General features: G+C 39.5%; 2 protein-coding genes across 14 annotated transcripts; one reads left to right on the top strand and one right to left on the bottom strand.

The window, feature by feature from the left end:
- Window positions 1-938: 938 nt before the first annotated feature.
- On the top strand, window positions 939-15281 carry mmp23b (matrix metallopeptidase 23B). 2 transcript variants are annotated; one of them, XM_031906131.1, is made up of 8 exons: window positions 939-1652; window positions 5347-5474; window positions 6896-7017; window positions 9929-10096; window positions 11667-11831; window positions 12581-12691; window positions 12778-12904; window positions 14742-15281. In XM_031906131.1, exons 1-8 carry the CDS (start codon window positions 1524-1526, stop codon window positions 14914-14916), a joined length of 1125 nt encoding a protein of 374 aa, XP_031761991.1. In that variant the 5' UTR covers window positions 939-1523; the 3' UTR covers window positions 14917-15281. The 2 variants fall into 2 exon arrangements, with proteins under 2 accessions (XP_031761991.1, XP_004916207.1); XM_004916150.4 differs by having other exon boundaries at window positions 941-1652; window positions 6878-7017.
- A 1903-nt stretch (window positions 15282-17184) lies between these two features.
- On the bottom strand, window positions 17185-46520 carry cdk11b (cyclin-dependent kinase 11B). Of its 12 annotated transcripts, none has more exons than XM_012966644.1 (21): window positions 46344-46520; window positions 44790-44920; window positions 41634-41749; window positions 40591-40724; window positions 39909-40047; window positions 38256-38413; window positions 36978-37097; window positions 34877-34999; window positions 32281-32376; window positions 30372-30542; window positions 29615-29677; window positions 26805-26989; window positions 26326-26416; window positions 26025-26146; window positions 24579-24684; window positions 21744-21865; window positions 21267-21374; window positions 21051-21167; window positions 19461-19609; window positions 19171-19360; window positions 17185-17527 (listed from the first exon to the last, which is right to left on the bottom strand). In XM_012966644.1, the coding sequence occupies exons 2-21, from the start codon at window positions 44898-44900 to the stop codon at window positions 17435-17437; spliced, it is 2514 nt and encodes an 837-aa protein (XP_012822098.1). In that variant the 5' UTR covers window positions 44901-44920; window positions 46344-46520; the 3' UTR covers window positions 17185-17434.
- Between the last annotated feature and the right edge of the window lie 11468 nt (window positions 46521-57988).

The following is a 57988-nucleotide window of genomic DNA, read 5'->3' as shown; positions in this document are numbered from 1 at the left end:
CTACACTTCAGTCTCATGAATGACTAGGGGAGGAGCATGAGGCCACAGATCAGGCAGTGAAGTAAAAAGCCAACAGGGCTGGAGGCCTGGATTTAGGCTCAACAGGAGTTCTAATAGGTAGCAAGACCAACCCTGTAAGTATATTATATATAATGGGACAAGACCTGTAAGTAATAATATGTCATGGGACAAGACCAAACCTGTAGCAAAATCATTTGCCATTGGTGGGACCTATGCTGGAACCACACACAAATCTGCAACTGGAACTTCTTAGCCCTTGGCTGCCACAGACAACTCAACCAGTGAAAGTTCACATGGTATTTATTCAGGTTTATTCAGTAGGCCCCAGTGTACTGCGCTTAAATGTGCTGTATGAAGAGCTGAAATGCCATTTATCATAGGTTCAAACTGTATTAAACTGTATTTAAAACTGTTCAAACTGTACTTAAAACTGTAATATGTTTTATTTCTTTTAAGGTACCCTGTGATGACTGAATTTTCATCAGATGGATAAAAAATGCTGAGAAAAAGTTTACTAATTCAGTATATAATGTGCAATTTCAAGCACAATGATGCTGCTGCTGGAACCATTCTGTTCCATTCCCTCACAAAGGCACCAAATCACACTACTGTGCAGGGGAAGCCTTGATTAGGTCAGGTACAGGAGCCCCAGTCCAACCCTGGTAAGATAAATGGCACTAAAAAATCCAGACCTATGTGTTAATTAAAGTTTTGTATCTTTGCATTCATTTAGTTCTATACAATACATATGTAGTGGCAGCAGGGATGATATTTGTCCCTATGCCTTCTAATAACCAGGATAGATATATCTGTGCATTCTTTGTGTCATACATAAGCAATAGTAATGTGCAGCAAATTCTACCAGGATTCCCCAGCCTCCATGAAATCATTTGAGGTATTCAGCAGTCAGACTTTAGTTTAGTTCTCCTTACTGGAACTGTCAAGAGCAGATTTATCCCTCCTACTCCTCAGTCAGTCAGCTGGAAGGAGACTGCACAGTTAAGCTTCATCCCCCAACACTAGCCCCCATCATAGTCCCAGCCCTAAGCCTTTGCCTGTGAAAGATGAGAACATTTGGCTCCAATTAGGGAGTATAGTTGGCAGCCTTCAGACTAGCAGCCTGCATTTTTAAAGTAAGAAAAGAATCAGAGGGGAAGTAAGAGAAATTCATGGGAAGGCTACAGAAGGGATTTAGGAAAAGCACTGTTTAAAGACTTCACAAAGATGGATGGAGAGGCCACTACTGTATAAACACAGCACCTTAGCAAAGGGGGGATGTAAGTGGCTTTATGATAGGAGCAAGGTGCAAGAAAAGAAATCATCTTTTGGACTGGTCAGTATGCATATCATTGTAAGGCAGGCAAACTCAGACCAAGGGGCAGCACACAGAGAGAAGTGACTATAGGGAGCATGCAGTGCATTCCCCCAACAAGCTGACTGAGAGAAGGTGTCCGCTCAGCCTCTGCCAAGTGCATCGCCTATCACAGACTTCTGATAAAACCATGGGTGACATCCAGGAAATTGAGCATTGGCAGAAAAGGTACATCTGGACATTTCTTGCCATTTTTGCTGGAACAGTGCTGGTAGCTGGAATTTTCACAGCATCTAATTCAGTGTCCTTGGACTCACAGGTAAGTGCCAACAACCTGGTCACTATGCAGTACAGAGTCATGTCAGCAGAAGGAAGCTTGGACATTCCTATTTAGACTTTTCGGTATCTGGAGTGTTTGGGAAAATATATAGTGGTATAGTGTTTAATACATAACTGATTATTATAAGTGAATGCACAATTTCCAATATAGGGTAAAGGGTGTTGCCCTAGAACCTAGAATCACAAGGGGCACCTTGAAAGGACGGGGTTACATAATATCAGTATATATAAGAAATGTCCAGCCATCATTGCTCCAGCTTTTGTTTGACTGGTACTCCTCAGCATCCAAACAACAACCGGGGGATTCACATTCCAGGTGTAAATTTTATCCAGAGTTGCAACACATAGCAACCAATCAGAATGATGCTTTCATTTGCAGTGGAATGATCAGAAAGCTTACTGCTGATTGAGGGCTATGGGCTATTAGTCCAGTTTATTAATCACTTCCAGTAAGATGCTTAATTTAAAGATGTTCCGTTTGACACCTCAGTTCTTTTGTGCATAAAGCTGTACTATTTGTTTTTAACCTATAAAAATTATTTTGCATCCTGGCAAAATGGGTAGAATGTGGTAAATGTATAAAATCCCTTATCTGAAAGAAGTGGCATAACTATAGGGGGAAACAGACCCTATGGGGGCAGTGCAGAGTAAGAGGGGGGGCCCAGTCAGGGCCACTGTGACCTGCCAAAACAACCTTAGTCTCTACGGGGCAGGGGCCTCCTTCCTACTGTGTCTCTTACCACATGGCACTTATTCCTTGTGTATTTAAACTTATTTATTGTATTTATTATAACACTTGTCCTCCCTGTGTGTAATTTTGTATATTGTAAGATTGTACAGCGCTGCATACCCTTGTGGCGCTTTATAAATAAAGTTATACATACTTACATACCTGCACTCCTCCCAGGGTGCCAAGGTTCTATAACTATGTGCCTGTCCGGATCCATCCACATTGGTACACTATGTGGAAGTTGCATTCCCACTTTACTGGTATTGAAGCTCATGGTGCTGGGTGGCACATGTATAGACAAAAAACAGAAATATTTGATTTGTATACCCTTCTATTGTACATTGCTGATGAATATGCTGGTGCATCATAAATAGGTCCTAATAATAATAATTAATATTTCTATAGACTCGCCTGCATTGATCTATTTATTGTGGCCATGAAATAGTTAATTCCTTTAGTGGACTCTGGTCTAGTTAAGACTAATATGGTATCTGCTTCCTTCCATTCCAATTATGTAATATCCTTTGAGGGAAGTCAGAACTGGACAAAGCTCTGGTTATTTATCAAATGTTTGTTCCTAAAGTGAAAGGCTTGCTCCTTAACTTTATCTCCTTAGGAATGGGCTGGGAGAGTTTGGCTGATAAAGCAAATAGTTTTGTGTCCCAAGATGAAATGCAGCACCGGGAAGCCAGGCACATATAATATACAATGCAGCATTGTAAGGCTGAACAAGGGCTTTCACATGTATCTTTCCACAGGAGGGATCAGCTGAGCATTAACAATAGGAAAGAGAGGTCTGCAGAATCACTTAAATGACTCCCATGAGTGGCCTGTAAGGAGGGCTGTCACTGTTCTACATTAGAAAGCTACATGCATTTAGCTGCATTAGGCAATTTCAATTATAGGGGTTTCATTCATTTCAGGAACAATGACAGATGCTTGTCTGTATTAAAGAGTATTATATAACCTGGGTCCTCTGGGATTTTAACACTAACTGGACTGTTTGACTTACTCCTAGCCAAAGTGGTTTAATTAATCCCACAAGCTATGTAAGATCATGCCTCATTTCTATATATAAGATTATGTTTAGTAGGACCATAATACCATCTGGTAAGTATTTTGTAATTCAGCTCTTGGATATATGAGCAAATAGAACTTTGGAGAAGTTTGCACAGACTATTGCTGGCTAAATAGGTATTTTCAGCACCCTAGCCTGTGTCCTGCCATGGAGTCCAATGTGCAATGCTTGCAAGCCTGCAAATAAACACAGTGCACCAGTGATGATCAAACTGGGTCAGTCACAGGTCCATTACCTAGACGACTGAGAATAAAGTACCCATAATAAAATAAGGTAGAGGTGTTCAATAGAGGCCAACCTGTTGTTCCAGTTAAAGAAGAACTTGACGGTCTGAAAATTCACCTGGGAGTGACTTAAGACTCAAGACTTCAGCTAGCAACATGCAGGTCTATATCATATGCTTACTTGGCCCATGCAGTCCTAGTAGGTAACATATTGGCCAATGTATTAAGCCAAACAGATGGCCTAACCAACCAAAATCTGGCAGATATTTATTGTATGGATTTAAAAGTCATGTTGGGAGAGGATCCCACCTGCCTGAAAGGACTGAATAGGTCCTTATTATGATCCAATTAATGATCTGGGGGGCTAAACAATTTAATTAGACTGGTTTGGCACACCTTGTAAGTGGCCAGATGAGGTAAAGAGTAGCCACATGAGTAAATCTTTTAATGTATGGCCAGTTTTTCTGTGTATTAGGCTACAGGCCAACGGGTCAAACTACAACCACTGGATGCTATTATCAATAACTATGAAGCATGTACCTCCTATAAAGATTACAAAGGATATCAAAAATAACACTCAAGTTCAGAAGAACATTTCTCTTCTGTAAAGTTCACTTAACTTCTCTGTAACATCTACTAATACCTTTATCATTCACAGAAGGTGATGGTTTATGGCTGGTGTCTGCAACAAACCATCAATTTTCTGTAGCTCTTTTTATTAGACATTACAGGTTTTTCTTTTACACCTCAACACTGCTGGAGGGGTTTCTAAAGAGGTACCCTTACTCTCTCACTGTTTGTACTGTCTAAGCCTGAGTGGCATATACTATGTCAGGGACTGGCTTGAATATCATATAACAACACTGGGTGATTTTGTTTTGGCTTCAGTTGACCAGTGAACACTGCCTTAACCCTGGTGCCAAGGTCTTCCTATATCACTTGCATAGGCTAGTCTATGATTAGAGCCAATGTTAGGCAATAAATAAATGAATACCCACTCCCTAAGATGATAAGTTAAACTCCTTGCAGATAGCACTGTTGCCCCGATTCTGCTAGGCAAGGAGTGCTAACCTTTGCCCCGCTGTGCTGCCCATTACAATCAAATGTCCTGTCCAATCCAGGCTTAAATATTGCCCTTGAGTCAGAGAACATGTTTGTTTCCTTGTGAGATATATAGCTTTTACAAATTGCACTGAGCCACTTATCAATCCATGCAATATGTGAGTTCTGGCAAATACCAGAGGGGCTGCTGTAAGATGCCATAGCATAGACAGTCACTATTTATTGGGCTGGTGGGGGGCTGTTTGGGCCTCTGTGTACTTGAAATGCCAGGGCCTTTTTTGAATACCAGTCTGTGTCTGAGCCATGATTTTCCCCAAACCAGAATTACAATGGAGGTAAGAGTGGGTTAAGCTCCAAAAATGAAAAGCTAAATCTGCCAGGCTAAATTACAGACAGCCTTTCTTAACAGAAAATAAAGTAAACAAAATGTCACAAATGAAACTCACATTCCATGTGTAAATCAAAGTGCAAAAATCTCAGCATTTTTCCTTTTCCAATCTGCAGACTGTAGGCCTGATTGTGTTACATGTCATAATTTAAATTTATTTGTGGTGTCTATGATGTTCTTCCTTTATCCAAGGTAGACTTTGTTGTGGCTCCAACCCCGGCTCTTCAACTGCCCCTTCAGCTCCCTCGCCACCTGCGGAACAAGCGTTACACATTGACTCCAGGTCTTCTGAAATGGGATCATTATAACCTGACATACAGGTATTCATATGGCAACTAGTTGATGGCACATTGACATAAAGATGGACAGTGCATAGAGACTAGGCTCTCTGAACAAGTCTGAAATAATATTTTCTGCAGTAAATCTATATTGCATTATGTTACAGTGCCTTGCAAAGCTATTCAGACCATGCAACAGATGTTCTGCATCATATTTTTTTTTTCATTTTATTTTTAAAGGTAGTTTTTTACAGAGTTGGGCTGGAGTACCTGGGGCCCACCAGATACCAACCCAAGGGCCCACCACCCAGCCACCGCCACTAATGCTCCCAGTGGGCCAGTCCAGTCCTGTGAATACTGTCCCTACACTTTATTTTTTTGTAGGATGAGCCCAAATCACTCCCCAATAGTGTGCAAAGTTTTTTCATACAAATGAGGTAAATAAGGCAGATAGAATACTAAAGCAAACAGCATATTTCAGCTTTTAAAATATTTTTACATTTTTTTAAGAAAAAAATATTTAACATTTTAGCAGTTTGAAAATGATCCCAGCTCTGCAAGACACTGGATGCAGAGTTTTTCATGCTTCCTGTTGATAAATTTGACACTGGTCCACCCCAAGTCTGATAGATGATACATAAGAAAGACATTATGTGCATAGACTATAAAGACCATAAATTCAGGAAATGAAGCAAAAGCTCATATCTAGTGTTCTGGCGCACTGCCTGTTATAGAGCATACTATAAGGTTTGGATACAGGAGAGATAACAGCTCCTAATTAGGAGAAACATTCATGAGTTTCTTAAGAACAGCGACATCTCTGTTTCTTTTTTTATCAGTTTAGTCCAGTCTAATAAAACATTTCCAACAATAAAGGTCCCCATACACGAGTAGATCCGCTCGCTTGGCGATGTCGCCAAGCGAGCGGATCTTCACCCAATATCCCCACCTACGGGTGGGCGATATCGGGGAGCGTTTAGGTAAAAAAAAAAATAATTTGATCGTTTTGGCCCTGTGGCCAAACGATTGAATTATGTGGGCGGCAATGGGGCAGTCGGTTCGGGGACTGCATCAACGAGCCGATGCGGTCCCCGATCCGACTGAATTTTCTAACCTGCCCGATCAATATCTGGCCAATTTTAGGCCAGATATCGGTCGGCCAGGCCCCTCGGTTCTGCCCCTACATGGGCCGATAAGCTGCCAATATCGGCAGCTACTATCGGCCTGTGTATGGGGACCTTAAGACGTTTCCAACACATAAAGGAGAACCTCTCTGTTTACCCAATGTATAACTTCCATATCCTTTTTATAAAAAGCAAATTGCCCTGTATTACTGCCATATCCTCTAATGACTTCATGAGGTAAATGCCATTTCCTATTGCATGGAAGACACAAATTCTTTTTCTACACATATTTCCTGAAATTCTCTATTTTCTCCCCCAAAGTATTGTTTCATTTCCAAGGAATTTGATCAATGAAAGTGACACAAAGAAGGGGATGGCCCAGGCTTTCCAGATGTGGAGTGAAGTGTCTCCTTTTCACTTCAAGGAAGTCCCTGCAGACCAACCAAGTGACCTAGTAATAGGTAGGTGGCACTCATGTATTTCCATTGCTCTCAGATCCTTTAGCAATGATCAGAGACTAAATGGGGCCATAGGCCATACCTCCCAACTGTCCCACTTTACGCGGGACAGTCCCGATTTTGCTACCCCGTCCCGCTGTCCCGGATAGCCGCCGATCTGTCCCGCTTTTAAAGGTCTCCGCTCCCGTGACGTCACACGCATGTCTCCCCTGAGCTCTGCTCAGTTCAGTTCTAACATAAAGGCCTTCACAGTGCAGAAGCTGCGGCGCTAACAAGTGCGTGTGACGTCACAAGGAGGAGAAGGAGAGTCCTGGGGCGCAGCCGGATGGTGGTAGGAGCAGGGGGAGCTGCAGAAAGCAGGGGGATGCTGGGGAAGACACTGGAGGAAGGTAAGGGGCAGCTGGAGGATGTTGGGGAGGACGCTGGGGGAGCTGGAGGATGTTGGGGAGTACGCTGGGGGAGCTGGAGGATGTTGGGGAGTACGCTGGGGGGAGCTGAACGATGTTGGGGAGGACGCTGGGAGGAGCTGGAGGAAGGTAAGGGGCAGCTGAAGGATGTTGGGGAGGACGCTGGGGGGAGATGGAGGATGTTGGGTGGATGCTGGGGGAAGCTGAAGGATGTTGGGGAGGACACTGGGGGGAGCTGAAGGATGTTGGGGAGGACGCTGGGGGGAGCTGGAGGATGTTGGGGAGGATGCTGGGGGAGCTGGAAGATGTTGGGGAGGATGCTGGGGGGAGCTGGAGGATGTTGGGGAGGACGCTGGGGGGAGCTGGAGGATGTTGGGGAGGACGCTGGGGGGAGCTGGAGGATGTTGGGGAGGACGCTGTGGGGAGCTGGAGGATGTTGGGGAGGACACTGGGGGGAGCTGGAGGATGTTGGGGAGGACGCTGGGGGGAGCTGGAGGATGTTGGGGAGGACGCTGGGGAGAGCTGGAGGATGTTGGGGAGGACACTGGGGGGAGCTGGAGAATGTTGGGGAGGACGCTGGGGGGAGCTGGAGAATGTTGGGGAGGACGCTGGGGGGAGCAGGAGGATGTTGGGGAGTACGCTGGGGGAGCTGGAGGATGTTGGGGAGTACGCTGGGGGGAGCTGGAGGATGTTGGGGAGGATGCTGGGGGGAGCTGGAGGATGTTGGGGAGGACGCTGGGGGAAGCTGAAGGATGTTGGGGAGAATGCTGGGAGGAGCTGGAGGAAGGTAAGGGGCAGCTGGAGGATGTTGGGTGGATGCTGGGGGGAGCTGGAGGATGTTGGGTGGATGCTGGGGGGAGCTGAAGGATGTTGGGGAGGATGCTGCAGTTGGGAGCGGCCCATAGTATGGGGACACTGGGGGAGGACCAGCAATATTTTAGGGGGTCCCTGCTCTAGCACCAATGCAAAATATAACACCTGGCTACCAGTATTTTAGGGGGCCCTGGCTACCAATGTCTGTCATGAGTCTGTCATTAAATACAGGTGCCACAGTGCATAATGAAATCCTTAGGGCCACAATATGTCATAAAATGATTGGGGCCACCGTGTCTGTCTTCTGGTGCACTTTGTGTATGTTATGCTTTTCAGACGTGGTTTTGTAAAATGGGCCTGTTTGGATGGGGGGGCGTGGCCAAAAAGTGGGTGTGGCATAGCGCGGCAGACATTTTTGTCCCTCCTTCTGCTTTTCAAATGTTGGGAGGTATGCCCTAGGCAAGGTAGTGTTTTGCTCCCCCCTTCAACTGGGCACCCACCTCAAAAGAAAAAGTAAGAAATTACTATGTTATGAGAGGCAAAATTTGGTTTTGACCACATCCACTTTGTGGCCACACCCCCAAATACCAAACAACCCAATTCCATGTTTGAAATGACAGCATTAGATGCACAACGTGCACTAGAAGACACAGTGGACCCCCACCATTTTATGACATAGTGTGGCCCAAAGCATTCCACAACACACACTGTGGCACCTGCATTTCATAACAGAAAGATCACTGCTGAAATGGCCATTGAGCACTCCATTAATGCCAGACTTGCTAGTAAGCCTCCCTTTGGTCCTGAGGCTGGCTCTCACTCCCTCCAAGCTCAGCTGTAGCACTACACGAGCAACATGGTGCATAGGCACACAGGCATGCACAGCCTCATATACTCCTGCTAGCGCCCATGTTTTTTATTTACTCGGCTGCACCTCCCCTTCATGATGTCACTTCTATGTCGACGTGTGCAATGCATCATCATGTTGCATCAGTGTCCCTTATTACAGCCAGGAAGGGGGTGGGAAGCCGGCAGAGCAGCCAGTGAGTGACTGTGTGGGCTGGGAGGGCACAGCAGAGCCGCAGAAAATAACATTGCAATGCCCAGGGCCAGGCCCCTAAAACTAGGTGGGCCCTAGGCCCGGAGTGCTGCTGTTTTCTTCATTTTTTTATTTATCTGCCCGGGCAGTGGGTACAGCATGCACCTGGGGCTGCAAGATTCTAGGCAACTACCTAGGGCACCTTGTGGGTAATCTGGCCTGGCAATGATACTTTGTGCCAACACATTTCAGATATATAAATGTGGAATTCAGGGTTCCTAGCTGCTAATCATCAAAAGGCCCCAAATACGGAGTAATAACTTTGAGGTTTGGACATTTATACATCATATACTGTACATATACATACATCAAGTGTGTCTTGACTGTTGAAATAAAATATATTATGAGAATCAAAGACATACTTCCCTTTATCTTACACTTTGTTTGGCCTTCATTTATCATATCTGTAGTAATAAGTCAAATAAACTGGACTTGCTGTGTTTTTCTTGATGACGTTTCACCAGTCATCCAACTGACAATTCAGAATGACTTCCTGGAATAAATACCCTAGAATGTTGCTCCAACATTATGTACTTGACCCATTAAACACCAAGATGCTGTGTATATATTTTTATATGTTATTTTTCTGTACCAGGTTTCTATGGTATCAATCACACAGACTGCTTGGAGTCCTATATCCATTATTGCTTTGATGGAACAACGGGCGAGTTGGCACATGCGTACTTCCCTAAAACAGGAGAAATACATTTTGATGACAGTGAATTTTGGATTTTGGGTAACACGAGGTTCAGTTGGAAGAAAGGTAAATTTCTCAGTTAGTAAAGGCTTTGGAACAGGGCATGGAATCCTAGCAAGAGCTGAAGGTGATCGTGCAAATAGTTACGGCTACATGTAACAAGGGAAGCATGGGTCTCAACCTGCTGCAATGTTGTCAATCATCTTTATAAACGTCAGTAATACCAGAAATGAAATGGATTAATCTAACCTATGCTGTACAAGTAAACTGCAGCGATCCTGGGGCTGCTGCCACCCCCTCTCTCCTGCTTTGTGCTCACAATTGTAGTATCAGTGTGTGCCCACAGGGGGCAGCATTGACAATGCCAAGAGGGCTCTATGCACTAGCAGAGCCAAATTTTCATTTTAAAAAACAAAAATTTAGCTCTTAAAGTTACCAGAGGCTTTTTGCTCCTGATAAATGGTCACTACCTGCCGCCTGAGGTGAGGTTTTGGCAGGAGCAGCCCTGCAGGTGAAAAGCCTTTCTTTTATTGGAGCTTGCTTGCCTTCAGTTCTGCTGTGTTCAGACATCTTTCTGTGGTAGGTATAGATACCTTAGGCTGCTGTGCTTTGCTGATAATATTACATTGATAAAAAATGGGTAGGCAGAATACAGTCGAGAAGCTAAAACATTTCTGGGGGAATTTTTTTTTTCTTTCTTTAAATTCTCTCTTATGCATCCTATGTCTATACGTTTCCTGCATCTTTTCTTATTTTCAAAAAGTGTCATTTCTGTCACACTTCTGGCTGAGATTCTAGCTATGTTTCTGAAAGAGCATTCAGAATGGGGCAACTTAACAGTTTACTAATCAGTAAATATTGCCCTTTTACATCTTTTACCTTGAGCCACCATTTAGTGATGGGCTGTGTGCTCCCTCAGAGATCACATGACCAGAAATAATGCAGCTCTGACCGTAACAGGAAGTAGTGTGGGAGTAAAAGACAGAACTCTGTCCATTCATTGGCTGTTGGGACCCAGCAGTATGTGTGCCTTGGCTTGTTTGTGTGCACTGTGAATCCTATGATCCCAGGAGGTGGCCCTTAGTATTTAATATGGCAATTTTCTATTAAGGATTACCCAATGGCAGATACTACTAAAAAAGTTGTAAAGGTGTTAAAGGAAAACTATACCCCCCAAACAATGTAGGTCTCAAAAAAAAGATATTGCATAAACCAATTTATATGTAAAACCCTGCTTCATCTAAATAAACCATTTTCATATAAATATACTTTTTTAGTAGTATGTGCTATTGGGTAATTCTAAATAGAAGATTGCCATTTTTAGAATTAAGGGCCGCCCCTGGGATCATAAGATTTACAGTGCACACAGCCCATCACTAAATGGTGGATCATGGGAAAGGATGCAAAGGGCAATATTTACTGATATATATATATATTCCAGTTTGGAGAGATTCTTTAATAAGTCACTTAACATAATATAAACTATCATACAGGACAGTTGAGAGGTATGTTATAAGCTTAAGGCTTGAATATAATAACTCATTTGGTAATTGAATGGCAACAGAGCACCTCCTGTTTCCCTTATCATCATCATATTTATCTTTAGTCTTTATCATCTAAGACTTGTTTTTCGTAGGGGTGTGGCTCACAGACTTGGTTCACGTGGCAGCCCATGAGATTGGCCATGCGTTGGGACTGATGCATTCCCTCAATTCTAATGCTTTGATGCACATCAATGCAACTCTGACCGGAAAAAAACTGATTTCGCAGGATGATATATGGGGAATCTACAGTCTTTATGGTTAGTATTCAGAGCAGCAGCACTTTTTCCAGCCAATTGCATTAAAAAATTTGGATTGGGATGGCGTCACTTCAGGTGATCGGCAGCAAAATGGCAGGTCCAGTCAGCAACACGTATTGATGCAAGACACAGTGTAAACCATAGAAATACTGCCAGCTTGAAGGTGGCAGTAGCTTTGCGGTTTCCCTATGTCAATAGGCACAAATTACAGTAAGAATGATGGACCCAAGCATTCTAGATAATATATCCCACGGTACCAGAAATTATATTCAGTTTGAGGATGAGGTAACTTTGAACGGTGGTATGTCTTTAGGGTTGCCACTTTTTGTAATAAATAATACCATTGTGTGGATTCTGGCAAATGCCAGAGGGGCTGCTGTAAGATACCATAGACAGTCACTATGTATTGGGCTGATGGGGGGGGGGGGGGGGGGGTGTTTGGGCCTCTTTGTACCTGAAATACCAGGGCTTATTCTGAATCCCAGTCCAGGTCACCAGGTTACACCACTGAGGCTTTCTTCTAGTTGCTTGTGTTGGAGCAACAGGGTGTAGCCTGAAGGCTTTGAAAATATTTGAAGGAATAAGTGATCCCTGATCACATTGGGTTCTTGCTAAAAGGTATAGGTTTTTTAAAAGTGTCAATATCCCCTTTGAATTGGCTTAAAACTAATATACTCACAAGTGCTAAAATCAAATATATTAATGCTTCCATAAGGCCATATTTGTCATTATACATTTGTCTGTTGTAGGTTGCAAGGATAAATATTTAGTGTGTGCCTCCTGGGCCCACAAGGGTTACTGTGACTCTAGAAAGAGAATTATGAAGAAGTATTGCCCTTACAGCTGTGACTTCTGCTATGGTACAGTATTCTCTTTATCCTTCTCTGCTTCTCTGAGATTTACAATCTGGGACAATAAATGATCTATTAATGTGCTTTCTTTATAGACTTCCCATTTCCAACCAAACTGCCTACACCTCCACCTCCTAGAACGAAAGTCCGATTGGTTCCTGAAGGCAGAAATGTTACTTTACGGTGTGGGAAAAAAATTATGCATAAAAAAGGAAAAGTTTTGTAAGTACATATTATGCCATGGATTTAGAAAAATTCTTTTTCCCTTTGACAGTGTTTTTTGACAGACAGTTAATCAGTTTAACACTGGCTCTGGCCTTCAAAGAGGCTGCTCATGCAGTGCTTCCAGATATGGCTGCTAGCGTTTCTTTTATTGAAATTACACTCTTCGAGTTAGTCAAGGGCTGACTCTTTAAAAGGAAACCTTAAAGTAAATTTGGGAGCATTGGTGCTTTAATTATTAAGGGCAGAGAGAACAATGCTGCATAATACCAATCTAATCATTGGGAACGTATAACTTTGGGCAAGTCATTCCTGCACTCCCAACAATGCGTTTAGTATGACATTGCTGTTGCAGTATATGGATAATAAAACAGCATCATAACATACAGGGGCAGATTTATCAAAATGTGAGTTTAGAGCTTAATAAATAAAAACTCACCCATGTTCTATTCATTTCTATGGGATTTTTAGAAGCGTATTTATCAAATAGTAAATAATTGAATAAATAGAACATGGGTGAGCTTTTATGTATTAAGCTCTAAACTCACATTTTGCTAAATCTGCCTTTTAAAGGGCCACTATACCCTTGGCTTATGATCATGTTTAATCAACACACTGACCAATATCAATGGGCAATGGAGAATATTGGTCAGGATAGTAGCCAGCCAGCCCAACATATATGTACCATAATCACATGAAACTTTTGTACAGCATTTTGTACTTGCTTGATTTATGCACCACTAGTAGGTTAGTGTGGTGGTGGTACTGGGGAACATTCTTAAAGGGAATGACAAGCAGCAGGCAGGATCTGAGCAGTACAATGGCATTTCTGTACCTAGAAAATAAATCTGTAGTGGATTTATGGTGGAGGAACAAAAAATGGTGTGGGTTGGAGATGTTAGCCAGTCAGTTTGACCTGTATTTGTATAGTTAATTTCTGCACTGCCAACCTGTGAGCTATGTGCATGCTGGATGCCCCAACATAATCTTTGGCAGGTAAATTTGTTCAAATAAAAACTCCACACAAACCCTTACCTTCATTGGTTTAATCATTGTTTCCCCTCTCAGCTTAAAAGGATTGTTCACCTTAAGACCAAACGATCGAATTAAAACAGTGGGTGTATGGGCCGTCAGACAGAGGACCACATCAACAAACCAATGGGGTCCCCGGGAAAATCAAACCTGCCCTATCGAGATCTGGACAATTTTAGGCCCGTCAGGGGTGCCCATTCATAGGCAGATAAACTGCCGAATCGGTCTGAATGGCCACCTTTAGGGCAAAGAAACACACGGGGTGATTAGTCGCTGCAACTTTTAAATAAGCCACTCTTTTCAAAAAGACATGGCGACTAATCGCCCCATGTGTCTTTGCCCTTAGTAGAAGATGGAAAATAATTCAAAAACTAGATAGTGAAGACTAATTGAGAAGTTGCTTAGAATTGTCCAGTCTATAACATACTAACACCCCTTTAATTTGCACGCTCTGAAGTGCTCAACATTATGCCACTGGCTCATTCTGAATGAATGCATTTACAGAGTCACACCAGCAGAACTCTTTGAGACATTTGGCAGAGCAGGCAGAATGGTGCCCTATTTAAAGATAAATTGTTATTATAAAGCTGAGAGGCACAGGCATGGGATTCAGGGTTAGTGAATATGGTCACTGGCGGGTGCCTTCCAAACTGGCAGCCTCAAGTTTGTTTGCCTTTCTCTACAGTCCATGCTGGATAGAAGGGTGAGGGTTTTAGGGTGTGACCTCAATTCTACTGAATATAACCACTTTGCAAGTCTTAATATCAGTTGTAAATACAATAACACAATGTTTCTATTCCAACAGCTGGTACAAAGACAAAGAGTTGCTGGAGTACTCTTACTATGGTTACCTTAGTCTCGATGATGATCACATGAGTATAATTGCCAATGCCATAAATGAGGGACTGTACACCTGCATTGTGAAGAAGAGGGACCGCATTCTCACAACTTACTCATGGAACATACGACTGCAAATGTGAGAACTCTGAATGCAGAGCACCGATAACCTCATAGACTGCCATCAGACACGGGAATATATGGAAATCTAGAGTAGGCCTGAATTGTTTAGCCAGTCAACCAGTCCATATTGATTGTATATTTTCATTATTGCATTCCAGCTGGCAACACTGTTTACTGCTCACAGAATAACTGAACAGAACTGTGGGTATGATAGTCTTACTTCTTCATAAAGGGGCTCATAAGGTGGTACAAAACCCATTATTGCGTTGACATTTCATAAGATATTACACAACTGTATTGTGACTTAGTGGTAACATCACAGATATCGGGCTTAATATTTAAAATAATGGTAACAGCTAATAAAAGTACATTCTTTCCTCTGACACTCAAATGTTTGCATTAGACTTTTGCACTGGTATTCCCAGCCTACAGCTGTATTTTAAAGGGTGAAGACACACAGAGCTACTTAGTAGCAGCTACTAAATGCCAGAAAATATCCTGCCATAGACAATACTAAGAATTGCTTCTGCTAAAACACATGTAGAGACCCATATCACTAAATGATCAGCATTGTTTATTTTTGTAGTATGTAAGTAGCTGCTACTAGTAGTTCTGTGTGTTTTCACCCTAAGGGCAGTAGCACATGGGGAGAAGTTGCCTCAAAGCGACGCGTTTGCCATCCCACCAGCGATTTAATTCTTGGCGGTAAGATGGTATGTTGGGGAGATTAGTCTCCCGCAATAGTGAAGATTTATCGCAGGTAACTAATCTCCCAGTGTGCCAGTGCCCTAAAGCATGATAGTAATGACTACCTACAGGATACAAATTATACATACACCCTGTCTATATGTACAGGTATAATCCTAGGTATCTGCATATAACCTAAATACCATTGCTGATATAATTCATATATGTAAGTGGTTCAGAGCAACCACAAGACAATGACGATAGTGATGAGGGTTAGACAGGTCACAATAGACTAATAATGATAATGTGTATCCCAGTACGTGAGAATGAGGAGGAAAGGACAGCTAAAAAAAGAAGGTAGACAATAAGTAAAAAATATTGGTAAATAATGCTGATGTCGTAACCGAAAGAATCTCAGTGGCAATAAAAACTTTAGCTCATAATGACAGATCTCATTTTGGAGACATTATTATCACAGCTGCTAACATTCGTAATCTCAGTAATGACACTATTACTATCATATTCATGTTAACAATGTATCATTATAATTTAAATCAAAATTGGAGCTATTTTATGCCATTACTAATACTCAAACATGCTTTATGACCAGAAAAAAGGGCAGTTGCAAGAAACAAATATAGAAAAAACCCCCTAAGTGACAGTACAGTGATGTTGCTACTTTTTTATGAATAATTTCTGGTTGAATAACTTGTATCAGTATCCCTGCCATATTACATGAGTGAGTCCATAACATAGGCATGAGCCTAACTGTGTCCCCTATAGGTATCCCATCCGTGGTCCCTCTGGCTGTTAGATAGCCAAAGTCTAACCATTCCATGTTCAGTGCTTCTTACTGTATGTATTGTTAATAGAGATAGCTGGTTCTATCAAAACTGACAGCAATTTGCCATTGCATAGCTGCTATATTGTACAAGGAGAGGGTCCCTTTAAGTGGCAGAACTAACCATATATTTGTATAAAGCAAAGTACAGCCAAATAGACACCAAAATTATACAGTTGATTAATTGTATGTAAGATTAAAAACTGCACAAAATGTATGTGGTTCCCTGTGGTTATTCTCAAGTTACTAGCCTGTGTATATGGCATATTCCTGTGATTGCTGCGTGCAGAAATGATGCATTATATGTCATTGCCACAAGCCCAAGCCAAGGTGCTAATCTTTAATTGGTCTCACTGAATGTTCATATACCAGATTCCTAAGACTGGGTTGTTTCATGCATAGCCCTATACACCTTTGGGAACCCAATAAGTTGTGGCCACAGGACTGGCTTTGTGGAATGGGCACAATTGTTTGAGGCCAGCAAGGAAGATCTATGGGAAGAGCAAAACTGGCTGCAGGGCTCACGTACTGTAAATTTTGTAATAGTGATGAGTGTGCTGGATCTTTATTTTTTCACAGTGTGCCAAACTGAACTGATGCACTATAAAGGGGCTGAGGATTTCTACGGCTATTGCTTTGGCCACAGGGATGCATCAGGCTGCAGCTGGGCGGATAAACAGCAGGTCCCTTACAGCCCAACCACACCATACTCGAGAATTATGTGCATGTCTGTGGCAAGAAATACTTTACAGAAAACATGTTAATTAAAAATTGTTTTTAATTCTACAAATATACAATATTGAAAAATAAATAAGTCAAAGACTGTTGAATATGGAGTTCCAGTCCTTGCTTATGACTCTCAGCCTTCCAAAAGGAATTAAGTTTTTTTTCTCTTCTTTACAGCAAGAAATAGTTATATATATTTATGGGTGGTATGTTGGAATTTTCAGTTTTTGCGGCTTCAGAAGATCCATAATTTTTCCATGGAAAAATTTTTTTTTAAAGCAAGTTTAAAATTTGAGACTAAATCCTGGTCCTGCTGCAGAAGCTCCTTGGTTGGTTGTGGTCAGGTGAAAGCCAGTATCCTTAAGATCGTCATCTCCCTGAAAAGATATAAAGCATAATGCATTAATAAAATGAGTGTGGTAATTAAGAGACATCATGGAGGCGAGTATGAACAACAACAAAAATACCATGGTACTGGTTGCCTCGGGATACAAAGGGGACAAGTCTATGAGAGACATGGTGGGTTTCTGGTTACTGTTGCAGCTATGCACCATTCATGGGGCCTGAAGAAGCTGAATATGTGGTAACTGGCTTGGTCAAAAGATAAGGTGCTAGAGGGGTCACTATTTTACAGTATGCATAGGGGAGTAATCCCTCACTCCATCAGGCTAACAGTCCAGCACCAAACTTTATCAATGAATCTACCATTACTTACTAACAGTATCTATAAACCATATGTGCTATAATGACTAACATTTCTAGCAAATGGAACAGTATTTGGACTTCTGGTCCACTGAAAATACAATGTATATTTTGTGTCATAATGCTGCCCGGTTCTGATTTAAAAACATAGTAATATAATATGTGTTAAGTGAACAACTAGTGTGTTTAATCCCAATGTATGCATGGTATGCGAGTACCGTGTATGAGGAGTTTCCACTGGCTTCTTCTATAAGCTATGTGCAATCAATACATATGTCCCTTTTGCTAACAAAAGCTCCCCCCTAACTGCAATGATAAAGCAAAAATCTGTAAACTTACGGCTAAAATTGGACACCATTTCATTCTTACCAGATAAAGCAAACCAGTAAGCTAAGGGTGTGGTGGGTTAAAGAGGTAGTTCACCTTTAAATTACCTTTAGGAATGCTGTGGACAGCAATATTCTAAGACCTCCAGAGGGCTTGCCTAGCAGAAATCTGTGTGATATTCAGCCAGATATTTATAGGGCAGATTTTAAAACCCAACTGAGCAAAAACTGTATCAGAACACTGATGTAGTCCATGTCCATAGTGTCCTTGTATGCACGTAGTATAACTGGCAACTTCACCAAACAAACAAACAGCTCTTTAAACGTATGGGCACCTTAATTCTGACAAATGCTTGATAGAGAAAAACTTGGGCGTAACTGTGGACAATAAATGCCGTTGTAGCAAGCAATGCCTGTCAGCAGCAGGAAGGGCCAGTAAGGCACGGTCCTACATTAAAGGGGTTTTAGTTAGACAAAGGTTGAACCTGATGGCTGTATCTTTTTATAAACAACTAAGCATCTCCTTATTACTAACACTCACAACCTACAGCATGTTCAGACACATTAGTATCTTTATCTACATATGTTAACAAGTTCATTTTTTTCATAAGACATTTTTGCCACATACCAATCTGTAAACCCTGACCCTGTTCCATGCAGAAGTAAAGACTACCCTAGTGAATACTTTTCTAAACTCAATGTATAACCAGTACAGAGTTTGAGAAAAGTTCACATCTGTATTAAAACATCTGCTTTTGATTAGCAATGTAGCAGAACTCTAGACCATATTCATGCCTTCAATGCCAGAAAGAGAAAACACAGCATTTTGATAGGTACAGAATATTGTTACCCCCAAAACCAGCAAAGCAAACATAACACAGCTTATTTCTATTCGTGTTTTTCCATTTAAAATATATATGTATCCAATGGGCTGCAATTAAAATACTCCAGGGTATTTTGATGGCTATAAATAACAGTACATGCAAACTCACCAGCTGACTGTACCCTAAGCCTCCCTCGGGGGGACGAGGACTTGTGCCACGTTTAACCCTCTGTTGTTCACTTTTAGCTGGCCAAGTTGGAAACATGGCTGGCTCAATTGGAAGTGGGGTTTCACGGAAATATTCATGCTTTAAGCCGTCTTCTGAATTGATTCGCTTTGCTGGACAGTAAGTTAGAAACCTGAAAGACAGTTAGTTTCAGAGATAAATTAATCTGGCCCGGAAAATTTTGAAAGGATATTTTAAAAATGCTATTTCAGCTAAAAGTGTATGCGGCATACTTGTTCATGAGTTCAAACCCTTGGTCAGAAAGAAGAGCGCCAAATCTCTTGCGGAGATTATTATACGGATAGTCAGTAAAGGTCATTTTCTTAACAGCAGGAAGTTCGTTGTACCCGGGCCAGATCTTTTCACTTGGTGTACCTAGATCCTGAAACACAGGGCATGTGTAACTTTAACATGGTCTTTGAGATGGAAATGAAGTATGGCGCCCACCCTCCCCCAAACTTATGCTCATCCAAACCCCTAAAATCTCCACAGCTGTTTCCCAAATAATTTTCTATAACATAACTAGTCTTTCCTAATAGGCTCATAACAGTCATTATAAAGATATGTAACCAAATGCTAATAGGAATAGTTTATTCATAACTGAAACAATGACATTAATTGATGAAAACTTATCTGCCACTGGTGTACAAGTTCTACCAACTGTGGGGAAGGAAAACCAAAAAGCCCTCAAAGATGACTGGATAAAGGGGGTGTCAGTGATGGCCCAACATGTGATTTATCTCACACACTTCATGCATCTGGTACTCAGACTATATATACAAGATGTTTCTAAGTGAATCAGAACAGGAAACATGCAAAGTTTTTCCAGAACTCCAGTCATTGTACTACTTGTGCTGCTGTAGAATGGTAGGAATATAAATAAGGAAAGTAGATATCAGGGGGGATCAGCCATCGAGAATAATACTATGGTCAGGGAGTCACAGTTCTCTTGAATATGAAACAGTTGGAAGGGTATCTGACCAAGAGGTAGATAGGAACCGATATAAGTTTTCTAAAGATGCTTTTTTTAAAGGAGTGAAATACAGTCTTTTTAATAGATTGCAAGCTCAATGGGATAACAGTGTATTTAAACGAGCACTTCTAGACTATGTATTGAAACATCTAGCACATCCAGTATAGATTTATTTTCACTGTCTTAAGTTATTCTAACTACACCTTTATTTGTGTTTATGTCTTGTAAAGTACTTTGAACGTTTGTGGTGCTTTATAAATACAAACAAACTTTATTTATACAGTAGACCATGCAGTACATTAAAAAAAAAAGCAGTATAATGCACTTGAGCCCCAGCTTCACTGTTTTTCTAGAGTAAAGAGTGCCATTCCCAGTTAGGGGATGGCCACCCAAAAACGTTTAATCAGATAGAGCAATTCTAAGCAACTTTTGCATATACATTGGAAAAGCAATCATGCAACCCTGAGAGTATGCCTTTAAATATACGCTTTGTTATGAATGTGCGCTGTAGGCTTTTTAGTGTGTTTTGTTTGCTTACCCTTGGAATACATGTGAATTAAAACCTTGCTAACAATGAAACAAACATGCGTAAAATAACCTAGCAATCCATTGGAACTTATATGCCCAGGTTTTTAGGAGGCTACATGGTCTACTCATTGCATCCAATGAAAAAAAGTCATTCAGAAATGATTCACTTCTCTTGTGCTATTGACAGTGTCTATAGAAATCACTGAAGACAATTTCATGGCTAAACCTTTTTTAAATGTCTCTCTCTATAACATGATGCACAGCAAAAGCTCCTCCTACAAATGACAATATATTTTAAAACAGTTTCCAGTGTTAATTTTACCTTAAATATTTTATTTATCTGATCAATCTCAGACTTTCCAGGAAAGAGGGGTTTCTGGGTCAGTAGTTCTCCAAATATACAACCTACAGACCACATATCAATAGCTGTAGAGTATTCCTGAAGAGGAGAAACAAAAACAATGTTTATTAAAAAAAGCAACTATCAAGCCAAAGAACACTTACAAACCTAAATTTAGTCACTGAGTAATGCTCTTACCTTTGCACCCAGTAAAAGCTCAGGGGCTCGATACCAAAGGGTGACTACAATAGGTGTATAAGGCTTCAGTGGTGATCCATACTCACGTGCCAAACCAAAATCTCCAACCTGAAAAACAAAGTCTTTATTATTACAAGTGCCAAATGTTAACGTTTTAAGTGCAATAAAATGGATGCCAACGCAGTAGCTTGTATAAGGTGACTTCCGGCAGCTTCCTCAACAGGACCAGAATTGCAATCTCTGGATTCTGGCAAATGCCAGAGGGGCTGCTGTAAGATGCCATAGACAGTCACTATTTATTGGGCTGGTGGGGGGCCTGTTTGGGCCTCTGTGTACTTGAAATGCCAGGGCCTATGTGGAATCCCATTTCAGGCCTGTTCCTTATGACAAATGACACTGTTTGGCCATGCATTTTATTCCAGCAAGCTTAAAAGACACAGACACTACATACATTAAAGAATTATATTGCGGCCTTGCCTTTAAGATACCAGCATGACTGAGCAGCAAATTAGAGGTTTTGAGGTCTCGATGAAGAATCCAGTTATCATGTAGATGCCGAACACCCCTTAACAGTTGAATCATGAGAGTCTTCACCTCACCTACAGGATTACAAAACAAAATAAAAACTTAAAACTATACTGTAATCACCAATGCCACATAAAAAGCCAATCACAAAAGGATGTCCTGCAGAAGGTATAGGGTGGCAAAAGTTGTTAAAATGCTTATAAATACAGAAGTAAGCACTTTTGTAGCTATGGAAATAATTTGTGCTAGTCAGACGCTATTAACTCTTAGATGGGGTAAGCTAATAGACTGCCAAGAAAAGTTCTGATAAAACGGATATATCTGCTGCGAATCCTTCTGAATTTCCCTAGTTTGATCTTGTACCTAGAATATTCCCCTCCTGTAATAATGTTTGAGGTTAGTGTGCCTTTAAATGGATACAATTCCACTTATTTTAAATTGATTGTAGTGGTAGAGTTTCAAGGCCAAAGGCTGACAAAGCAAACCCACGGTTTTAACCAAAAATGAGCAGTTTACACTATTAGTTGAACACACAAAAGAGCCAGCACTCAAATTTTAGTCTGTATGAATTCATTTACATATATTTAAAAAAAACTGAGGTGTTAGTTCAGCATTTTGACCAAAATACTCAAGCCATGTTAAGGCCATTCATTTAACATGAGTCCTACACTTCTGCTGTGTACTAAATATTGAAGTGCTTTATATATGAATATGTGGTAAAATGTAGAGCTGTGGTCACTTACTCTTTGTACTCAGGAGCTATGGGAGCATTTTCAATCATTCAGCTCCCAGCAACAATAAGAATTATGTGCAACTGACACACACGACAGTACCACATTTTGGCAAAATATGTATGAACACCTCAATTTTTGTAAAATGTAACTGGTCCAACTCCACAGTGCAGGTTAGTCCAAACGCTGGAAAAAATAGCAGCTGGCCAGCGTTACAGTGTGGGTTCAACAAGGCACTTATGATTTCTCTTTTTTCCTATTACAGCCATACATCTAAATGCAACGTAAAAAGCAGTCAAATAATCATAATCCTCTTTGCAGCTTTTTAGGATACAGTGTATTCAACTTGCACAGAATCCTATGCAGATAGTAAGTTGGGTAAGATATACAAGTTTTTATTAAACATTCTCTCAAGTTTCCTACATTTACATGGTGTTGTTGCCATTAAATTCAATGAGGTATAAAATTATGAATACATTTCTGTCTTAACTCATATATGGCATAAGCATGTCTATAATGTGCATGTCTGTTTCCCCAGTCTCTTGTATGCTTCAATAGTGCCCCCCCCCCCCATTTGCAATCTGTTTTCCATAACGACACAGCACTCCATGGTATGCCGGTGCTTTACACATTTTAATAATATATGGGGACTTGACATCATTAAATAATCAAGGTAGTTTTTGCCCAGTGTAAGAGGCTTTGTAATTTCATGAAGATCTTTCTGTTCGTGCTTCACATTTTGTTCAGAAAGTTAATCTGTCTGGAGAAAGGTAATATATTTTTTTCTGCTTTAATAATCAACAGATGTGGCAATGAAAAAAAAATGTAACAGTATTTCAACATGACTTGCTTTGGAAGGGTGGAAGAGTCATGGTAATTTAGTTCTGAGAATTTTAGAATAGTGAATAAAGCTCAAGTATTCTCCAGTGAAAATTACTAGAATCTAAACTGAAACAAGTATTTCTGTGTGCCTGAATAATGAAACCAATGGCTTTTAACCTTCAAAATCATCAATAGATTGCTGGACCAGCACTCCCCTTTAACGCTTCAACGTTAAAAAAAAAAAAAAAAAAAAAAATCCTTACATCGTTTTATGTCACAGAAAGGTCCATGTAGGTACATAGACTGATACTCAGAACAAAATCTGTATTCAATCACTTAATTTGCATGGGAGTGCTGGTGTAGTGATGTTTATTTTAAATTTGATCTCGCACCTCATCTCCAAGGTAGAAAGAGTGTGGAATGTTTATATATGTAATCTGGAAACACATCTCAGTATCTAACAGATTACCTACCTGTAATCACATCAAGGGACTCCACATAAGGATATACATTAAAAAAATGCAGTAGAGAGTTGAAAAAAAAAATGAATGTATATTTTACAGGCTGTCTGCATTATAGTGGTTGTATATTTTTACAGTGCAATATGCCATCCCCTATATTATTGTATAGTACAGCCAGTATTAGAAAAGCATGTGTGTACCAGTGGTGAACAACATGCAATATGACGCATGTGCTGGAATTGGGCAGAAGGGTGTCTCCTGCATTTACTGGCTGTTTAGTATGTAGGCCCATGCTTAATCTGCTCTTTTTCAAGCACATGCCAGCTTCATGTTTAATCATGTGGCAATAACTAAACAGGGATTTGAAAATATATGTATTAAGGGGAAGTGGAACATGCATATTTACATGTTGTATGTAATATTTCTGAAGCATACTGGTGTCTAATCAAGAATGCTATGTCTTGGAAAAATGTATGCCAGTGCTAAGGTGCAGCAACAGGTCATGTAATTTCTGTAAAGAATCTCTGGTGCTGATCGCAAAGTACGAAAGAACATCATTGTGTCTCGCACAAACTCACAACTGTGCTGCATTTACAAACACTAAAGACTGAAGTATGGCACTGATAATAATAACAAGAGTAATAAGGATTCTCCAAACAAGAGAAATGTTCTTTAGTAGAGCGCATCACAGTTTGTTAGAATTTTCAGGCAATATTAACCTAAATAATGCCTAGGAATAACACCAAAATAACCTTTAACAAAAGAAATCATACCTGGGAGAAAAGGCTGCTTCATGGTTTCCATTAGACTTTTTAGATCATGTTCCACATAGTTCATGACAATGTAGATTTTGTCCATATTACTTCCTACGACAATTTCCTAAAAGAAGCATACTTTTTAACATTAATACATAAATATTAAGCCTCAAAATATTTAAGTTTAAAAGTCTGCAGATCTTTTGTAACCTGAAGCAATAAGGGCATATACTCTTGACCAATCTATTAGGCAAAATATTAGGCAGGAATGCAGGTAAAGCAGAAGAATTATATGACAAGAATTCACAAGGAAATATATGAGTGTCTGCAATGCTACAAATATTGAACAGATGTACCCACAGATGTATACAAAAGCTTTGTTGGCAACAAAGAGACAGAACAGAAGACAAACTTAATATTCACTACACATCAAAAGCGTTTTATCCAGGCTTTGGTCTGAAAACACATTACAGAAAACTGCATAGAACTACATTAACATTGATAGGCTTACATTCTCAAACAAAGGGGCAACTGGAACTGTAGCCTATGTTCAATTAAGGGATAGAGAACAAAATACATTCCTTAAACCATTACAGCAAACTCTGCCATTGTTAAAGGCTTTTGCTAGATCTTTAGAATTTGGCCAGTGCTCAGCTTGGCTTCCTTTATTGAGGACTGGTTGAAGGACTTTTTAGTAGATAGTAGAGAACTATAGAAACATTGGCATTTCTATTTCTTTCCCTTGTGGTAGAAGCGGATTTAATGAGCTTGCCTTGTTTGTTTTTGCATATAATGTTGTAGTTTTCTAGTTTGCACGGGGCAAAGACAATGTACTGCCCACTTGATAAGAGACCGCAATGTAATGCTTGCCGTCAAACAAAAAAGTGCATTAAACAAAATATAGTATAGTGATTTCTAGGGGTACATACTAACCCCTTTTTTGAAGTTTTTATAATTCAAATGTGAAACTCGATACTTTGTAAAGTCCTAAAGGAAAATCTTAATAGCTGGGCTGCAAGTCGCATCATTTTGAAAAACAAGGATACAGTGGATAGTTGAACCAAAGACCTCAGTCTAGTCCATTAAACAGAAACCACAAAAGTCATGGAATCAAATAATTTCTGTTACCACTAGTCCATATAAGTCTTTAAAATTATGTATTAGATTGTTCAGGATATTTTCTTTTGGTCAAAAGAATTCTCTGAATATCTTGGCCTTGATTTCCATGCTCATCTAATAAGCCCTCTGAAATTTGTACCCATAACTAATCTTTTATCATTTCGACTGGCTATTCCTTAAAGGCCAACCACCATAAAATCATTGGAGTTGCTGCAAAATGTGCACAATTGCCACCCAGGGAAAGCAAGGTCATGTCCATGATACTAAACTGTGCTGGCCAGTTACTGAGGTAACGGTATTCATTTATCTGCTAGGTGCTAAGATTCACACAATTGTGACACTTACCCTCACTGTAACAATATTTGGGTGCTGTGCTTTTAGGATTGTATTGATCTCACGAAGAGAAGTGATAGGGAATCCCTCTTTCTCTTTTTCCATTTTCAGCCGCTTCAGAGCCACAATTTCATCTATGTAAAAATAACGACCATTGTGCGAGGCTATAAATACTGCATCAATTTTAAAAAGATTATACAGGAAAAAAACTCTCAAAATGTCTTGCTACTAAATACTGAATGTACAGTGGGATTAGTATTTTGAAAACTAGTTTATAAAAATCATGTGTTTTGTAAGACACAAGGACTCCTACCAGTTTTACGATCTTTCGCTCTGTACACTACACCATACGTCCCTTCTTCAATTCGATTCAAGCACTGGAATTCTTCCACACTACGACAGCCCTGCCAAAAAAATTACAGAGGTGGAATAAAATAAATGAATATTTTTGTTAAAACAGCTAATCTTTATTGTGCACCAGGTTTAAATGCTGCTATAATCAGCATTAAAAGTGCTTCTCAGAGTAAAGCCAATGGCACACAAGGTTGTTCTTTGCTTGCACAGAAGTGCAGGTGGGGAAAAAAAGCCTATCAGTTCCTTGCTATCTGCCTGTTCACTGACAGGCATCGCATCGGTCTGTGTGCAGAAACATGGGTGGATTCCAGCTTGGAAATGCAAAAGCCTTAATGACACCAAGCACAACCTGAACAATAATATTTTTCCATGGAAGGATCATATAGGAATTTCTTTAAAATAAAGAATTCTCAAAGTAGTATTCTGAGCTCATTTTACCTGAAGGGCTGGAAGGTATTTTGGCAGTTCTTGCTTTAGCTCAACCGGTGACATGACTGGAGAGTCTGGAACGTATTCCCCATCTGTTTGTGGATTTGAATGTGGACTAACTTCTCTTATGTCTTCTTCATCCTCTTCTTCTTCCTCGCTCTCTGCTGAGTCATGGTCAAATCTGGATTCTGTAACTTCCAAAAGTTAAAAATCAATATATACGAGCATCCCTTGGCATAATTAGCAAAAAAAATGCTTTACTACTTAATTCTGAAAAAGTGATGGGCATGGACCTGTATTTGAGGACCCTTTGTACTCTATAGACTAAAGTGTACCCAGCTGCCATAGTGAATAATCCTTTTTCTAACAAGGGAGCCCAAAATCACTACTTGGCTTAGAACCACCACTTTCTCCATACACTGAAAGGATCTCAGCCAAGCACTGCAGGCAGCTGCCGTTACGATACGTTCCCAGACATCAGTGGAAACAGCACACAATGCAACCAGTGCTTCTGCTTTGGTATATAATATAACAGCAGTAACATTAACACAGATAAACTTTGACAGGAAAGTTTTAATCTAATTAGGCTCAAATTATTTGAGCAGTTAAACTGTGCAGTAGGTTGGAAAATGCCCCTAGTTTTACAATATCATTAGTAAGTACATAGCACTTACTAATACCTGATATGTTCCTTTTTACATCAGGCTCCTGCATCATCTCTGCTGCTGTCTTTCCTCTTGTACCTCTTGCCTGTAGTACATCTGCAAAAGCACCATGGCTTTTGTGGTAGAACTGAGAAGTCTACTTACATTGTTAGTATCCTTCAAACTATTTGAAAGAATGCAGCTTAAGTGGTCAACTACAAAAAAAGGGTGCATGGCTATTTCTTTAAGACACAGACAAACATATATGAGCTGTCTGAAGCAAAATGTTATTCAACCCAGAAAATTGTAACAAAACCAGAAAACACAAACATTCTTCTACCACAGATCTGTCAATTAAGTCCAGGCCCAGTTACAGGCAGTGATCCAGAAACCTAAGTATTTTAAGCTTTTTAACCACTTTAAAGTATACAAGGATACTCTCCAGTATTACCAGAGGCATTATACCAACTTTCATCAAAACTATATATTTGCCTGGCATAAAAAGATAAAGCCTAGACCTTTGTTTTGAGGTTCAGGCTCAGAACATTAAACATTGGTTATGCTTTGCTTAGCACTAAAGTTAAATGCAGAAAGGGAAAAAAATTGTAACTGTGTGGGCAGAAACTGCAGTCTTAAAGACTGAAGGAAACAAACAGCTAGATCTTTGCTTCCCAGGAGGGTTGGGGGAAAATGGAGCAGCACTGGAACCATACTATCAATCTCTTTTCCCACAGGAAGGATACTAACAATGTAAGTACTACCACAAAAGCCATGGTGCTTTTGCAGATGTACTATAGGCAAGAGGTACAAGAAGAAAGACAGCAGCAGAGATGATGCAGGAGCCTGATGTAATAAGGAACATATCAGGTATTAGTAAGTGCTATGTACTTACTAATGATATTGTAAAACTAGGGGTTTCTGTGAAAGTAATGGCTGTGCCTATCTACAAATTAATATCACTCTATATACGGCCTGTTTATCTGGAAGTACTGTGGTAACGTCATTCATTCCAAGCTACAGAGCGCTACATAAAGATAACATTCTCCTGGAACTTCATTTGCACGGACATGTGCTCCCCACCTGTACATGAGCTAAGCCTTAATATTTATATAAGTTAATATGGTTTACAATGACAGACTGCCATAGATCATGGATCTTGCAGAAAGAAATATACAATGCAAGAACAATAACCTTACAATTTTTGGTTAAAAAAAAAGTTTTATATCAGGAATGTCAATCCTGTGGCTTAAGCTAGCCATACACCGATAAAACCATACAAAATGATTTTTGGACTGTGTGTGGGCTCCAAATTATCATCCTGATAATTTAAGTACCATGGAATTTAGTTGTTTAGTCGAAGAACCAGGTTAGGAAATTTTGGTTGAATAATAACAAAATCTGTGCATGTATCTGACAATATCCTTTGGGGACCTACAATGCACTTCCAGGAAGTCACTTTTGTATGATTGGTGTCTGCCAACTATTTCATGTTCAGAACATCCTCCGATTTGTTATCTGTAGGGCTAGACCATTGCATTTAAACAAATCGATATCTGAACGTTCGTCGGATGACAACTAAAATCTGACCGTGTATGGCCACCTTAACCAATTGTCACAGAATTCTAGGAATTTTAGTACAGCATCATTTAAAAAAATAAGTAAAAATTTTAATTTTAAATCCATAAAAAGACTCTAAACAGCCTCCAGATGACATACTTCTCTCTCAACATTGATCTCTCAACTTTCTATTCAAAGGAGAAAGAAGGCTCAGTAAACCAAAGGGAGTTTCATGTAAAATAAATTACTACCCAGCTGCAAATTTGCCCCGTGTTGACAAAGAATGGACAAGGTCCCCACAACAATGCTTATAATACACAAAATATACAAATAAAGTACCTGACCTAACTGCACAGCGATATTTAAACACCCCCAGACTATACATTGGGAAAATCATGCCACTTACATCAATCATATCTTTTGAGATACTCTATATTCAGCTATAATAAACTGGTAAATGTATGTGTGGGAGCATGGAGAAGCATCTCCTCTTGTTCCATACATTTTAATACACCTGCTGTACCCCTTTAAGATCTGTAATGTAAGCATTTCATTTGTTAAATTGTAAGCATTAGTTTATTGAATTAAAACAGGAGAGAGGAAACTCTTCTTCCTTACCTATGGGAACATGATTCCCATTCTCCCTCTCATCTTCGCTCATCTCTTCATCACTGACCTCCTCTGAAAATGAAGATAACTGCATATTAGTGATCAGACAAATAAAACAAAGCTTCAGCCTCTTTAACTAAACGTATAAATTTACGCAAGTGAAATGATACATGTGAATGGTGCTCATTACAAAACGGCCACTTGTTTATCATGCTGAAATCTGACAAACCTTTGTTTGTAACTTCCTTCTCATGAAGCTCCTTTTCTTACAGCTATAACCCTTTAACTTTTACTCTTATTACAGTTCTATTGTTTCCCCTTTGCTGCCTAATTCTAGTTGTGCTGTTTTTTGTTTTTTTTTATGAATTCTCACCTGTTTGACTATTAAAAGACTTTTGAGAGTATATAAGCCAACCTTTCAAGATATAGTTAGCTCATTCATCTAGAGAATAATTTCGATGTGAATAATTATGATGTGAGTAGTTTTGATTTAAAAATATTCTGGAATTTTTAATGAACATATTACCATATTCTATACAAAAACAGGTTTGAGAATATGACTCAAAAAGACGCCCTCTGAGGAAGAAGTGTGCAAAAGTGGATCAACTAGAAAAGACACTCCTCTCCCCCTGGTTGACAACAACTGAATAGTGGTTGTCTGCGGTGGGTCTGTTTGGGACTAGCATTATTTTCTGCTGAGAAAGAACTGGCAGCAAAGAAGTTAAAGAGCAAATACATGGTTGTATTTCATGTGTGAGGAACTCACCAGCTGTTTGTTCAGATACTGCTTCTGAATTGCTCCCTGTTTCTTCCTCCTCTTCATCATCATCATCCTCCTCTTCTTCTTCTTCTTCTTCTTCCTCCTCCTCCTCTTCTCCTTCCTCAGATTCTTCAGTACTGGATTCCTCTTCCTCCTCTGAAGCAGACCCAGTACCTGCTGTAGTTAGGAGCAACCAAATTAATATTCTACTGCATAGAGAAGCCAGTTCGCATATCAAAGATCAAAGATCCATTTAGCATAATCATGGGCTCCACACAATAAAATGTTGGGTTGGATAATTAAGTATGCAGCAGCACAGGAAACAGTGGTATTGCCCCTTCTTAGCTACCAAGACTTCACAAGTGCTTTGATGAATATGAATGAGGCATTAATTAAAAATTTAGAATGTATATTTGGATATTCATTTTCAGTATCGGCAACCATGTATGTGAATACATTTTCAGGGTCAACTATAAAATCAATGTTGGGATTCTGTCATGATTTTTATGGTGTAGTTTTTAATTACAAAATCAAACTTTTTACATTGCAAATAACTTACTACCAGGTAAAACTTTATTCTTGAATCAATAAAATTATTTTTTAGCTGTAATACTGGTGTGTAGGCAGATATATATATATATATCCTTTACCATACAAACTAAACCAGGCTAACAGCACATGGGTCAGTTTTTCAACATTGTATTTTAGCTGGTAGAGAAATGCCTGAAGCCACCCTAAAGTAAAGGGAGGCAGTATAGGCAGTTTTGCCCATTTACATATTCACTTAAAATTCAGGATGGCACCAGCAGGGCTATTAGCCCATTAGCAGAGAAGGGCTATCCATTCGGCCTAAAGGCCCTGCCCTGCCTATGTGTGTCTTACTCTGCCTGCCATATGCTGCCTGTGGAAGATGAACCTGGCAGGGGTTTGTTCTGGGGTTTGTTAGCATTAGAAAATTAGCATTAGGTTATTACATGGTCCCTAAGGTGTGTAATTATATGCTGGGGGTTGCTGTGCTATCCACAGGGAAGGAGAAGTCATATGGATTTAAGGGTGTGTCTTAATACAATATAATTCTTTCACATTTAAATGAAGGGTGATATCCCTACAGTGAGCACCAACCATTTGGGGTTTTCCTGCGCATCCCACCATGTGGATATGGTCTTAAAAACTTGTGATAATATGGGTGTGGATTGAAGGGAGTGCGGTTTAAAAAAAGGGAGTGGTCAAAACTGGCTTCTATTATAGGCCCTCCAGCATGTAGGGCCAGAAAAATTTCGGCCCTCTGTACCACAGAAGTTGGACAGCACTGCTTTAGGGTAAGGCCCCACAAGGCAGAATCTTTTTAAATAATGATCTAATGCTGATACACTAATGACACTACACTAATAAAGGCTACATTGTTATGCCATGATTCTATAGCAGCTTTAGTTTTTATCTAAAACTTCCATGACTTTTACCAATAAACCAATGCAGCTTAATAAACATAAGCAAACTGGGCAGTCTTTGTAACACTAACCCACACCAAATATGCCAATCTGATAATTTTTAAAGCCTCCTCCACTATTCATCTTTGGCAATACATTGGCAAATGTGAGCTGGTCAAGCACATGACTGTAACCATGATGCGATTGAACCACATCTGCCTGGGAATTACTTTCATATAAGCTGTATCCTTCATATGATCCCTTTATTTTGGCTGTTGTCATGTAGAATTAGATTCTGAAGAACTGTACTGCTGGAACAAAGGAAGCATTGAGGAACAGCCAGCATGGGGGGAGGCAAAGAGGTTTTCAGCCAGATGTGCCACCACAATGGAACCAGAGCATTCATGGGTACACTCATAGTGCCATTTTTGATGAGTGGACCTAGGAATACATTATCACTCATATATATGATTTTTAAAAAAGGATACCTGAGGAAGATTCAGCAGAAGATGTTTTCCTTTCACTGTCACTGACATCTTGCAAATCTGAAAAAATTGTTCGTGTGTCTAGCCTTTCATCTTTTCCTAAAAAAAAAACCAAAACACAGCAGCGTTAGTTGTTATCCATCACAGCATTAACGGTTATCCATTACTAGCTAGAGTCAGGTTAGACACATTACTAATTAAAGATATCAAACACCAGGCTCTATAAATGTGCAAAATCCAACTAAGGGTATTTCCCATGGAGACTAATAAAAAAATAATAAAACAGTGCCTTGTACTTGATCACAGCTATAATTAATCCTTATTAGAGGCAAAATAATTCTATTGGGTTTATTTAATTTTTTTTTCTTTAAGAATTTGATTTATTGAGGTATTCAGTGTTGAAGCGCAACAGTAGTATTCCTACACAATACAATGCATACAAAAATTGCATGTCTTACAGTGGAGCAGAAAACACAAGTATTCTGCTCCACTGTAAGACATGCAATTTTCGTATGCATTGTATTGTGTAGGAATACTACTGTTGCGCTTTCAGTTTTCCAAAATAAAATGAACAAACATCAAAACAAACAAAGTATGTTATTTCTGTACAGTTGAATAAAGTACTTTTTTCCTATAGCAGTTGTGGTGCAAGTGTCTTACTTTATGGGGGTCATAGCGAAGTTAGCTTATTCTGATTGGGGGGAGGTATTTCCTACTAGCAGTGCTTCTTCACTGCTAGGATATATATAATTTAGATAGCCTGGTTTATCCATGGTGACCAAACTTTTGAAAATTTATCTGGACAGCCTCTTCTGATGTATACTAATTTGTATAGTGGGAGGGCTTGGTTTATAAATAACTTCCAAAAGGATTTATTTGGGGGAGTTAGAGTCTTTCCATTTAAAGGTAATGCCTTTTCTGGCATATACTAGTAGAATAGATATTAATGCGTTCTCCCTGCTCTAGTTCAGTCCAGATCTTGTACCTGGTTGAGCAGAGTAACTTATGGGTCCAAGGGAATCGGGAGGTTCAAGACCTCAGTTATAAACTGTGTCACAAAAGACCAATAGTGCTTTAATTTGGCACGTACCATATGTATAAAGTGTACTGGATTTTGATGGCACCTGGGACATTCATTACTGTATGTTAAGGAGATTTTAATGAATGTCCCAGGTGCCATCAAAATCCAGTACACTTTATACATATGGTACGTGCCAAATTAAAGCACTATTGGTCTTCTGTGACACAGTTTATAACTGAGGTCTTGAACCTCCTGATTCCCTTGGACCCATAAGTTACTCTGCTCAACCAGGTACAAGATCTGGACTGAACTAGAGCAGGGAGAACACATTAATATCTATTCTACTAGTATATGCCAGAAAAGGCATTACCATTAAATGGAAAGACTCTAACTCCCTCAAATAAATCTTTTTGGAAGTAACTTATAAACCAAGCCCTCCCACTATACAAATTAGTATTAGATTTTATGGAGGCTACCTGGTGTGAGATAGGCCTTGTGTAGGAACTTGAATTGAATTTACTCTGTCACTGGATGATACTAGATTATCAAAGATTGTGTCGAGTATATCTGCCCAGGTTTCTTCATTTAAAGTGGTGATGCCCCTTTTTATTTAATGTTTAAATGATTTTTAGAAGACTTAATGTATGGCGATCCAATTAACAAAGATTTTTCTTTAAAAAAAACCCTGAGCATTCTAGATAACAGGTACCCATACCAGTACTAAGAAAACGGATGACTGCATAGCCACCTAAACAATGCCATTAGAAACAGACCACACAGGTGATAGGCTATATGACAGGGGTGGGCAAAATTTTTGGCTCGGGGGCCACATTTACTCACAGGCGGGCCAGGCCGGGCCAACGTCCTCCCACCAGCTCCCCCCCCCACCAGCATCCTCCATCTCTCCGACCTGCAGCTCCCTCCATCGTTCCACTGCGTCTGTTCCCCGGCTCCCCGCTGCATCCTTTTTTATGGTTGCGCCCCCTGTGCACGAGCACGCACAAATCGCAACCAATCAGGGCCCAGAAATTATTTAAAGGCACCCGGAGTCGGTGGGCCGGATTAAAAAGGCCAACGGGCCGGATGTGGCCCGCGGGCTGTAGTTTGCCCACCCCTGCTATATGAAGACATTGACGTAACCTATTACGTGATGTAATAGGTTACGTCAATGTCTAAATGTCTAAATGCCTAAAAAGGCATTTAGGGGGCTGCCCACAGTACAGACTGTGTTTGTCAGCACTATTCATGATGGGAAGGCAGGAAGAGGCACATAGGTATTATTCAGACATGCAAGTTAGGGAGCACAGGAGAACCCAGGCTACGGCTGGGCTCTGTCCTTACTGCCTGTACTATGGCAAGGACAAAGCTGGTCTGCGTTCCCTGACACTGTTTGACATGCACAGCATAGCCATTCCCCTGGAAAAAATTGTAAACAACCCCTCGTGTATTCGGGAGAAAGGATAAAAGCAATAAAATAATGGGTACATGTTTGTCACCCTATTTCCTTCTGATGTAGCTATCACCTAACACCATTCAAAAACCAGAATAAAAACCACAGACAAAGAGACTTTTGCTCACCTTGCTTCTTAACATCTCCTGCAACTAATCTCTCTCGTTGCTGCCTTATGGGACTTCGACTACGAATAGCTGCTTTGTTTTTTTCACCATGCTCTTCCCTGGCTGTTCTGTGATGTGCAGCTGCTAGTGAATAAAAAAAAATCAATAAAAAGAAACAAAGTCTGGTGAAACAGTGGAAAAACAGGACTGTAAAACACTAGACAAAGGAAAATATATCCTATTACAAGGAAGCTTTGTTGCCCTTTACAAGGCCACTATAACTTGTTTTCGCTTTAAAACAAAAGGATATTAGAAGTCAAGAGATCTGTGGCCAAGCTCAAATGGTAGCTGCTATCTTAAACAAACAGAGGGAGCTTCTATGGCTCTTAACTCAGGTATGGTAAAGCTTTCTGCAGAATAAATGTATTGTTCTAGGTGGCACTAATGTGGATAATCTATTGGCACTAAAATACCAAAATGACTTTCTTCGCCTTTAACATTTATCTACCTGTTCAGCAGGCTCTGGATCACAACTTCATTCATTCATTCAACATAAAGAAGACAGTCACAGAAAATGAAGATAAGAAAATGAAAAGCTATTGTACAGTTGTGCACCCCCTGTGCAAATATAAATACATTAGTAGTTACAGAGGATTTCCATAGCCATATAAAGGCACAAGTCCACAGGCTGAGTTCTTTAATTCAGGTCAAGGTACACTGGGGTAGTGTGATGCCAAAAGTAACAAATCCTTCCCTGCATACTTTATTTCTCATAATATACAAATGTAATGACTCATTAGACCAAGCACTAATTATAACGGATTATAAATGATGAGCCAGATCTAAGAAAGAAGGCAGAGCTCTTTGTGGTGCCTCTGGGAGAGGCACTTTGTTTTATTAGCCATTAATCTGTTTTTGGGTGGAGATCCCCTTTAACACAAAGAATGCTACTTTCTTTTCTAGATCTGGCTCACTATGTCCAGTTGTAGCCAGACATGCCTCCCCCTCCTGCCCACTTAGATCTGGGATTAACATTAACAACTGCAATGTTTGGCAGAAATAAAAATATCACAGTGATGTGATTGAAACATTGGAATTTCTTTTGTTTATTAAAATCAGTTACTCCAACTGAGCCTGTTGAATGCAGTACTATTTTTGTACACATTTTTCCTGAATCCAGGAACAAATTTGTTTGTTTGAACAAATTTTTTGTTCTGTTTATACATATATCAACACTATGGCCACAGTTTGACTTTTCTTCCAAGTAAAAAAAAATAAATAAATAAATAAAAAAATGTTCTGACAAATGGTTCCCTATTGCCTGTTAAACTAAACACATGTCCCATGATAATCATGAAACATCATACCGACCATGTATTACTGGAGTTTTTGCTTGTGAAAGTTATCTATTCTAGAATTTTGCATTATAACCTGGCCAATGGTTACATTTTTTTGTCAAGTCAATCAAGATTTCTTGTTAGCTTGGGAAAGAAAACAGATTGTCAATGCATGCATTTAAATCATTGCCTATATAGTAAACTAAATATATATAGGTGGATACCTTCAAAGAAAATCATACTAATAGGAAGTATTGTGCATATTAGAGATAACAGTATGTTGCATGGTGGTGACTTGATCATTGATTTTATTCTGTTTTTGTGATTTGTAACCCTCAAAAGGATGAATAAAGAATGGCCTTGTTTGCTTTTATAGCAGTAGTACAGTAGCAGAATAGCTCACTTGCCAGTATTGGGCTATGTTCCTGGAAGAATTACTTCTTGGTTCAGTGTGTTACCGATACAGTAAATGTATAGTGTGGCATTGATAAAGGGCAGCCCCATTAACATGCAACTCACATCATCTGTATGGTAGCACATTTATGTCGGAACCACAAATTCTATTGCAAGTTAGACAAATATCAAAAGCAAAAAACTGGAAACAAAAACAGCTTGTTATAGCTCATCTTGTTTCAAAAAGAAGACATTGCTCAGTTGCTGATAATGGCTCGTTTTTGCCAAATGAGTGTGTTCATGGCAGCTCATCTGGCAACAATGGTTCCATTGCAGTACAGGATTGCTACAAGGTTATTGCCATGAAAACAGGTTGAAAAGGCAAAACTTACTTTGAGTGCTAAACTCTACAAGCATCCTTGCATCTGCATAGTGTGCACTGTACTGCATTTTCTCACTCTCTTGCAAGAGCCCTGGCTTCCAGTGCATAGGAAGCACAGATCCTGGGAGCCCTGGAAGTATAGGTTGGTATACTAAACTGACAAGTGCAAGACAGGCTTTGATTTTATTACCTTCCTGTTATTCTTATTATATAATGAAATGCCAGCAATGCATTTTCATTGCTAAACAAGCAATTAGGAAATGTTACATTACTCTCAGCAGAGGCCCCAACAGGCCAGCTCTTATCAAAGATATGTTGCTGTACAAACTACTTGCCTGAAATCTGGCGTTAAGAACCTTGCAACAGAGGATGACACATGATGTCTACATAGCCATGGCAGACTTGTAAGATGTGGACCATTTCAAGAAAAAATGAGTGATCACACAATAGCACACCCATTAAAGAAAGCTGCCAATTTACAGGTCTGTAAATTCTTTGGCTATCTAGCATGTACTTCATGTTTCAGATCTTGCCAGAGTGGCACGATGAGGTTGACCTTAGGAGATGGTGACACTCCGAAATGCCTTTCCAGTGGCAACAATAGGAGTTGACAGTGAAAAAGGCCTTCGCATTGCTCTGGTTTTCCGACGTTGCTTCCTGCAGATGCAGGTAAGACCAAGATCCATCTTGAAACATAGGTGCCCATCAACTTGCACAGTAGAAACAGGGCTGCTTTGCATGTGGCACAATTTTGTTACAGGGCCATAGTAAATTACCTCCCTTTTATCTAAACTAAAAAAGCACTTTGAAATATTCACATAATTGTATCGTTTTAGGGGCGTTGCATTTTTTAAAGAAAGCTCTGCACATCTTTACTTTAAAGGTAAAATTGAATGCTTAAATAATACTCAGAGCATTAATTAAATCCTGGTAAGAAGTCACGCTTAAAGATCATGGATCATTTTAGACAAGATGAAGTTACCTTTCTTTACATTTTCCCCCTTTCTCCTTTTTTTTTTTGTTTTTATCTTTGCTTATCATGTTAGCCTGTATTATTGTGAATTGCTTATGATACAATATGTCATGTTACTGAATGAAATTAATTCTGAACATGGAACTTGTTTTTGAAAATCAATAAAAATTCAAGTTAAAAAAAAAACTTAATGTAATAATATATTTTCTAGAAGGAAAAAGGCACACGCATACATAATCAGTAGGATTTAGTCCTTGACAAAATCAGCAAGACAATGCAAGAAATGAAAAAAGAGAAACTTATGGGACTGGGTACCTTCTCTTTTGAGGTCTCGTTCTTTGCGCCTCTCCTCAGCTCTCCTTTCTCTCTCTTTCAACTCCCTTTGTTCTTTCTGCTGTTCCCTCATTTTCCTTTCTCGTTCACGCTTACGCTCCAACTGTTCCAGACGGTCCCTGCAAACATTAAAGTGCCCCCTAAAATTCCATATTTAAGGTCACATTATTTTGAAAGAGAAATAAAAACAGTTTAAAACATTTGTACTGTCCAAGTGTCACAAAATGTGAAATCTTGAAATGTTATTAATAAAAAAAATATATAAAGGGGCAGTACTTCCCCTTTTTCAGCACAAGTTTATTGAATAGAGCTTAGGCTGAACATACTTTTATCTACTATTTTAGTTACAGAAGTTAGAGTTAGAGGGGAATACTGTCCCTTTAAAAAATGTGTGCTTTTAAAATGTTAATTGCCAATTACCAGTACTAAACATTAGGTGGCACTAATGCTAAACTGCTGGGTCAATCTAAAGAGAAACATTCTAGCTCATGTCTAATGTTCTCTCTAAATTGTATGCTGGTGTAAATGTAATTGCCACTGAAAACAGTATGTGTCTATGCCTTGCTATGCTCTGGACTGTTTGTTTTGACTATGTGTACCACTGAATCAGTGTGGAAAAAGAGAGCTCCTGGAGCAAAAACTCCAGTAACCCCAATGTATTGCTCTCTTCTGTTCTCTGCATGTCCTGTGATAAAAGACCTGCAAAGTAGTACCACTATGAGGATTAAAGTCTGGACAGCAGACTGATGCTACAGCTGTCCAAGGACTATCAAAGCACAGATTGGAACTGCTTACAACAGCAATTACATTGAGAAATAATGAATACATTTGCAGTTAACCCTATATAAAACTTTATATTTGGGTTCACCCCTTTTAATAATTAAAATTTGCACAGTACTATTATTGAGTCAAGCATGCTATAGGATGATACATCCATGTCAATTGTTTTGTTATCACTCATAACAATGAGTGACTGGTTTGTTCTTATATGCACATGCAGAACCTGTTATGAATGCTATAGTAACAGGACCAGTCTCTGCATTAAGAGGCAATAAAGATTTGAGTACAGAGACAAACCAAATATGGAATGTCTCTAGGGAAACAGTGCCATTTGCAGACTTTTCTTTCCTGTTTTCTGTATAACAAGGATCTACGTTTAGGCAGCTTTGGAGGATTGGATTAAGAGGCAATAAAGATTTGAGTACAATGCTCCACAGCTGCCTAAAAGTAGATCCTAGTTATGCAGAAAACAGGAAAGAAAAGCCTGCAAATGACATTAGCCCCAAAAGCACTGTTTTCCTAGAGACATTCCATATTTCTAAATGATTACAATACTCCAGAAAAAAATTGAATACACCTTTTTTTTAAGGCAGGAGCAGTTTGAAACAACATAACCTGTCTGCTTTACATGTTTTACAAAATAGAACATGTGTTGGCTGCAACATCTGTGAAATGCAAGAAACTGGGTCACTTTCAGAAATGGGTGAAAGTTGTATTTGCCCAGACCATACCGGTATAGGGTAGCACAATCAGTTTTTTTTAACTGCATTAATTTTTAAATGTTATGGACTGGACCACCCACATATTTTCTACCATCACAGTTAAAATGGGTATACAAGTACATCTAATAATTACCTTTCTCTTCTTGAATGTTCTCTTGCCATCTCTCTCCTTTTCTGTCTCTCCCACTCACGACGAGCTTTGTCTTGCTCCTCTCTGCGCCTCTTTCTCCTCTCATGCTCTCTGTCTTTGTCCTTCACACGAACATGTTTGCCTAACAATCAATATTTGTGTTAGTCAAAATGTGTCCATGCCCCCACGCGGAAGCTTTATTGTAAGTATTTAAAATGTTTATCTTTTCTGCTTGTTGTGCCTTTTGCAATGTTTTACAAATCAGTGTTAAAAGAAATAAGCAAACATTTAATTCATTTGTAAGGGCGTATATTACATACTAAATGTCACAAGGGGTCTAGAATGCTATCAGTTAAAAAGAGCAGATATCTGTATGTCTTAAGTGCAGTATATATACAATCAATATTTAATTCTAGATAAAACACTAATATCTCACACACATCCTTGTCTTATCCATGTCCATAGAGAAGCTGTTATAGCCGCTATCATGCTAGCTATCTTTAAAAATACATCTTTGACAAGTGTAATAATTTGATTATTTTCAACACAGTACAAAAGAACCATGTCCAGGGATATGACTGTCCTCGGCAAAGTTTGCTTTTAATCCTGGCATTTTGCTATGGGGTCTGGTAATTAACATCCTCATACATGTTAAATACAAAAGTGCAAATAAACAATTCAACACCTGTAGGTCCTTCAGCTGAGTGGCTACGGTGTCTGCGTTTCTCCTTTCTCTTTTCATCTTTTCTGTGATGTGATTTTTCCTTCCGTAAAATCTGCTGTGGAGGTTTAATTGCCAAGGAGTCATCTTCCTCTCCTCTGCAAGATTAACTAAGCGTCAGACACACCATTCCCTGTCATGACTTATTTAGAAAGTAACCTACTGACAGACAAGAGCAAGGTGCAAAGGGTCTTGGAAACATTAACTATATTGGGGTAGAGACCCAAGGGAAGAAGTTCTCATGTAAGAAGGATGTTAATTTTTTGTACACTTTTAAAATAAGCAATGGTAAATAGTGAAAAAGGTTATTTTTGGAAAAAAAAAACCCCACAAAATTGGTTTACTGATCTCTACTGTATGGATAAGCACTTCCAAATGAAACTGCAGCAATGAATATGGTTTTATACATGCAGGGCCTCCAAATCTGTTGACTGGAAGATATATTGCCCTATGCCCTGGGAACACTGAAGCCCAACAATGCTAGCTTATGGCAAACCAAAATTAATATCAGCAGCCAATGTGAAATGGATGCTTTGACCCCGGCATTTTTCCAAAAATGATCATGGCAATTACAAGCCAAGCATTCATCTATGCCAAGGGTTCTTAACCCTTAGAATAATGTCTTTATACCTCCAAAACTTTCCTCCAAACCTGGAATTTTTAAATTAGCAGTTGCTTTGGGGGCGGCAAAGAAATGTTGCTAGCGAGCCACAGGTTGAGGACCACCAATTTCTACAAATATATGCTTTGCCCATCGCAAACATACAGTGTAAACATATATTTAAAATTAAATATATTTGAAATATTGCAGTTAGATTTTGCCAATAAAGTAGACAATGTATTAGGATTAAAAGTGTTTAAAATAAGTCTCAAAAGAGCCAATTTCATATTAGCATTCCTGATGGTGTGCCAGGAATATAGATGTATCAAAAATCAGAAAACAAAAAAAAAAGAAGTGTTTCTTTCCATTCTTTCCCATGACCGTGCATATCAGCATCTGTTTTTACCTATCTTCTACTGAATCCTCCCTTCTGTAAGGGGAATTTCTTATTGTGATTTCCATCCTTTGATCTCTTAGCTCGCCCTCTTCAAGAGAATCTCTTTTAGAATCACGATCATCAGCCTACAAAAGCAGAGAAACTTTTAATGACAGAACAAACTTTTGTAAACATTAAGAAATAAATAATGGGATGTTTATGGCAAGCAATTACCATATCTTCATGGTTTTTTTCCCTAAGCAGTCTTTTGTTAAAAAGAAAAAAAATATAAAACGTGCAGCATTTAGTTGAAAATTACCTATTTTAGGCAGGGCTTTGTTGGCAGCTCATTAATATGCACCACTGACATAATGTACATGTACAGATGCATCATTTCTCCACTAGTAGAGAAATAACTGATATCTATCAATGTTTCTTGTCCTTCACGTGAACATGGTGACACAAATGGCTTTAATAAAGAGTTTTAAACCCAAACATATACAAATGTGCTTTTTTGGGCCAAAAAACACCTGTCATCATTTATTCATTTGAATAACAGGAGAGGTACTTATATTTTCTCCAATAGTGTATATTGTGTTTGCTCTAAACCTTATGCTGATAACAACATGCCCCAATAAACACACACTGAAACAGGATATGAATAGTGTGTCAGATCTATATGGTTTTTATTATTTTAGTTATTGGTTTTTTAAAATGAACATGATGATGGTATTTCCTTAAACATTCTTCACAATCCATAATGCAGTACTGTAAAGTACACAACCTGGCCAAAAGTATGTAGACAGCCATTTAATTAATAGGTTTGGCTTTTTCAGCTATACACCTTAATTACAGGTGCATAATGTCCAGTATACAGCCAAGCAATTTCCTTAAACAAAATTTTCAGTAGAAAGGGGTGTACTGAGGAGCTTAGTGACATCATAGCATCTGCCCTGGTTAACAATTAGGCTAATGTCAGACGTTGCGTTTGGTGAAAATACCGACATACGCTCCTACCTGTGCCTGCACCAGAAAAATTGCGGAAGTTACCTTGAGAGGAAACTTTTGTGATTTCGGTGGAAATCACGGCGCCGCGTATGCCATCCCACCAGCAATTTACACTCTCGCCGGTGGGATGGCATTTCGGGGAGATTAGCCGCAGGCGACTCATCTCCCCGTGTGCCAGAGCCCTTATATTCCAGTTAGGCTACACAATATTAACCCCGATACTCCTGATCTATGTACTTGATGTTGGCAAACCAAAGGGGCCTTTATACACATGACGTGGAGCGGTGTCCAGATCACATGTTGTATACAGCCCATTTGCACTTCACAATTTGTTAATTATTATCTCTATGGAAGACTATCATATGTCGAACAACTCAATGTTTTGATGTAACATTACTGGCACTGTAAACGTTATTGTAATGTTTCTTTTTAATAAAAAAACTACTAAAAAAATCAAAAAACACAAAAAAAAAACAAAAACACAAATGGCTTTGACAAAGAGTTTTAAACCCAAACATACACAAATGTGCTTTTTTGGGCCAAAAAACACTTGTCATTATTTCTATTCATTTGAATAACAGGAGAGGTACTTATATTTTCTCCAATAGTGTATATTGCGTTTGCTCTAAACCTTATGCTGATAACAAACATGCCCCAATAAACACACACTGAAACAGGATATGAATAATGTGTCAGATCTATATGGTTTTTATTATTTTAGTTATTGGTTTTTTAAAATGAACATGATGATGGTATTTCCTTAAACATTCTTCACAATCCGCAGGCGACTCATCTCCCCGTGTGCCAGAGCCCTTATATTCCAGTTAGGCTACACAATATTAACCCCGATACTCCTGATCTATGTACTCGATGTTGGCAAACCAAAGGGGCCTTTATACACATGACGTGGAGCGGTGTCCAGATCACATGTTGTATACAGCCCATTTGCACTTCACAATTTGTTAATTATTATCTCTATGGAAGACTATCATATGTCGAACAACTCAATGTTTTGATGTAACATTACTGGCACTGTAAACGTTATTGTAATGTTTCTTTTTAATAAAAAACTACTAAAAAATCAAAAACACAACAAAAAAAAAACACCTCAGATATGAAGCAGTAGTGCTGCTGTACTCCTTCCCAAGGAAAGCATATATAACCCTTATGCATTACTAAGTCTGCTGTGAAATAATTTGAATGGTCTACACAGAGCCCAAAACCCCATCAAACTCCTTTGGAATGAATTAGACACTTAATGCAACCCATACCCCAGTGCCCAACATCAGTACCTGACTTCACAGATGCCTTTGTGTCCAGTGTCGGACTGGCCCACCAGGATACCAGGAAAACTCCTGGTGGGCCCAGGTGTCAGTGGGCCCTCTTGCTTCTATCTATTTAGCCTATTTCATGGTCATTCCCTATTTCTGTATGGAAACAAGGAAGATTGATAGATAGAAGAATAGAGTATAGTATTTAGAGAAAAGAGACTATGAGAATAAAGAGTTTGAGGGAGGAGAGGAGGAATTAAAGTTTTGAGAGTGGGCACATTGTCCAGGGTTTTCTGGTGGGCCCCTGCCATCTCAGTCCGACACTGTGTGTCTCAGAGAAAATCCTTGCAGCAAGGGGCTGCCCCAGCCCTTCCCAATGCTGCCCCCATGCTTAGAAAATTAGTGTTGAAGCGGACTGAGAGGGGCTGCATTGCTAAAGCAGAGAGTGCAAAAGAGCTCTCTGCACTAGAAGAACCAATATTCTGTTTATATAACCCAAATTTTGTCTCTCAATGTTACCAGACGTTTTGTACAAGGTTACCCTTATAACCTGTTGGGTGCTTCTGCCTGGGGCAAGATTTGCAACCCACCTCTAGGCAGCATTGCCCCTGCCAGCAGCCATAATCCAAAATTTAGTGAAAACCTTTTCAAGGAGTAGTGAGGGCTGCTTTATCAAATGGGTGACCAACTCCATACTAATGCCTATGGTTTAAAATGAAATGTTCAAAAACCAGTTATGGGTATGGTGTTATTTGTGTCCACATACATTTGGCCATGTAGTATATTAGTAGCCATATAGTCTTCAAATAGGGGATTCAGTGACAAAATATAAAGTCAAAAAGACATTTTAAAAAAGACCCTGAGACATACATTGCTAAAAAAAAAACATAACACATTTGACACTTACATTTTTGTTGTGCTTCAGTTCTGCTTTTTCTTCTTGTTCCTTTCTTCTCTTTTTTTCTTGCAAAATTTCATCCAATGTTTTTACTTTCCAGTTGTCTTTTTCATCCCCCATTTGGAGTAGAACAGCCAAAACTAGAAGAGTTATATTTGCTATAAGAATTTTCTAGCAATTTATTGAACTCTATCTAATGGGAAGCCTCTGTGTTAATCTTCCCAACACTGGATTTCCCTGTTATAAACTTAAAGGACATGTAAAGCCTACATTTGTCTACAATGTATATCAATTGGGCATGTCTCTCCCACCCAAATGGCATCATTTGTACTGCATATATCCCCTCTGCTTGCCAGCACCACCACATTTTCCTAAAGCAAATAGCAGCTTTCACCCGGTGGCCATTTTTCCTCTGATACATAATCAGATACATTTAAATCTGCAAACAGCATAAACACACGCACAGACCCTTATTCAGCATACATTTCATCAAGAATACAGGCTCACACACACTGCCTTTGATAAAAGTTCTGCTTTGTTTGAGCACTATAATGGTAAATCTGAGCTCAGGAGAAAAAAATTGAAGCAGACAGCTAGAGCTGAGTTTCTATGGGAACCAGCAATGCCATCTCTTCACTGGCTGCTAGACTGGGGGTGTGTTTAGTAATCTGAGCTTAGAACAACTGAGCATGCTCACAAGCCAACAGCCAAAGCAAATTCCTGAGGGAGGGGGCCGAGTGGGTTAGAGGAGGAATAGGAAATCTAAGTGATTAAGGGGACACTGCAGCCTTACTACAAGTACATACATGTACTTTTTACATGATGTAAAAAGTGGAATTCTGAGAAAATTTACAATTAGTTCATTTTTTTAATTGTGTTTTTTTTTTTTTTTAGAAAAACCCCAAACAGAAATTTTAGTGGTTATTAGGATACCAATTAATCCTAGCAGCCAGGCAATTGTTTGATATGGAACTGGAAGATGAATAGAAGAGGGACTGCAAGATAAGTAATTAAAGTAGCAATAACAAAATAGTTGTATGTGTTTTGTTTTGTTTTTTGGCTGCTGGGGTCAGTGACTCCCTATTTGAAAACTACAAAGAGGCAGAAGAAGGCATATATTTTAAAAACTATGAAGAAATGAAAACCAATTGAAAATGTGCTCAGAACAGGCCATTAAAACATACTAAAAGTTAACTTAAAGGTGAACAACTGCTTTAACTAATGGACAAATGCAGAATGGGCATTTGGCAAGGGCCCGCCATTGAAGCATTTCATAGGAATAAGAACAATTATGACAATAATAATAAGCTAGCACGTATTTTTTTTTTTACCTTTAACTTTATATTTGGGAATAAAATTAAAATGTCTCTTGTAAAAAGCTGTCAGGTTTACAGACTTTTTATTACGGAGTCCAAGCTACTGCGCTGCTCTCCAGACCGCGGGGCGCAGATACGCTTTGGACACATTTCCCAACATTCCCCGACAGCCCCTGGAAGTTGCGGATCTGAAAATGTTGGTACCACGCGAAAATGATTTTAAAAAAGTAATAAGTTATGGCTTTACCTGAAACTCCTACGGATTTTCTCACAAACCCGTAAACCAGACGAAGAGAAAGCCTCACGGCTCAGTCCTACCGCGTAACGTCCGGCGCGGAAGTGCCTTGAACGAAATAAGGTTTCCGCTTTCGGCGATTATTTAGTGCGTCACGCACTACTTCCGGTTACAGCTCGCTGTGGTTCTCATAGGGAAGAAAGCGCTACAAACTCCGCTCTCCGTGCTAAAATAAAAAAATTACTGCTGTAGCATCTCGAACTCGCGTATAAGTTCGACGTTAGCGACAGTCGCTTGTTTTAAAAACCGACTAAGAATTTAATCGAAAAAATACGATAGTTATTCCTGAGTGCTTCCAGCGTATAACTTATAGGAAAGAGGAGCTTCATACACATCTGTTTCTATAACCATTAACTTTAAGGATCTGTAGCAGAGCAGAGACATTAGCCCTAAGCCTTGTTATGTCTAAGCTACAAACATTGTCGGACTGGGATGCCATGGGCCACGCTCCAAATTACCTTTCATACACTTCTTACTCAGTCTTTATATTTTCATAGTATTTTTTATCTTTACATACTATAATCTATTCTATATATTTGGTTGCCCATAGAAAAATAAGTAATGACCGTGAATTAGGCAGGGAATTTTCTTGGTATCCCTGTGGGCCAGTCCTACACTTGGGTCTTAATAAAGGGCTTAGTGACTTTCAGTGTGCTTCCATTATAGGATGCCACATTTTCAACATGTCAATATCAGATGACTCCCCGGGTCAACTACAAATTAGGTGAAAATGTCTAGTGGCAACAGCAGTGCCCAGTCACAATTACTGAAAGTTATAAAAAGTTGTCAATTACAGTGGCTTACAAAAGTATTCGGCCCCCTTGAACTTTCCACATTTTGTCACATTACAGCCACAAACATGAATCAATTTTATTGGAATTCCACGTGAAAGACCAATACAAAGTGGTGTACACGTGAGAAGTGGAACGAAAATCATCATGATTCCAAACATTTTTTACAAATAAATAACTGCAAAGTGGGGTGTGTGTAATTATTCATCCCCCTGAGTCAATACTTTGTAGAACCCGCTTTTGCTGCAATTACAGCTGCCAGTCTTTTAGGGTATGTCTCTACCAGCTTTGCCCATCTAGAGACTGAAATCCTTGTCCATTCTTCTTTGCAAAACCGCTCCAGCTCAGTCAGATTAGATGGACAGCGTTTGTGAACAGCAGTTTTCAGATCTTGCACAGATTCTCGATTGGATTTAGATCTGGACTTTGACTGGGCCATTCTAACACATGGATATGTTTTGTTTTAAACCATTCCATTGTTGCCCTGGCTTTATGTTTAAGGTCATTGTCCTGCTGGAAGGTGAACCTCCGCCCCAGTCTCAAGTCTTTTGCAGACTCCAAGAGGTTTTCTTCCAAGATTGCCCTGTATTTGGTTCTATCCATCTTCCCATCAACTCTGACCAGCTTCCCTGTCCCTGCTGAAGAGAAGCACCCCCAGAGCATGATGCTGCCACCACCATATTTGACAGTGGGGTGGTGTGTTCAGAGTGATGTGCAGTGTTAGTTTTCCGCCATACATAGCGTTTTGCATTTTGGCCAAAAAGTTCCATTTTGGTCTCATCTGACCAGAGCACCTTCTTCCACATGTTTGCTGTGTCCCCCACATGGCTTGTGGCAAACTGCAAACAGGACTTCTTATGGTTTTCTGTTAGCAATGGCTTTCTTCTTGCCACTCTTCCATAAAGGCCAACTTTGTGCAGTGCACGACTAATAGTTGTCCTATGGACGGATTCCCCCACCTGAGCTGTAGATCTCTGCAGCTCGTCCAGAGTCACCATGGGCCTCTTGGCTGCATTTCTGATCAGCGCTCTCCTTGTTCGGCCTGTGAGTTTAAGTGGACGGCCTTGTCTTGGTAGGTTTACAGTTGTGCCATACTCCTTCCATTTCTGAATGATCGCTTGAACAGTACTCCGTGGGATGTTCAAGGCTTTGGAAATCTTTTTTTTAGCCTAAGCCTGCTTTAAATTTCTCAATAACTTTATCCCCGACCTGTCTGGTGTGTTCTTTGGACTTCATGGTGTTGTTGCTCCCAATATTCTCTTAGACAACCTCTGAGGCCGTCACAGAGCAGCTGCATTTGTACTTACATTAGATTACACACAGGTGCACTCTATTTAGTCATTAGCACTCATCGGGCAATGTCTATGGGCAACTGACTGCACTCAGACCAAAGGGGGCTGAATAATTACGCACACCCCACTTATTTATTTGTAAAAAATGTTTGGAATCATGTATGATTTTCGTTCCACTTCTCACATGTACACCACTTTGTATTGGTCTTTTACGTGGAATTCCAATAAAATTGATTCATGTTTGTGGCTGTAAGGTGACAAAATGTGGAAAAGTTCAAGGGGGCCGAATACTTTTGCAAGCCACTGTATATACTGAAAGGCAACTGCCTTTGTTGTCCAGACCAACAACACAGGGCACTAAACTCCCTTTTGGAACTGAATGCTGCTTGCTTTGTCTTTATCCAGCGAGATAAACTCTGATGGTGTCTCATAAACTATTTTTTTAATGAAATACTTTGACTATTGGATTTAGATGAAGAAACAAAGCCCTCCCATCTGACATTATCTGACATGGTTTTACAGCTATGAGGATCAGATTTTGTAGTATCCTACAAAATCTTATTGTGTTTCATGACAAGATCAGACAAAAACTGATGAAAATCTCAGTTTAGCCCCTCAGCTACATTCTTTGATGACACATTAATGGGGTAGTTTACCTTTTAATTACCACTTAGTATGTTATACAATGCACTGTTCTTACCAACTTTTCAGTTGGTCTTCATTTTTTTCCATGTTTTAATAATCTGCACTATTATGCCTCTCTCCAGATTTCAAAGTTAACCCAGCAGAAAATAAAATTGCTCTGTGAGGCTACAATTTTGTTGCTAGTGACATATTTAGATTTCAGTTTCTCATTTAAAGAAAAATTGGACCCTTGCTACCACACTGCACAACATAAACCAAATCCACAAAAATTAATGAAACCAACTGTAGATTGTCTCAGAATAATGCTGTAAAATACCTCTTTTAGGCTAATGTCCCACGGAGCAATGTAGTCACTCATGATAGATCTCTGCTACCGCAGGTGACTAATCGCAACAAAATGCCTTTCCACTGGCAACAAAGGAAATAGGCAGTGGAAAGGCCTATGCATCACTTCAGTTAATGTAGTCACACAAAATTGCTTAAAGGAGGAAACTTTGCACGACTTAGGAGAAGCAACGCGTAGGTCTTCCCAATGGCAGTTCCCTTTGTTTTTCGTGGAAATGCATTTTGGAGCAATTAGTCACCCGCAGTAGCAGAGACATTAGCCCTAAGCTTTGTTATCTCTAAGCTACAAACAGTGTTGGACTGGGATGCCATGGGCCCACGCTCCAAACTATTTTTCATCCACTTCTTACTCAGTCTCTATATTTTCATAGTATTTTTATCTTTACATACAATAATCTTTTCTATATATTTAGTTGCTTTGTTCCCATTGAAAAATAAGTAATGACCATGAATTTTCCTGGTATCCCTGTGGGCCAGTCCGACACAGGCTACAAACATGGGTAGTGAGTGGGTCTAAATGACTTTCAGTGTGCTTCCTTAAAGGGGAAGGCATAACAAAGACATAGAAAGGGACTACAGAGTTCTGAAGCACGTAGTGTGTAAAAATCACATCCCAAGCTCTGGGAAGACTGGCAACTTCCAAAGAGACTGCTGCATGCCTGAATTAATAATCCTGACTGTACCATAGTGGAGAAGGAATGATGATGGGGGCTGTTTTTCAGGGTCCTTAGTTCCAGTGAAAGCAAAACCTTAACACTAAGGGGCAGATTTAATATAATGTGACAGTGCTCACCACAGAAAAACTTACCCACTTTCTATTTAATCCTATGGGATTTTTAGAAGCGTATTTATCAAATGGAGAACATTCCCATAGAAATGAATAGAAAGTGTTTGAGTTTTTCTGTAGTGAGCTCTAATCTTACATTTTTCTAAATCTGCCCTAAGTATTGTATGGAATTCTTGTTAACATTGTGCTTCCACTTTGTGGCAGCTGTGTGGGGCAGGCCCTTTTACCTTTCAATGCAATCATTTTACCAGTATTACTACTCCCCTTGGCATAATCCAGGTCCCTGCACAACTGGTTTGCCTAGGTAGGTATGGAAAAGATTGACTGGTCTGTACAGAGCTCTCACCTTAACCAACCTAGCTACCTGTGGGATGAACTGGAATAGAGACTGTGAGCCAGGTCTGATCAACAGACAATGAAAGGAAGGTTTGGGAGTATAAATTAATTAAAACTTTAAACTCTCTGGAGAAGGGACTGAACCTGGGCCTTGGATTTATGGCAAATTATATAGATTAAGAACTGCCTGCACCCAGCCAGAAATACCAACATCTGTAGAGACACTGGGCCAGTTAATCACATGGAATTCCATTCACTTCACACTTCAGCAACTTACCCTAATTTATATCAAGCCACTTTGATCCATATCATCTTGTACCTTATCTGTTTGTCCCGTGCAGGCCCCCGTTTATATGACTTTTTTACCTTCCCCACAGATATTCTTTTTTTCTGGTTATTTGATCTATGAGCTGAATGTTGTATTTATATCAGAGAGCACCACAGCTTCATTGTAATCAGCTTGAAAAAGGAACTAAAATGTTCTGAAAGCTTGCTATGGTTATCTTAGTTAGCCAATAAAGGTATCACCTTTATACCACTTTTGTTATTTTTTATTTCAAAAGGGTTACCCTGTAATCAACATTAGTGCCAATATCAGTAAAGCTCATGTGGTTGAATGATAGCAAAGCCTTCCCAGAAGTGCAGAGGCTGTTACTGCAGCAACAGAGGGCACATTTTATATTAATACCCTTGGCTTTAAAATTATGAGTTGGACAGGCAGGTGTCTGGATTCTTTTAAACATACAGTGGTGTGAAAAACTATTTGCCCCCTTCCTGATTTCTTATTCTTTTGCATGTTTGTCACACAAAATGTTTCTGATCATCAAACACATTTAACCATTAGTCAAAGATAACACAAGTAAACACAAAATGCAGTTTTTAAATGAGGGTTTTTATTATTTAGGGAGAAAAAAAATCCAAACCTACATGGCCCTGTGTGAAAAAGTGAACCTAATAACTGGTTGGGCCACCCTTAGCAGCAATAACTGCAATCAAGCGTTTGCGATAACTTGCAACGAGTCTTTTACAGCGCTCTGGAGGAATTTTGGCCCACTCATCGTTGCTGAATTGTTGTAATTCAGCTTTATTTGAGGGTTTTCTAGCATGAACCGCCTTTTTAAGGTCATGCCACAACATCTCAACAGGATTCAGGTCAGGACTTTGACTAGGCCACTCCAAAGTCTTCATTTTGTTTTTCTTCAGCCATTCAGAGGTGGATTTGCTGGTGTGTTTTGGGTCATTGTCCTGCTGCAGCACCCAAGATCGCTTCAGCTTGAGTTGACAAACAGATGGCCGGACATTCTCCTTCAGGATTTTTTGGTAGACAGTAGAATTCATGGTTCCATCTATCACAGCAAGCCTTCCAGGTCCTGAAGCAGCAAAACAACCCCAGACCATCACACTACCACCACCATATTTTACTGTTGGTATGATGTTCTTTTTCTGAAATGCTGTGTTACTTTTACGCCAGATGTAACGGGACACGCACCTTCCAAAAAGTTCAACTTTTGTCTTGTCGGTCCACAAGGTATTTTCCCAAAAGTCTTGGCAATCATTGAGATGTTTTTTTAGCAAAATTGAGACGAGCCTTAATGTTCTTTTTGCTTAAAAGTGGTTTGCACCTTGGAAATCTGCCATGCAGGCCATTTTTGCCCAGTCTCTTTCTTATGGTGGAGTCGTGAACACTGACCTTAATTGAGGCAAGTGAGGCCTGCAGTTCTTTAGATGTTGTCCTGGGGTCTTTTGTGGCCTCTCGGATGAGTTGTCTCTGCGCTCTTGGGGTAATTTTGGTCGGCCGGCCACTCCTGGGAAGGTTCACCACTGTTCCATGTTTTTGCCATTTGTGGATAATGGCTCTCACTGTGGTTCGCTGGAGTCCCAAAGCTTTAGAAATGGCTTTATAACCTTTACCAGACTGATAGATCTCAATTACTTTTGATCTCATTTGTTCCTGAATTTCTTTGGATCTTGGCATGATGTCTAGCTTTTGAGGTGCTTTTGGTCTACTTCTCTGTGTCAGGTAGCTCCTATTTAAGTGATTTCTTGATTGAAACAGGTGTGGCAGTAATCAGGCCTGGGGGTGACTACAGAAATTGATATTGAAATTGAAAATTGAAATTGATAAACCACAGTTAAGTTATTTTTTAACAAGGGGGGCAATCACTTTTTCACACAGGGCCATGTAGATTTGGAGTTTTTTTTCTCCCTTAATAACTTGAACCTTCATTTAAAAACTGCATTTTGTGTTCAATTATGTTATCTTTGACTAATAGTTAACGGTTTTTGATGAGCAGAAACATTTAAGTGTGACAAACATGCAAAAGAATAAGAAATCAGGAAGGGGGCAAATAGTTTTTCACACTACTGTATATTGCAACTGCTCTACAACCAATTTGTCCTCCCCCAATATCTAGATTTGAAGGGCAGATGTCAGGTTCACACTGGCAATCTGTGGATTCTGTCAAGTGCCAGAGGAGCTGCAGTAAGATAGACAGTCACTGTTTATTAGGCATTGGGGGGGGGGGGGGGGGGGGGGGGGCTGTTTGGGCCTCTGTGTACTGTATTTGAAATGCCATTGTATATTTTGAATCCCAGTTCAGTAGATATTACAGAATTTGGGGATGGGAAGCTCAGTGGCCCAGGGGTTAGTACCACAGGGGACCTCAGTTTAATTCTGATCTGGGTCCTATCTGCAAGAAGTTTCTACGCCACAATGTGGGAGGTACCCCTATAGAGGCAGCGCCAGCGTACTTCTAAATGGCAACAGGGGTGCTGTGTGTGTCCTAAATGGAAACATTTTCTTAGATTTTCAAACTACACCACAGTGTGGTTAGTGGGTTCCTCTCACTAACCAAATTGCTTTTTGCAGAGACAGACCCTAGTGAGTGGTGAATAAGACAGGGTCTTTAATCTGTAAGCTCCAGCATGGTAAGGACTGATGTGAATGGTCACAATAGCTATGTAAAATATGGTCATAATATAAATATAAGAAAATAAATAAGATGTATTGAAAAAAGCCCAGAACCAAGGGTGGAAGGAAAACTGAGTGGTTCTCTCTCTGTTAAGAGTATTAATGCAGGCAATAAACTGGATTGTCAACAGATTCATACATTTATATTTATTCAAGAAAAATGACAAAAATGAACATTTTATTTACAGCAAACATTCAGGAATGGAACATTAAGCTCTAGAAATACAGCTGATAAAAATGGTCAGCAAAAAGGCATCTGTGGATAAAACAAAGGCTCAGAACATAATCGAAACTGCTAAAATGAAATACACAGGGTACAAGTTTACCTTTTATAAAACAGTTGATTGTTTAAAGGACGGAAGAAAAAGGTTTCATTGTTGTAAATAAAGCACCACATGTAAAGAACTAAAATATTAAAATAAAATAGTGATTGTGCTGTATAGCAGGCACACATTCTAAGTCTGAAGGAATTATTAATGTTAATTCAATAAGAACTGGCACATCTGAAATTACTGATAGGTCAGTAGCATTAGATTAGAACGGGTCAGAATACAAACAGGGAAAACAACCTATTGAATTACCATTTTTTTTCTGTTGGTGTAGAAAGCTAAGTGCACAGTAGTTTGTGGAACAGTGTTATTAACTTTCAAAATTATGCTTTCTATATACACTTATCTTGAATGAAGAACTATACCCCCCGGCCTATAAAAGCACCCTTGCGCATGCGCAAGCAGGGTCTGTGTCGGCGGTGAGACCCGAAGACTGTTCATTTGCAGAGAAGATGTTGGCAAGGTACGCTGCGCTACTCTGCTCTTTTAAGCTTGGGTTAAGAGATAGGGACTATGCAATAAGGGAACGGTGAGGGGGTCAACACAGTGCTAGTTAAGGGGGCTTTTATAACCCAGGGGTATAGGTCTGCTTTAAGAAGACACATTCAAGTGTTTAGACAAGTTCTGCAGTATGTTCTGCAGAGAGGCTATTTTTTGTTCAGCAGTGGGGTATGCTATTGCAGGCACAGACTCTCAGTGCAGAATTAGATAAATTAACAGTGTTGCTATGAACTGGATTGTATAAAAATGCAATACATAGCAAACCTATTTATATTGGTCATCAGTACAGAGAATAATATTAACCTATGCTGCCCATACACAAACCTTTTTTTGTTGTCCTAAACGTCAAATATTTTGCAATGTGGCCACATGAAGATGGGAGCCATCTGTTTTACTGGATTTTCAGCTTGGCAAGCGAAACTGATGTGATCACAACATAGTCTGATCTTATTTGGTTGAAACTAAGCAAGTGACATGGCCAAACTAATCCATGTGTGTACTTAGCTGTAAATTGCAGGTTACTGCTTTGGTATAAATACTAAAGGGGCAGATTTATCAAAGTACGATTTTTCTGTACTGGGCTTTTATAAGTACAAAAAATATTTAAAAATACGTAAAAATCCTATCTGGTCGTATAATGGCCGAAAAGTATGATTTTTCCGTATTTGAATGATCGGAAAATGCAGGAAAACCTTGCTGACTTTGATCTTTGTGTGCATGATTTTGGAAGCCTCCCATAGAACTCAATGGCACTCTGCAGCTCCAACTTGGCCCAAGGAAAGTCACGATACCGAAGCTTGAATAAATCCGAAATTTTCGTACTTGGCTTTTTGACGCGAATTATGAAAAAGTTGCGCAAATGAGCGAAAAAGTCACAGAAAATACGCAAAAGTTGTAACCTTTAAAAAAAAAAAATACAAGTTTTTTGTATTCGGACCAGTCGTACTTTGATGAATGTGGCCCTAAAATTGTTTCTGCTATATAAGTAAAAGTATAATGCCTCATGACAAGAATAGGAGCATTAGGGGCTATAGAGTACAGTTTACTGGCCTTCAGCCAAAGCAAAATGTGAATGCATCTTACTCCCAAGCCTTCTACTTTACAACAGCCTTCCAATGTTTCCAGCCTTCTATAATGATATTGATATCCCATGATGACCCACTTCATATTTAACCCACAGCGCCAGCCTACTTTTAAGGTTACATGGGTGCTGTGTGTGTCCTAATTGGAAAAACTTTCAGGAATTATATATCTACTAAGTATTTTAAGAAAGAGGTAGCCAATACTGCATCTGAGCTTGGACTAAATGTCCTTGGAAAAATGCCTTTGTATTGGGATGTAGATTGTATAGTATACTACTGTATTTCAATATATTACACTTTGAAAACACTTTAAATAACAAACCCAATTAATAAAAGATCTTTTAAGGGGACACTAACCTCTACATAGTTCTTGCTGAACTAGGCTTACTGTAAAGAGTTATGCAGCCAGAGTCCTACTGGGGGGTGCAGGGCCCACCGGGGCTCCTGCCCCAGGGGTCTTGCAGGTGTCCCCTACCCCCCGAGGGGCCCCCTACCCCTAACCTCGTTTCGTACGATAATCGGTGCGTGTATGGTATGTCGGCGAGTCGACCGATATCGCAGGAAGCTGCTGATATCGTCCGACTCGCCGATCGGACCAGTTTGAAAATTTTGATCGGGCGCCATAGAAGGCGCCTGACCAAAATTCTCCCTTCAGAGCTGAATTGGCAGAAGGAGGTAGAAATCCTATTGTTTCTACCTCCTTACCTGCCGATTCAGCCCTGAATGGTGTGTGGCGGATCTGACGATGTTTCGTGCAACCGATGGTCGTATGAAACATCGTCAGATCGCCACGTGTATGGCCAGCTTTAGTCATATTGAAGCAAACAGGTAAAAGGTAGAAGATAAGGGTGGTTATTGGAGCACAGATAAAAATGTGAGTGAAGACATACACTATATGGACAAAAGTCTTCCACCACTATAATTAGTAGAACCGGCTAATGATGCCACACCAATTTCTGATTAGGGATACACTAAATGCCACTTTTTGGGATTTGGCTGAATCCTGAATTTTTCATGATCTAATTGAATTTGCAGATTAGAGTATGGAAGAAGGGAAAAAAAAATGTGTGTAAAGCCCAAACAAAAATTGTGTGATTTTAAGGGTTCTGTTTTGGTTAGGCCAGGCACTTAGATTCAGTCAAATCCTGCTGTAAAAGGTTTGATTTTGCCAAACACTGAACCAAATCCAAGATTAGGTGCATTCTCTGTGTCCGACACATGTATAATAAGTCATATAATATAGTCTGCATCAACAGAACTCCATAGTAAAAATAGCTCAGTGACTTTCTGCTAGAGCTGCAGCTAAAGTGACTGTAAAGTAACTTTGTTTAGCCATACCAACAGTTCAGCCACAAACTCACAGAAAAGTGGTTGATTCCAGGAAAATGCTAACTGCTTCCAAGCATAATGAATGTCAAATTAGGTTTCAAAAAGAGATGTAGGACAGGCAGGTGTCCAGATAACTTTGCTGGTATAGTATACCTAAGCTGTAGCACGTGTGAAACATGTTTTTTTTTAAATTTTTGTTTTTTATAAAAAAAAAAAAAAAAAAAAGACTGGGAAGGAAATGAACAAATTTGCAATACTTTGCTTTTGTTCTACGCTCCAGTTTAGCCAAAACAATGAGCCCTTCTAGGTCCTATGCAATGTTAAGCATATATTGGAGTCCTGTACAAAAATACAGATATGTATTTTCCCATTTATAAGAAAACATTAATATAAAACAAATCACAATATTTTGAAAGCACATTTTAGGAAACAGAACTATTTGCAAGACAAGATTATCACAGTCGAAAAATTACACAGCTTTTCATACAATCCACAGGTATAAATCCTAACAGACACTAATCACTAAGATTTTATCCCAATTATTATAAAAAAATAGAGCATATTTCACCTTGCTTACCATCTATATACACAGTTACCTGTTTCTGATATTTTAACTCAACTGCTTTCAAAAAACGTCAAGGATCCCCAGGCAAGGACAAGGTAAGCAATATACAAACTCCCCAGAGGGTTGTAAGTATATTGTCTGGCAATGCATAATGCCTGATGTTATTAGTGTCAAGGTAATTACCAATAAATAAGTTACATAATTCAAAGACATTAACCTACTCACTCACCAACTCATGACCATGGCCATTTTGTACAATGTCCAGAATGATTAATTAATATATTACTGGTTTATATGTACAGCCTGTACATAGTGTACACAAATAAGTATTTTCATTATTACAGATACATAAAGCAACAAAAAAGTTAAATAGTATTCAAGTTATTCTTAGGGACACAAAAACATTTGTATTGAATACAGGGGTTTATACAGTTATGTTAATGCTAGATTTACCGTTTGTGAACCCCTTGACAGATTCATAAATAGGTTAGATGTGTGAAACAATAAATGCATTTACCATCATTAAACAGAAACATAAGTAAATTACCACAGTTTTGCTCAGGTACAGTGCTGTTCTGCTTTTGAGATTATTTCTCAAAGCGCATGTTTGAGGCTCGGATTATA

Source organism: Xenopus tropicalis, chromosome 7 (genome assembly GCF_000004195.4).
Source record: "Xenopus tropicalis strain Nigerian chromosome 7, UCB_Xtro_10.0, whole genome shotgun sequence".
NCBI lineage: Eukaryota > Metazoa > Chordata > Amphibia > Anura > Pipidae > Xenopus > Xenopus tropicalis.
The sequence above is the reverse complement of the archived record's forward strand: the minus strand, read 5'-3'. Positions and strand labels throughout refer to the sequence as shown.

What these genes read in the sequence shown, in the direction of transcription:
- cdk11b (XM_012966644.1), bottom strand. Translation starts at nt 44,900, where the DNA reads ATGGGGGATGAAAAAGACAACTGGAAAGTAAAAACATTGGATGAAATT. An exon ending in AGTATCTGAACAAACAGCTG is followed by an intron (nt 29,678 to 30,371) that starts GTGAGTTCCTCA and finishes CTTCATTTTCAG; the next exon opens with AGGAGGTCAGTGATGAAGAG. An exon ending in TGGGAATCATGTTCCCATAG is followed by an intron (nt 26,990 to 29,614) that starts GTAAGGAAGAAG and finishes AACTTTTGGAAG; the next exon opens with TTACAGAATCCAGATTTGAC.
- mmp23b (XM_004916150.4), top strand. Translation starts at nt 1,524, where the DNA reads ATGGGTGACATCCAGGAAATTGAGCATTGGCAGAAAAGGTACATCTGG. An exon ending in CAGTGTCCTTGGACTCACAG is followed by an intron (nt 1,653 to 5,346) that starts GTAAGTGCCAAC and finishes CCTTTATCCAAG; the next exon opens with GTAGACTTTGTTGTGGCTCC. An exon ending in CATAAAAAAGGAAAAGTTTT is followed by an intron (nt 12,905 to 14,741) that starts GTAAGTACATAT and finishes CTATTCCAACAG; the next exon opens with CTGGTACAAAGACAAAGAGT.